This window comes from Heterodontus francisci, chromosome 9 (genome assembly GCF_036365525.1).
Source record: "Heterodontus francisci isolate sHetFra1 chromosome 9, sHetFra1.hap1, whole genome shotgun sequence".
Classification (NCBI taxonomy): Eukaryota; Metazoa; Chordata; class Chondrichthyes; order Heterodontiformes; family Heterodontidae; genus Heterodontus; species Heterodontus francisci.
In genome coordinates, this window is record NC_090379.1 from 26,119,734 (window position 1) to 26,191,822 (window position 72,089).

Consider the following 72,089-nt stretch of genomic DNA (forward strand, 5'->3'; position numbering starts at 1 on the left):
TAAGGAGGACTTTGCAGGGTCGACAGGGCTGGGTTTGCCGTTGTCGTTTCCGGTGCCTACGTTGATTCCCGGTGGTCCGTCCAGTTTCATTCCTTTATATTGACTTTGTAGCAGTTAGATACAACTGAGTGGCTTGCTAGACCATTTCAGAGGGCATGTAAGAGTCAACCACATTGCTGTGGGTCTGGAGTCACATGTAGGCCAGACCAGGTAAGGACAGCAGATTTCCTTCCCTAAAGGACATTAGTGAACCTTCCTATAACAGTTCTTGTCAGGCGACGCTGAAGATCAGTTTGGGTAGGCTTTCCAGGAAAATTGCAGAAACAGGGGTTTCAGGCAGATTCTTCTCAGAGCTTCTCAAAGAGATGGAAAACTGGCAGGCTTTTTAAAGAGCTGCAGCAGGCTGAGTTGGGGCTTGTTCTTGGCAGGTTGATTCTTTAACTCCTTTTCAAACCATTGTCCATATCCCAATTGTCTGTCCAAAACAAAACCAACATCATCTCAGGAGTCAAGCCTCCTCACCCCTATAAATCTTGACCTGTCAATTCTCTGCAAATATCTTCCCCAAGTCATAAAAGCCTCCCCGCTCGGTAATTATCTGAAAACAGGTGCCTTCCAGTTACTGTTTGTTTACAAGCTCAGTCCAAAAGACCTTCTGATGACCTCCTTTAAAAAAACACAGACACAAAGTTCCAGCATCTATGGAATTTTTTTTTCAGTTTTAAAACCCACGTCCTCCAAAAAAATGGAAGCACTCATGATACTGCCATGCAGGTTCAGGCTGCTGCCACCATGGCTGCAGATCTCAGTGCTCAAAGGGGTGTGCAGGTTCTCAGTCCAGCACTCTGTGTCTAACAGATTACTAGGCTTGCTGCGGCACCAACCGAGGAGAGTGGTAGTGACACCATGGAGCATGAACCTGCTGTCCTCTCAAGATGACAGCATTCATGCTTCCACCACTGCCACTTTGTCAGTGCCCTTGCTGTTGCCTCTCAATGAGTCAACCCAGACTGCTGCCACCCATCCCAACACAGTGCAATCCTGGCCCTCAAAACCCTGCTCAAGGTCATCCTACAAGGTCACCTGCAGTCTCCTCAGTGAACGTCTGCAACCTTCCACCAGCCATGCTGCAGCCACTGGGGTAGCACTGCATAGGGGCACTAGGCCAGGCAAAGGCACCCGTAAGATAGACACTAAGGGAATGCCCAAGGATGAATGGCTCATTTATGTTCATTTGATTAAATGTGTTGTTGGATAAAGATGTTATGGAAAGGTTTTGGTTGATATCTTTTTTTGTAGGATCATGGCCAAGAGGACTATGAGGAATCTTCATCAACTGGCACGAACATGATAGGCTGAATTGCCTGCTTCTGTATTATACATTTTCTATGATTCTATAACGCAGTAGTGGGGTGTCCCAGATGGATGAGAAGGTGGGGAATAGTGGAGTTATTGTGGTGAAGGAATGATTTCTTAAGGGAAGAGGAGGCTGAGTAAGTGCTCCCGGACAGCCAGTCTGGAACAAAGAGGTCCGGATGCCTCCTCCCTCCCTCCTCCTGTTCCTCCTCCTCCTCCTAAAGAAACCTTTAGATGCTTGGTGGAAAAGGCTGCACTCTCATGGTAGCAATATTGGAGGACACAGCAGACCACTACGAACTTTGATACAGATTCCAGAGAGTACGGTAGGGCTCCCCCTGTGGGGTCCAGTAATTGGAACCATTGCTTAAACCGCCAATGATCTGCTCCACAATGTTTCTGGTGGCAGCGTGTCTTTCATTATACACCCGTTGTCCTCATATAGTCGGGTGGCAGGGAGAGTCATAAACCATATGTAGAGGGGGTAGCTGTTGTCCCTGAGCAGCCACCCTCTGCTTCTTCTTGGTGGTCTGTAGACAGCAGGAAGACCGCGTCAGGATGAAGGCATTGTGGCTGCTGTCAGGATAGTGGGCATTCAGCAACATTCTTGAACATTCATAGAGTGATAGCCCTTGCAGTTCCTGTATCTTTCCTCATTGGCATTGCAAAGCCCCAGATCCACGTGTGTGCCATCGATGGCTTCCTGCTCCATAGGGAATCTCACTATCCTGGCAAATATACGTGCTTGCTCATTCTGCTTCAGTCTGCTTAGAGAGAAGCCAATGAATTTGCCTCTGCTTCCATACAAGGCCTCTGTCCTGGATGCAGCTGTGGTCGGCATACTGGGAAGATGTTCACTACATCACCTGCTCCCGCCTGGAATGATCTGATGGCATAGAAGTCCCAGAACAGCTGACTGAAATCACAATCTGAGCATCCATGGGGCAATGCCTGCTGCTATACTTTTTCTGAGTGATGGTAAGCCTTACAATCTTGCCATATTATTCAAGGAACAAGTACAGTATGGTTATTTATTGCTTATAGAAAAGTAAAACCTGTATTTGGTGCTTTATGGTTGTGCTTTCGGCAACATTTGAAACATTGAACTTCTGCTGTGTTTGAGTTTGGAGATCTGGCAATGGAGACACCAGCCTTGGAGTGATTTGGGGCTAATTTTAAAAAAACTCCCGTGTTCTGGGATGTGTAGGTTAATCTTTTATGAAGTGACAGCCATTATAGGAACAGCAGTAGGCTATTTAGTCCCTTGAGCTTGTTCTTGCATTCAATGAGATCATGGCAGTTGCGCAACCTAACTCCATATACCTGCCTTTGCTCTCTATCCCTTAATAACTTTGGTTAACCAAAAATCAATCAATCTCATGTTTAAAATGAACAATTGATCTAGCATCCATTGCTGCTAGATTAATTGCTGCATCCATTGTGACCAGGAGTTATTAATCTGAGGCATGCTGCTGTCGAGAGATGCAAGGGAGGGAAGGAGGCTACATTCTGACTGACGGTCCCCCTTGGATGCCTTCCTGCACCTTCAAGCAAGCAGCAGTGTAGCAGAGGTGTGGAAGCAGACTAGCAGTTTGCCTTCAGTAGCAGGGATTGTGCACTACATGGGGAGATGGCAAGGGGATGAAACAAATCCAAACAACTTTTTAAAAAATCATTAGGGATGGTACATAACATATTCTGCACTGAAATATGATGCAGGAGTAAAATACAACAGTGAATTTTGGAAGAAATGTAGCGCTTTAACTAAGAATTTTCTCCATATGTTAAAGCCTTTATTTTCTTCAGTAGCGCCCCTGGGCAGATCCATTATTGTTTGACTAAGAGGCCAGACACACAACCTTTTCCAAAGATGCTGCCATGTCTTTGCCCTATTGGTGTCACTGGGACTCCAACTTCTTTGTGTGGACTTTCATACCTCAAACATTCAATCCACCATTCCATGACACTACACATACTACAGTCAGCACATCATATCAACAGTCTAAACAAATAAGAAAACTGGGGCTGGTTTGTTACATATTTGCTACTATATATAAAGGACCAGTGAATATATCATTGAATTCTTAACCTTTTAACCTCTCTATCAACCAGATATATGAGGGGAAAGCTGGGGGCCGGGGTGGGGGGGGGGAAGTGGGGGGTGAGGGTCGGAAATTCAACCTTCCTGCCACCTCAGGAGCAAGCTTATCACAGCTGCAAAAGAATTGCGATGTGAAATGTGGATGGATAATAATCTGGGCAAGTAAAAGTGTAAATTCAAAATTCAGAAATTATAATAAATACAAAATTCAGTAGCACTCAGTCACGGTAATAATTGAATTCTGGTGGGAAAAGTGACTTTATTCCATTTTGTTAGGGAGATATTAGCATCTGAGATCTGCCAAGCTGATTTGTTCATGATTGTGGAAAAGTCTCTTCTGTACTGGGTTCAGACAGTTTAACAGACTTTTCCATGAAAAAATGGAACAAAATTACTTTCCCCCCCCCCCCCCCCCACCCACTGCACCACCCCTCCCACCCGCATTCCAAGATTAACTTATTTTGAGCACTGTTGAATTTTATATTTATTAAAATTTCAATTTGCATAGAGAATATGGTTTTTAAAACATCTAGTTCTTCAAAGACCTCACTTAACCCTTCATGAGCCCAAACCTTCATGGCAAAAACTTTTAGTGCATTATCAGGAGCTGCACCTTCTGAAGTCCCTATTGAACACTGCTTTTTGTTTCTGATAATCACTTCACCATTGGGCAAATAAGTCAAACTGAATCACATTCGCTCAATAAGTCTTTCATTCACAGAATGCCACTTAGGGTTTGAGATACTTTCATTGATAAAAGAGAAAAAAAATGAAAACAGCAATGCAAATAGGAAAGTAGGTTAATGCCATTGAGGGTGCATTCTATTCCTGTCTAAATTTAGCTCCATGCTGGTGAAGGGTGTGACAAACGTGTATTTTCAGTTCCCATGAATGAATGAAGTGGGTGAAGATTTTAATTATCAGCTGCTAGGTGCATTCCTTCGCACATCAAACTTTTAATTAATACAAAACTCGACAGAGCTCACTGCAGTGAATGCCGAAAATGAAATCAGAATTTACCATCCTTTGGCCACTGAGGTGCAGCACTCTTGCCCACAGTTAATGTCTGCCTGAGGAGTGTAGGGTCAGAGATAAGAATACAATGTGACAGGAGTAACTCTGCGACCATCTAACCAGCTTCAAAAGAAACAGAATGATTTGCATTTATATAGTGCCTTTCATGACTGCAGGACATCCCAAAGCACTTTACAACCAATTAAGTACTGTTTGAATTGCAATTGCTGCTGTAACGTAGGTAATGTGGCAGCCAATTTGCCCACAACAAATTCCCACAAACAGCAATCAAATAAATCACTAGCTGTTCTGTTTTAGTGATGTTGATTATGGGGTAAATATTGGCCAAAGCTTCAAGCAGAGCTCTCCTGCCTTGGCATTTCTAACTCGGCTGACATTTTAGTGCAGTACTGAGGGAGTGCTGCATTGTCTGTGCTTCCATCTTTCAGACGAGGTGTTAAAGGTTCCCATCTACCTCTTAGGTGAGCCTAAAAGATCCCATGTCATTCTTTGAAGAGGAGCAAGGAAGTTCTCTCCCAGTACCTTGGCCAATATTTATCTCTAAACCAATAATGCTAAAACTGATTATCTAGTCGTTATCCTATTGCCGTTTGTGGAAGCTTGTTGCACACAAACTGGCTGCCGCATTTCCTATATTACTACGGTGACTAAACTTGTAAAAAAAATATTTCAATGGCTGTAAAGTTCTTCAGGAATTCCTGAGGTCATGAAAACTGCTATCTAAATGCAAGTTTACTTCTTTAAATGTTGCGGATTGTAGTTGTAGAGTGGGTAAGATGTTTCACAAAAGCATCGGTTCTTTAGAGTTGTATTTTAGACATTGATTATTTTGGTAGTAAATGAGAAGAAGCTGGAAGCCTACAAGAATGTCCTGAGGTTTTGATGAATCTGATCGGGATAGAAGGGAGACAATACAGTTGAATTCATGGGATGTGGAGTTTGAAGCAGAATTGAATGCCAGCTGTAATATACTAGCATTAGGAGGTATTACAATTCAGTCTGAGTGCAATCAGTTGGTACTGTTCTCTTCCTCCCCTACTTTCTTTCCAGATATATTAAAAGCACCTCTAAAATATGTCTCAGCAAGTGCTAATGTTCAAAAATAATTCATTTAAGATAATTATATCATAATGTCTAAAATATGCTAATGGTGTGGGGATGAATATTCAATTAGCAGGAATCCGAAAACATAATTAATAGGGGAAAATGTATTGCACTAATCCTTTAAATCTTACGCCTGGCTCAGTTTTAGTGGGAGTGAGTAAGAAGCGTGCAGGACTTCGAGGTTTGGATTTGAAATGTCCTCGCGATGCATCTGGTGTTGACTGAAACAATCCACACAGTGTAAGCTGCAAAACACAGCACCATGGTGGTGGCAGGGTTAAATTAATAAGTACAGGTTTCATGAGGTCTGTCCTGCCGCACTTCCCAACAGATACATCTGTTCAACAATTATTACATGATTTTTTTTCATAAAAAATTCAACACCCAGGGTGTCGCGCTAGCAAGAACCTGAAAATTTATGCAGCGAATGGAATAGTTAATTTCTCAGAGGAGAACAAGAGAAAAATTACAGATTTGAGTGAAATTCCTTGAGTGAAATGCATACGGCGCACTTGCTCTTTATCTTTAATCACAGTTTAGCATCAGGTATCAGGAAAATCCTGGTCCGCATGCTGATGAATTTGCACTGTTTAAAAGGAGGCAACTTGTTGAGGGACTTGAAATGGTAATTACATTTCCAAATGAAAAACTAAAAAAAGAAATCTTTTCCCCATTCTATAAATAACGACTCTGACTTTCAAAGATCCATCTGTGAATCTGAAGTGGATTTCACCGAAGATAGAAACCATAATCCTGTGCGGTTAGGTTTAAGTCCGTTATGTGTGTACGATTGTCAAAAGGGCAGCTCGTCCCCATTCGGTGCTATGGAGGTCCGTTCCCCTAAGTATACGAGACAGTCAGGCTAATTTCCATTTAAGTGTATAGCTTTGTAGTCCATACACACCATGCATAATTAAACAGCAGAATAATGGCTTCATCCTCACCTTTGCAAATGTTAATTTGTTCATTGCTCAACTCAATGACTCAGTTTAACACCTCAATGCTCACTAACTACCAATGTCTAGCCACGGTAAATGTCACTTAAAAGTTTCTCACAAAATACAAAACTGTTCTATTTCTGTAAATATAAAAGAGCCAGTTTCTAAACAAAATAAATTCATCTTTTACAAATCAGACTACGTTGTAAGTTCCTAAGGTATATAACTGGCTACCTTTCTATTTTCCAGTGTTTATTCTCAGTACTGACCACCTCCAGGCGCGTATCCATTGTCTCTCGAGATAAGGAGGCCCAAAAGAAAGAAAGAATTCTCAGTATACGCATTTACATTAAAAATTCTATATATTATTCTATAACATATTATCATGCTTATCAGGAATGGCTGATTTATTTCTCAATGAGAATAAACTTGAAACTGACGTAAATATTTCATCAAAATAGGAAGAGGGAAACAACAGAGGAGAGTGTATGATAGCCAAACAGAACTTTAAAGTAAATAACATTTGCAGGAAAGCTGGGATATATAGACTTCCAGAATGGGAAGGGCGCACGCTTCATTAAGGAGAGAATCCTCTTCCAAAAAGACTTGTAACATCCAACACACGGAAATCTGGATTTCAAAAACCAACATTTTACTTTGGATTTTGAAAACAAAAACACAATTTTGTTGTTTCCCTTATCACAGTAGTCAATATAACACATTAATAGACAGAATCGTATTGCACACTTTTCTTTTGGGCCTCCTTATCTCGAGAGACAATGGATACGCGCCTGGAGGTGGTCAGTGGTTTGTGAAGCAGCGCCTGGAGTGGCTATAAAGGCCAATTCTGGAGTGACAGGCTCTTCCACAGGTGCTGCAGAGAAATTTGTTTGTTGGGGCTGTTGCACAGTTGGCTCTCCCCTTGCGCCTCTGTCTTTTTTCCTGCCAACTACTAAGTCTCTTCGACTCGCCACAATTTAGCCCTGTCTTTATGGCTGCCCGCCAGCTCTGGCGAATGCTGGCAACTGACTCCCACGACTTGTGATCAATGTCACACGATTTCATGTCGCGTTTGCAGACGTCTTTATAACGGAGACATGGACGGCCGACATGCACACTGCATTGTATAGAACTTTGAATCAGGCTACATTCAGTGATTCCAGTAGCACGCAGAACAGATTAACCCTTACATTGTCAAATAGCAAGCAATTCTGTACAGTTAGCACAAATGTAGCAACTTTTAAAGATTAAGACACAAGGCAATAGCCTAGACCAAGTAAAGCACAGCACAACCCAAAGCATTCCCATTGAGAATATGGTGCAGAACTGAATAGATGCCTCAGTGGTATCACTGGGAGAGCTAATTAAAGTACAATGCACCTTAATCATCTCAGTGTTCTTGTCCAGAGTGGCAGTAAATGTCTTTGACTGAACGATTTTATAAGTTTTTTTGCAATATGGATTTCGTTTTTGTCCTTAGACCTGTTCATTATTTTTGTACAGATAAATTCTTATTCCGTCCTATAAATAGCCATTCCCTGTAATTTGTTATTGACACAGGACAACCAATGATAATTTTAAATGATTCACAAAGTGATTTACTAGAGAAAAGAAAGTTAAAAACCCATGAGGATTCATTCTTTGGGAGTTGTAAAATAAAGTAGGTTCACTCTGATTTGTGATTCATTGTCAATTTGATGTAAAGGCGATGAGGTGCTTCAAGAAAGAAGAAAGAATTAGCTAACAACCAAAGGAAAGATACGTTGTCAATGCAATGTAGAGAGATTTTAGGACAAGGTACATTTGCCAGGTTAATGAATGGTGAGCTTTGAGATTGAGGTATATTATCAGAGTCATGTAGGGAGAGCTTAGGTTGTAGCCTATTGTCAGCCATTACAGAGAGGACTCAGGGGTCAAGCTACATTGTTAGAGTGCAATCAAAAAAAAAATCTAGAGTTGAGATGCATAGGTAAGCTAATAAAGAAAAGATGCAGGATTTGTTACAGACACAGGGGAGAGGGTGATGTTACGAGCAGGTGAGAAAGGTGTCTCGGGGTCCCTTTTAGCCTTCACCTGGTCTTATTAGTTTAGTTTTTTAGTTTAGAGATACAGCACTGAAACAGGCCCTTCGGCCCACCGAGTCTGTGCCGACCATCAACCACCCATTTATACTAATCCTACACTAATCCCATATTCCTACCACATCCCCACCTGTCCCTATATTTCTCTACCACCTACCTATACTAGGGGCAATTTATCATGGCCAATTTGCCTACCAACCTGCAAGTCTTTTGGCTTGTGGGAGGAAACCGGAGCACCCGGCGAAAACCCACGCAGACACAGGGAGAACTTGCAAACTCCACACAGGCAGTACCCAGAATTGAACCCGGGTCGCTGGAGCTGTGAGGCTGCGGTGCTAACCACTGCGCCACTGTGCCGCCCATAATATTTATTGTAACAGGCTTTAATTTTTAAACACACTGTGTTTTGAGTTCCCCCTTAGTGAATCCTTGTTCGCCACTTTCCAATTACAAGGCAAAGAAATGAGCATAAACAGGCTTTCTTAGGTTTAAAGAAGAAAAGTGAAATTTATTAAACCTTAAACTTAAACTCTAATACGGTAAACACCTACGGATACATGCCACACCCCACGCTAGCATGTATATGCGATACGCGCATGCAAATAGGGACAGAAAAGAGCAGAAGAAAAAATGAAGTAAAAAAGTTTGAAGCAATCTCTGAAGAGGGGTTTTTACTGTGCTTTGAGCTTGCTGTAGTCCTTGATTGTAGGTCGTCTTGCTTTTCGTTGGGGCCCAGTATTCTTCTTAAACCTTGTTCACTGCAGGAGACTTTTCTCTCTTGGGGTTCATTTGTCTTCAATGGGTCTTCAGTTCCATGAGAAAGAGATGGGAGCAGACAAGAGAGAGGTGTTCTCAGTCCAGGAGCAAACAGTTTTCAGAGTTTCAAACACTCTGTGGCAAGTTCAAATTCAAACAGCCAGTTAGTCATGTGACTAAACTGTTCTGACCAGGACTTCTGTGTATTGGAGAATCAGGGACTGGGTCTTTTATTCCAACATTGTCTGTTAGCATGCAAAAAAGGTCTTTCCGGCGAGGGACCTGGCAATTCCTTGTGATAGGCCCTCTTTTCTTCCCAGCAGCAATTTTAAGTTTTAATGTTCATGTGGTGAAATAATGTGTGCCTCATTCTTGGCAGGTGGGGGCCTGCATGACAGTGTGGATGACTTCCACTTTTTACCTCTCAACTGACCATAGACTTTTTTTTTAAATATTGTTTTAGGCCCTGAGTGTTTTAGTGGTCAATTAAACAGACAAATGATAGGTTTTCTCATAGGACTAAAAGATAAATTATTTATTAAACAATACCTGAAAATATTCACAACCTCACCCACTCACACATGCACACACACAAGAGATAGAGATTAGGGGATTCCATGCATTTAAGTCTGAATGTTGTAAAAGAGTTCACTTTGAAACCTTCTTTGTTTTCCAGGAGGAATTTTTTTGTACCGCAGAGCAGGCCTGGTGTTCACTTGGTTCACAGAAGTGTTACAGACACCTCTGGTTATGATTCAGTCAACTCAGTGGCGAGAATTCCTCTTACGATTTCTCAGGTGAGAAGTTTTCAAAATCGCTTTTCAGTCACTGCCTCTGTGGTTTAAAGATGTTACAGGCAGGGTCTTCTTCTTAGCTGGAATGGATCTCTCAACTTCCTGGCTAGCTGTCTTTCTGATTCTGTCTTTCTGATTCTGTCTTTCAAAGAGCTCTTTTTTAAGAAAAAGCCTTATCAGGCTTGGTTTTGGTCAGGTGACCATACATGCTCTCCCCTGGTGTGTCTTTGAACGTGCGGCCATTGTTACACAATGGGGTTTGAATGTGGTTTATCTTGATAAAACAGCTACCATGGAGCCCAAAGCCGGGATTGCTGGGCCCAATCTTCCTGGCGGCGGCTGCAAGACTCCATTGCGGCACCCCTGCTGCTCTGCGATGGGACCCTACTTTACATATTTAAAATACTACCCTCCATAAATTTAAATGTAATACACTGTGATCTTACCTTCTGTTCCCAATCTTGAGCACATCATGCGGCACTCATGCGCCTTCACTTTACTGTCTAGGAGAAGCTGGCACCACCGAGGGGTCAACTCTGCATGATTTATATGGGAAAGGAGTCAACTCTACATTATGTTGAATTGTTTGCAGAGCTCCCAGCCTTTTAAAAATGGCACCAGCACCTGCTCCTGTATCAGGTGACACCGTGAATGGCGTCGCCAATGCTCCCCCACCACGTGATTGGGATGGGTGACCACTATCAATATGCTAAGTGACCACCCGCCACGTAATTGCGGCGGTGCGGTAGCGCGGGTCTCGTGTGGGGTGGCTGCCAATTTCAGCACCCGCCGCCGCTGTCAGTGGTGGGACAACAAAATCCAGCTCTTTGTGCCTGTCTTCACAGAGGAAGATACAAAAAAACCTCCCGGGAATACCAGAGAACCAAAAATGAGGAACTGAAAGAAATTCGTATTAGTAAAAAAGTAATACTGGAGAAATTAATGAGAGTGAAAGGTAATAAATCCCCTGGACCTGATGATCTACATCCCAGAGTGTTGAAAGAGGTCACTGTAGAGATAATGAATGCATTGGTGCTCATCTTCCAAAATTCTATAGATTCTGGAACGATTCCTAAAGATTGGAAGGTTGCAAATGTAACCCACTATTTAAGAAAGGAGGAAGAGAGAAAATGGGGAAGTACAGACCTGTTAGCCTGATTTCAGTAATAGGGAAAAAGCTAGAATCTATTATAAAGGATGTGATAACTGGAATCTTAGAAAATAATGGTCGGATTGGACAGAGTCAACATGGATTTATGAAAGAGAAATAATGTTTGACAAACCTGTTAGAGTTTTTTGAGGATGTAACTAGCAGAATGGATAAGGGGGATGTGCTGTATTTGGATTTTCAGAAGGCTTTTGATAAGGTCCCACACAGTAAGTTACTATGCAAAATTAAAGCACTTCGGATTGGGGGTAATATACTGGCATGGATTAAGAATTGGTTAATGGACAGAAAACAGAGAGTAGGAATAAATGGGTCATTCTCAGGATGGCAGACTGTGACTAGTGGGATTCCGCAAGGATCAGTGCTTGGGCCCCAGCTGTTCACAATCTATGTCAATGATTTGGATGTGGGGACCAAATGTAATCTTTTCAAGGTTGCTGATGACACAAAACTATGTGGGAATGTGAGTTCAGAGGAGAATGCAAACAGGCTTCAAGGGGATTTAAGCAGGCTAAGTGAATGGGCAAGTATATGGCAGATGAAATATAATGTGGAAAAATGTGAAGTTAATCCGCTTTGGTAGGAAAAACAGAAATGCAGAGTATTTCTTAAATGGTGAAAAATTGGGAAGTGTTGATGTCCAAAGGGACCAGGGTATCCTTGTTCATAAGTCACTGAAAGCTAACATGCATGTACAGCAAGGAATTGGGAAGGCAAATGGCATGTTGGCCTTAATTGCAAGAAGATTTGAGTACGGGGTAAAGAAGTCTTGCTGCAAATGTATAGAGCCTTGGTGAGACTGCACCTGCAGTAATGCCTACAGTTTTGGTCTTCTTACCTAAGGAAGGATATACTTGCCACAGAGGGAGTGCAACGAAAGTTCACCAAACTGATCCCTGGGATGGCAGGATTGTCCCATGAGGAGAGATTGAGGAGACTGGGCATATATTCTTTCGAGTTTAGAAGAATGAGAGGTGATCTAATTGAAGTATACAAAATTCTCGAAGTGTAAACGCAGGAAGGATGTTTCCCCTGGCTGGGGTATCCAGATCCAGGGGACACAGTCTCAGAATAAGCAGTAGGCCATTTAGGACTGAGATGAGAAGGAATTTCTTCACTCAGGTGTGGTGAATCTTTGGAATTCGCTAACCAAGAGGGCAATAGGGACTCAATCATTGAGTATATTCAAGACAGAGATCAATAGATATCTAGATATTAAAGACATCAAGGGATAAGGAGATAGTGTGGGAAATTGGCATTGAGGTAGAAGATCAGCCAAGATCTAGTTGAATGGTGGAGCAGGCGACTCCTGCTGCTATTTCCTATGTTCCTGTGTAGTATGATGGTAGGAACCCTATGGCGAAGACCACTGTGGCTCAGTTGGTAGCACTTTCGATGCTGAGATAGAAGTTTGCAGGTTCAAATTCCAGTCCTGAAACTTAGTGCTAAAAAATCTAGGCTGATATTGCAGTGCTGCACTGTCAGAGGTGTTGCCTTTTGGATGTAATATTAAACTGAAGCCCTGTCTAAGGTGGGTGTGAAGGATCCCATGGTACTATTTTGAAGAAGAGCAAAGCAGCTATGCTTCAGTGTCCTGGACAATATTTAGCCCTCAATTAACATCACTAATCTCTGGCCTGCTGGCTGCAAATACAATGACCACTAAGCTACAGTTCTTGCAAGGGGATGATTGTGAGTGTGAATTTACAGCTACAGATGTGGATTTTTCCCACTGCCATGGCCTCACCAATTGTGAAAATAAAACTTAAGGCACGTGGAGCTCATTTGTAAAGAATGAAATTGCTGGACCTTTGAACAATTTTCCTTTATTGTAAAATGCCTGAAGAACAAACTAAGCTTTACAAGGTCATTGATTTTTACTGTTGCCAAATAGACAAGAAAGCTAGTCTTGAGTGTAGATAGATGATAATTGCATTTGTATAGCATTTTAATGCAGACAACATTAGGAGTGGCGCAGTGGTTAGCGCAGCCTCACAGCTCCAGCAGCCCTGGATCGATTCTGGGTACTGCCCGTGCGGAGTTTGCAAGTTCTCCCTGTGACCGCGTGGGTTTTCATCGGGTGCTCCGGTTTCCTCCCACAGCCAAAGACTTGCAGATTGATAGGCAAATTGGCCATTATAAATTGCCCCTAGTATAGGTAGGTGGTGGTGGGTTGTGAGAGGGTAATGGGATTAATGTAGGATTAGTATAAATGGATGGTTGATGGTCGGCACAGACTCGGTGGGCCGAAGGGACTGTTTCAGTGCTGTATCTCTAAAAAAAAAACAGATTATCTGTTCGCTATCACATTGCTGTTGTGGGGCTTGCTGTGTGCAAATTGCTGCCATATTTCCTACATTACAACAATGACTACACTTCAAACGTACTTCATTCACTGTAAATGCTTTGGGACCTCCTGAGGTCATGAAAGACATTATATTAAAGCACGACTTTAAAGTCTTTTTAAGAGAGATGGTCAGGGTAATATTGAAAAGACTCTATGGTTAAGGTCCATGAAGTAATGTTAAGAACTCCATGGTTCAGGGCCCAACTATGATAATATTAAGCACTCTTAGGTTGAGGGACATGATCAGGTTCATCACAAGGATTAACACTTTCAGAAATGTTAGAAATAACATAGATAAAGCTCTGGGGTTGAAAATTTATTTTCTCTAATTCCTTTTCTTCCCTCCCCCTTTCTGACTCACCGGACTAAATTTTACCTGCCCCTCTACGCCGTGGGTTGTGGCACCCATGACGTCGAGACAGGCCCACCGCATTTTACCGGCAGCGGCGGGACCTCGTTGCGGCCCCCCGCCGCATAGCGGCGGCACCACAATTAATATATGGTAATAATTACTTATCTTTGCTGATTATGCAGCCTGCCGCCTCTGCACCGACACTTCCGGATTTTTCATTGAACGGGTGGCCGTCACATGCCGTCCCGTTCACGATTTGAAAAGCCGACGGGTCCTCAGAGACAGAAGCTGTCGCCAGCGAAGGTAAGTTGTGTTATTTAAGGGTCTCACTCTGCATTACGGGAGGTGGGAATACACAGGGGTCTAACTCTGCATTCTTGAAGGGAGGAGGGAGGGGGGGATGTGCAGGGGTCTAACTCTGCATTCTTGAAGGGAGGAGGGAGGGGGGGGGATGTGCAGGGGTCTAACTCTGCATTCTTAAAGGGAGGAGGAAGGGGGGGATGTGCAGGGGTCTAACTCTGCATTCTTGAAGGGAGGAGGGAGGGGGGGGATGTGCAGGGGTCTAACTCTGCATTCTTGAAGGGAGGAGGGAGGGGGGGGGATGTGCAGGGGTCTAACTCTGCATTCTTGAAGGGAGGAGGGAGGGGGGGGGATGTGCAGGGGTCTAACTCTGCATTCTTAAAGGGAGGAGGGAGGGGGGGGGATGTGCAGGGGTCTAACTCTGCATTCTTAAAGGGAGGAGGGGGGGGATGTGCAGGGGTCTAACTCTGCATTCGTAAAGGGAGGAGGAAGGGGGGGATGTGCAGGGGTCTAACTCTGCATTCTTAAAGGGAGGAGGAAGGGGGGGATGTGCAGGGGTCTAACTCTGCATTCTTAAAGGGAGGAGGGAGGGGGGATGTGCAGGGGCCTAACTCTGCATTCTTAAAGGGAGGAGGAAGGGGGGGATGTGCAGGGGTCTAACTCTGCATTCTTAAAGGGAGGAGGGAGGGGGGATGTGCAGGGGTCTAACTCTGCATTCTTAAAGGGAGGAGGAAGGGGGGGATGTGCAGGGGTCTAACTCTGCATTCTTAAAGGGAGGAGGAAGGGGGGGATGTGCAGGGGTCTAACTCTGCATTCTTAAAGGGAGGAGAGAGGGGGGATATGCAGGGGTCTAACTCTGCATTCTTAAAGGGAGGAGAGAGGGGGGATATGCAGGGGTCTAACTGTGCATTCTTGGAGGGAGGGCGGGATATGCAGGGGTCTAACTCTGCATTCTTGGAGGGAGGGGGATATTCAGGGGTCTAACTCTGCATTCTGGAAGGTAGCCACTACGATTTCACCCTCCATAATGGTTGGCAGCTCTGTGCCATCGACTGCCTCTGTCATTGAAGGAGCAATGGCACTCGAGTCACCCTGCATGTGGGGAGAGTGCCACAGTCGGTAAGCGTGTGAAGCTTATATGTCTTGTGGGTCAATCTATGCAGCATTTTCAATCTCTATGTGGTCATGCGGTGCCACTCTTAGTGGGAGCTAAGCTGGGCAATGTTATGCCATACCACACAGTTGCTGCATGAAAGCACCTGATGTTCCACTCAACATCAATCTCTGCCCTGTCAGGAACCTTCGAAGGATTGAAGGAACCGAGTTGAATTGCAACTTGAAGATAGGGATGGCTCACCCTGTAGAAGATAGGGATGGTTCACCCTGTATTCATTGATGCGCTTCTTGAAAGGATCTAGCTGCACCGCAGGCAAAATCAACAGGCAGATGCAGCCCACATAGAGGCCCCTGGTCGTGAGCAGCAGCACCCAAGGAGAGCTCGCCACTACAGATCGCTGCACATCTACAGGTCCCGCATGACATACCTGCAGATGTCTGAGTGCCAGTGTCAAAGGCGACTGTGGATATCAAGAGACGCAGTGACACGTCTCTGTGCCCTGCTTCATGATGACTTGCAGCCCAGGGGCTTCGGGGGAAATCCGATGCCTATGGTCCTCAAAGTGACAGCAGCTCTCAATTTTTACACCTCTGCAACATTTCATGGGCCCACCGGAGACCTTTGTGGGGTCACACAGTCAGCAGTGCACCGCTACATCAGGGAGGTTCACCGATGCCCTGTTCCGTAGGGCTGGTGACTGTATCCGCTTCACAACAGACCCTGGAAGTCAATTCAAGAGGGCCACCAGTTTCTGCTCCATGTGGGATTCCCACAGGTGCAAGGGGTCATGGACTGCACCCATGTGGCCATCAAGACTCCCACCAGGTGACCAACTGAATACGTAAACTGTAAGGGCTTCCACTCAATCAATGTGCAGCTTGTATGTGATCACCGGAAGCGATTCATGCAAATCTGTGCCCGCTTTCCAGGCAGCTACCATGCCGCCTTCATCTTGCACCAGTCGCAGTTGCTGTTGCTGTTCAATGGAATGGCTCAGATGGAGGGGTGGCTTCTTGGAGACAAGGGCTACCCCTTGCAGACATAGCTGCTGACACCAGTGAGACACCCCAGCACTGCTGCAGAAGAACAATACAACGCCAGCCACGGAGCTAGAAGAGCCACCATTGAGCAGGCGATCGGCATGCTTAAAATGCGATTCCGTTGCCTGGATAGGTCGAGTGGTGCCCTGCAGTACAGGCCGGAAAGGGAAGCTCGCATCATTGCTGTTTGCTGTGCTCTGCACAACTACACAGTAAATAGGGGGGAGGCCTTGCAAGATGAGGAGAGACATGAGCAGGACTCATCCTCAGACGATGATGACGCTGAGGTCTTACAGCAGGGAAGGCACATGGGAGGACAGAGAACATCCAGACACTGCATGCAGGGCAAGCAGCAAGCTAAGGATGCATGGCAACGCCTCATTTCTCAAAGGCTCTCCACACCATAGGAACCACCATGGGCTCCGTACGCCACACAGCACCCTCATTCACCTGTTGTGCAGCAGTCCGCATCTGCAACATCTTTGCATACACCATTACTCGCAGCAGAATACTGAGCCATTGTCCACATTACTGCATCTGTGTAGATGCACATGAGTGATACTGGCATGGCAATGATGTTATTCCATAAATTGGCAATTCTGGAAGGCCAATGCTGTAATGGGAGGAGCCATGATCAGTACATGCTGGCACACTTCATTCACACAGTTAAAGCATTGCAATGTTAGTGAAGACGACTTTGTTCCCGGCCTTTCTAGGGTGTTGTGTCACCCATGCCGACCCATCTGTGTCAGGATGCTTGTTGGAAATGCTTGCAGATTCTCTTACACAGTGCCACTTCTGTGCTAGCAGCCTGACTGTAGGAAGCCTGCTGCTATGATAGCCCTTTGGCTGTGGATGACTTTGGTGGTCATACCCTGTGCGCATGAAGCCTAGAGGGCCCCGGCTGGCTGGGAGAGTGATCGTTCATCCTCTTCCAGCATTGGTCCTTTTGATTCCGGATAGCCCCACGGCTACTCACCTACTTTGCCACCTCGAGCCAGACTGCCTTGTTCAGGCGGGAGAGCCTCTTCTTACCATCGCTGGTGATAAAGACCTCCCGCTTTGCCCACACAGCCTGGAGGAGAGTGAGTAGGGAGGCTTCACTATACTGTGGGGCCACCCTAAAGTACCCCTCTGCCATCCTCGGCTTTTGGTGTGGTCCTTTAAATGCAAAGGTGACTCCACCGTGTAATAGCTCTAACGTCTGGCTGCAAGGTTTGTGATGACCACCTTCGTGTGCGGCTGCATCAAGCTATGTGTAGATCCCCAGTACGCAAACTCCAAGTGTCACTACGTGCTGAGGTTCTATCTGTCCCCGGTGTTGCGAAGGATGGGCCTGGTCACATTGCCGCGGAACGCACCATGCAGTTGGGCGGCGCCGTACCACCTATCCTTCGTGGAGCGGTTTCTGCGGAAAAACACCTTTGACCACCGGTCCATCAGGCAGTGGTCTGCACGGAATGTCCTCAAGGCCCTACGGGAAAAGGAAACGGTGGATCCTGTCGGATGGTTCCCCGAGCAGACCGTCAAAGTCATTTGGCGGAATGCCTCATCACCAGAACTTTCAAACAAGCACCAAGACGTAGCTTGGCTGGTGGTGAGAAGGGCCCTCCCCGTCAGATCCTTCATGCACACCCGAAGTCTCGCCCCCTCCGCACAGTGCCCCCGCGTTGGCTGTGGTGGGGAAGAGACGGTCGCCCACCTCCTCCTGGAATGTGCCTTTGCAAAGCAGGTGTGGAAAGAGATGCAGTGGTTTTTGTCAAGGTTCATCCCAAGCAGCTCTGTAACACAGGAGTCTGTGCTCTACGGGCTGTTCCCAGGGACGCACACCGAGACAAACATCAACTGCTGCTGGAGGACTATCAATTCGGTGAAAGACGCCCTTTGGTCTGCCCGAAACTTGCTGGTCTTCCAGCGCAAAGAGTTGTCCACCACCGAATGTTGCAGACTGGCACATTCCAAGGTCCAGGACTACGTGCTGAGGGACGCACTAAAGCTTGGGGCAGCCGCAGCAAAGGCTCAATGGGGAAAGACCACAGTGTAAGGTTCCCCCACCAAGCTGGACTGAGGGGCTGGAACCATGGGAAACCCCTCGAACTGTATCGTTAATATTCTCAATTGCTGTAAATGTAAAACTGTAATTGACATGACAATTGTGAAACGGAAGGGTTGGGAAGAAACTCATGACATTATTGAAAGAAACTGATCTCTTTTGCAATGTTTGTATTTTTTCGTGCTGTTTGGAAACTGTTTGGCAATGTAATTTTTACAGATTTTTATGAATAAAGTATATTTTGGAAATAAAAAAAAAATAGCTCTAACGTCTGGCTGCAAGGTTTGTCTTGCACATGTTTGAAAACCAATGCACAGTACTGGGGTGGGGGGGTGGTCAATAAAATTCAGCCCACCGTGTGTTAATACATGCAGTGCATGCTGATAGAGCATGGAAGAGCAACATTCATAGTAAACAGAATTGAGCAGGTTTCACTGAAGTGTGACCAGGACTAACATCATTGGTTGATCTTTCACTCAGCTAGCTTAAACTGTATAGTGCTCCTACTCAGCACGGAACAGGAATTGTACCCAGTACCAGCCTGTTTTGTATGCCTGTGGACCACATCACACGGTGCATTTAGCCACCAAGATATCTGGAGAGCTGACAATAAGCAGTTTCAGGATGATATGGAGAAAGCTCCAGTTTTTGAAATAGTTTGTCAGGATAATGCAGAGCCATGCATTGCATCTACCCATATATTTACTTCAAAGCACTAGGTGCTGTCAATACCTGCAAAGTAGAATATTCTCCAGTGTTGCTGTCATCCCTCATCTTGATGAGTGCACAAGCAGGAAAAAAACATAACTTTTTAGACTGCTCTGCATTGTTATCAGGAATAAAATCTGGGAGACAACTGACAGCAGTATTAATACTAAAGATTGTGCGGTTTGCTAACAGTAGGGATGAGGAATGTGAGAGCAAATAATACCATTGGGAATGGCAGCAGAGTGGTTAGCCTACTAGATTAGCAATTCAGAAATGCAAGTTCAAATCCTATTCCATCATTGTTATTGTGGAGTTTAAATTCAGTTAATTATAAAATCATGCTGAATTAAAAAGCTAATATCAATAATAGTGACCATGTGACTACCTGATTGTCATTAAAAAACATCAGTTAACTAATGTCCTTTAGAGATGGCAATCTCCTGTCCTCTGTGTGACTCTAAGACACACAGTAATGTGGTTGATGCTCAGGCCTGTGGAAGGTGGTGAGAACCAACACAAGGGAAGAGCTGACTTGATTTTCTCATCACCACTGTTTTTTGTCTTTCGCTCTTGGGATGTGAGCATCGCTGGCAAGGCCATTTATTGCCCATCCCTAATTGCCCTTGAGAAGGTAATAGTGAGCTGACTGCTTGGATCACTGCAGTCCATGTGGTGTAGGTACACCCACAGTGCTGTTAGGGAGGGAGTTCCAGAATTTTGACCCAGCAACAGTCAAGGAACGGCAATATTGTTCCAAGTCACGATGGTGTGTAACTTGGAGGGAAACTTGCAAGTGGTGGTGTTCTTATATTCTGTTGCCCTTGTCCTTCTAGGTGTTGCAAATTCTTCTGTCCATGAAATATATCGGAATGATAACCTTATTGAGGCCATCTTCACTCTGATGGCACCCTCCATCGTGTTGTGTGGTACTCCCACTCTGCTAAACGGGATAGATGCAGAGCAGATCTAGCAGCTCAAACTGGGCATTCATGAGGCACTGTGGCCTTCAACAGTAGCAGAATTTTATCAACCACAATCTATAACCTCATGGTCCAGCAAATCCATCACTCTACCATTACTATCAAGCCAAGTTCAATTAGGATTGTAGAAAAGCCTGCCAGGAGCAACACCAGGCATACCTAAAAATGAAGTGCCAACCTTGTGAAGCTACAGCACAGAACTACATGCATGCAAAACAGATGAAGTGCTCAAACAGATCAGATCAAAGTCATGCCATATCCAGTCATGGATAGTGGTGGACAATTAAACAACTAACTGGAGAAGGAGGCTCCATGAACATCCCCATCTTCAATGATGTTAGAGCCCTGCACAGCAAGGCTGAAATGTTTGCAACCATCTTCAGTCAGAAGTGCCAAGTGGATGAGGTACCCACCATCAGAGAAATCAGTCTTTAGTCAACTTGATTCACTCCACATGATATCAAGTGCACGGGATACAGCAAAGGCCCCAACGATATCCCGGATGTGGTGCTGAAGACTTGTGCTCTCGGACTAGCCACATATGTAGCCAAGCTATTTCAATGCAACTACAACACTAATATCTACGCGACAAAATGGAAAATTACCCAGGTGTTTCTGGCCCGCAAATAGCAGGCTAAATCCAGTCTGTCCCATTATCACCTAATCAGCCTACTCGCTATCATCAGCAAAATGATGGAAGTGATCGTTGACACTGCTATCAAGCAGCAATTACTCACCAATAACCTGCTCACTGTTGCTCAGTTTGGGTTTCATCAGGACCACCCGGCATTAGACCTCATTGCAGCCTTGGTGCAAACTTTTCAAAAAGAGCTGAATTCAAGAGGTGAGGTGAGATGACAACCATTGGCATCAAGGTAGCATTGGACCAAGCATGACATTACAAGACCGAGTAAATGGGAATCAGGGAAAAATTCTCCACTGGCTGGAGTCATATTTAGCACAAAGGAAGATGGCTGTGGTTGTTGGAGGCCAATCATCTTGGCCCCAGGACTTCGCTGCAGGAGTTCCTCAGGGTACTGCTCTAAGCCTAACCATCTCCAGCTGTTTCATCGATGACTTTCTCTCCATCATAAGATGGGAAGCAGGGATATTCATGGATGATTGCTTAGTATTCCATTTCATTCTCAACTCCTCAGACACTGAAGCAGCCCAAGCCTGTATGTAGCAAAATGATAACAATATTCAGGTTTGGGCTGAAATTGGCAAGAAACATTCATGCCACACAAGTGCCAGGCAATGACCATCACCAACAAGCTTGAGTCTAAACACTTCTCCTTGACATTCAATGGCATTACCATTGTCAAATCCCCCACCATCAATATCCTGGGGTTCGCCATTGACCTGAAAGTTAAGTGGACCAGTCACATAAATACTGTGGCTTCAAGAGAAGTTCAGAAGCTGAGTATTCTGTGATGAGTGACCCCAACTTCCCAAATCCTTTTGACCATCTACAAGGCACGAGTCAGGAGTGTGATGGAATACTTGCCACTTGCCTGGATGAGTGCAGCACCAATAATGCTCAAGAAGCTCAACACAAACCAGGACAAAGCAGCTTGCTTGATTGGCACCCTATCCACCACCTTAAGCATTCACTCACTCATCACTAGTGCACTGGAGCATCAGTGTGCACCATCAACAAAACGCACTGCAGCAACTCACCAAGGCTCCTTTGGCATGACCTCCCAAACCAGCATCCTCTACCATCTAGAAGGACATGGGCAGTAGTTGCATAGGAACACCACCACCTGCAAATTCCCCTCCAAGTCACACACCAACCTGACTTGGAAAGATATCGGCATTCCTTCATCATTGATGGGTCAAAATCCTGGGATTCTCTCCCTGACAGCACTATGGGAGTATTTTCACCAGATGGACTGCAGCATTTCAAGAAGGCTCACGACCACCTTCTCAAGGGTAATTCGGGATGAGCAATAAATGTTGGTTTTGCCAGTGAAACCAACATCCTGTGAATGAATTAAAAAGAACTGAAATCATCTTGTACTTACACCAAATTGTTGGATTAAGGTTGAATATTTTAGGACATCATTAAAATGGGGGGGGGGGGGTCTGGAAGAGTGGTGGGGGCGTTCCCTTTACTTCCTGATTAAACATAATTAACATTTATTTAAAAAAATCAGGGCAAGGATAAGATGACATCACTTAGGCTGTAGCTGGCCATCATTTAATCGAATTTGTGGAATTTGTACTGAATTGGTTGGTCACTCTTAACAGCTGTGATTGAGAAGAACTATTTCAGAACAGGCCTGTCAATATTTCTCACTACAATCAATTTAACAATTTACAGCTGCAGTGCACTAGAAGAGGTTAAGTTTCTTACCCTCAAGCTTTACTCCTCCTGACTAATAAATCAACATCTGATTCTTTTTTTTTGGTGAGGGGCAACGGGGAGGGGTTTGGAAGGTCTGTTGAAGCACTCAAAATGCTTAAAAATGAAAACAGCCTTTCATGATGATGTCAGGACTTGTGCTCTCAGAGCATGTTTATCAAGCATACCCCAGGGACTCAAGTTATAGGCCTGTTGTAGACATGATTGACATGCTTGATTCTAGTATTCAATGCATGTCAAAACACACTGTCGCATTAATTTGCATTTCCCGAACAGAGGACTGAAAGTGTGCAGCAAAGGTGGAACGCAGTCAATGTTTTTGACCAACGTCATCAGTAGTAGGAATTGAATCAAGGTGGTCTATTCTCAACAATCTTGACCTCAACAATCTTGACCATTTCCTAAAATTTATCAGAACATTGGAACAAGAATAAACCCTTGAGCCTGTTCTGCTATTCAATGAGATCATGGATCATCTGTTTCTTTATACCATTCTAATATTTCCATTATATATAACAAACAACATACCACAACAATAACATCTTGTTTAGTAAAACATGTCAAGGTGTTTCACAAGAGCGTTATCAAACAAAATTTGACACCCAACCATATAAGGAGATATTAGGACAGATGGTTTTTAAGGAGTTTCTTAAAGGAGGAGAGTGAGTTAGAGAGGCGGAAAGGTTTAGGTAGGGAATTCCAGAGATCAGGACCTAAAGGGAATTAAGATAACCTAGATAACAGTCAATGCCCATACATGCAAATTGTCCATTGGGGTCTCTAAATAGCGATCATGTACTTAAACTCTGACTGTTAGTCCTCGGCACAACATAAGAACATAAGAAATAGGAGCAGGAACAGACCATATGCCACTGTAGTCTGCTCTGTCATTCAATAAGAGCATAGTTGAACTTCCATATCAAATCCATTTTACCATACTATTCCCATAATCATTGATTTCCTTTATGCTCAAAGAACTATCAACCTATCACAGCCCCTGGGGTAGAGAATTCCAAAGATTCACAACCCTCTGAGTGAAGAAATTTCTCCTTATCTTAGTCCTAAATGGCCAACTCCTTAACCTGAAACTGTGTCCCCTAGTTCCTCACTCTCTCACCAGGGGAAACAGCCTCTCAGCATCTACCCTTTCAAGGTTTCTAAGAATTTTATTAAGCCATTTCAATGAAATCATCTCTCATTCTTCTAAATTCCAGAGAACATAGGAGAATTCTATTCAATCTCCTCATCGGACAAACCTCTCATCCCAGGAAGCAATCTAATGAGCCTTCAATGGACCCCATCTAAGGCAAGTATATCCTTCTTTAGGTAAGGAGACAAAAATGCAAACAGCACGCTGGTGTAGTCTCATCAAAGGCTCATATAATTGCAGCAGACTTCCTTACTCTTATACTCTAAACCCTTTACAATAAAGGCAAACATACCATTTGCTTTCCTAATTACTTGCTGTACCTGCATTTAGCTTTCTGTGATTCGGGTACAAGGACAACCAAAATCCCTCTGAATATCAGCATTTACTAGCATTTACCTTTTAAGAAATATTCTGCTTTTTCATTCTTCCTACCAAAGTGGATACTTTCACACATCTCCCCTTTATATTCGATCTGCCACCTTCTTGCCCAATCAATTAATTGCTCCATATCCCTTTCCAGCATTTTTTGTGTCCCCCTCACAGTTTACATTCTAAACTCTCTCTGCATCATCAGAAAATGTGGATATATTAACACTTGGTTCCCTCAACTAAATAATTGAGATAGATTGTAAATAGTTGGAACTAAGCACTGATCCTTGAGGCACGCCACTAGTTACACCTTGCCATCCTGAAGATGCCCTGTTTATTCCTACTCTCTGGTTTCTGTCTGCTAACTAATCTGCAATCCATGCGAATATATTACCCCTCATCCCATGAACCCTAACCTTGTGTAACAATCATAAGGTGGCACCTTATAAAATGCATTCTGAAAATCCAAATATATGACTTCCACTAGTTCCCCTTTATCTACCCTGCTAGTCACAAACTAAAAAAACTAATAGATTTGTCAAACACAATTTCCTTTTCAGAAAACGATGTGGACTTTGCCTAATCATTTCGGATTTTCCAAGTACCCTATTACCAACTCCTTCGTAATAGATGCTAGCATTTTCCCTACAACTGATGTTAGGCTTACTGGCCTGTACTGGACTGTGGTTTGACCCAAGGTCTTCCTGGTCTCTATGTGGCTCAGCTGCTTTTTGGTAAAACTTTATGATCCATCAGGGTTGCTGCCTGACTTTGAAACAGGGAACAAACCACTTCTTCCAAACTGTAAGTGGAATGAATTTGAAACAGGGGTTTCCATCTGGAAATTCTCTTTAGTATATCTTTGGTTTAGTTGTCTATAACAATTCAAATATTGCCAGTATTCTCTTTAGTTAGACTGGAATTTCAATCCTAAGTAATTTTGGAACAAACTCAAGCTGCTCCTTCCTGTGCAAGATTAACTTTTACAGCAAGTGTTCATGACCTCTACTTAGCTAAACCTAAGCAAAACAGGCAGCCTTTTTCCCTTATCTTAAATTCTGCAGAGATCACTTTGGATGCGATACTAACAATGAAAATTAGATTTTTTCTGATAAAATCTCATTGTTCACAAACACATCATGATGTGTTTTTATATGGCCTCTTTTCCTTGCTTTCTATTGCTGCCTTCTCTTTTGAATACAAGCCAAATATATGAGGTAAAATTTATTGTTGAAATAATGTGTTCATGTACATAAAGCAATCAGTTTTTGTACATGATTACTGATCAGGAAGTCAAGCTATCTAAGATTATTAGTAGAATGTGAGTGACAGAAGTGGTGCCATGTGAGAAAACATTCTGGGTTTGCTATTTGGGTCACACGGAATACAAAGTGCCACAAACAGGCTGTGAACATAATATTCATTTCATATTCCTCTCCAGCCCCTGACAAATATGCATTCCTTCACTCTGGATTTAGATTCACTCTTCCCCTACACTGCACACCCCTCATTTTTAATGCTAAATTTTCTAAGCCCAGCCTCAGCTGGCCAATGAGGATTCTGCCTCTTTGAACCATCGCAATTTGACAACTCTTAGTCATAATACTCTGACACATGTAATGTGAATTAAAAGATTCCTTAGGCAGATTGAGCATTAATAATTTTGGGGGGAAATCATTTTTTTTCCACAGCTTCATGAATCACAGAATGTCACAGAAGCGATGAAGGCATAATATATGACAGGTACAATGCATTTGTTATATGCTCTATATACTTTGTTAAATAGATTTAATCTATGCGCTTTTTGAGTTTTGATTAAAACATTGCAGCCACCACATTCATTGTGGGTTGCATATTTTGGGGCCCATTTTAAGTCGTTTTGACAGCTGCTCGCATCAAGGAAATGTTTTCAGACAAGAGTGAATTGAAAATATTAAAAAGAGAAAGTGAACTGAGGCATATGCCTCATCATTTACTAAATCCAGTCAAATTCACTCATATTCCCATTAAGTAAAATTTTGTCCAATTCATTTAATGAAGTCAATACAAAATGCATATGGATATTCGGCTATATAATCACTGTGTGATGTGGTATACATGAAGCAATCTATATTATAGAGTCATTGAGTCATTTATGGCATAGAAGGAGGCCATTCGGCCCATTGACTCCATGCTGGCTCTTCACTGAGCAATCTAGTCAGTCCCACTCCTTGGCTCGATCCCTGTAGCTCTGCAAGTTTATTTCCTTCAAGGGCCCATCCAATTTCCTTTTGAAATCATTGATTGCTACTGCTTCCACCACCCTAATGGGCAGTGAGTTCCAGGTCATTGCCATTCACTGCGTAAAATAGTTCTTCCTCACATTCCCCTTGTATCACTTGCCCGAAACCTTCAATCTGTGTCCCTTAGTCCTTTTACCATCAGTTAATGGGAATGGTTTTTCCATGTTGAACTTATCTAAGCCTGTCATAATTTTGTACGCCTTGATCAAATCTTCCTTCAATCTCCTTTGCTCTAAGGAGAACAACCTCAAATTCTCTAACCTAATTTTGTAATTAAAATCTCCCATCCCTGGAACCATTCTGGTAAACCTCCTTTGCACTGTCTCAATGACCTTCACATCCTCCCTAAAGTGTGGTGACCAGAATTATTCTCAATACTCCAGTTGGGGCCTGTTACAACCAGGTAAGAAATGTGTCTAGGGGTCCCTTTCAGCCTTCACCTGGTCTTATGGTAACAGGATTTAATTTTTAAACACACTGTGTTTTGAGCTCCCCTTTGGTGAATCCTTGTTCACCGTTTTCCAATTATAAGGCAAATAAATGAGCACAAACAGGCCTTCTTAGGTTTAAAGAAGAAAAATGAAATTTACTAAAACTTAAATTCTAATTCGGTTAACGCCTACAGATACACACCACGCTCCACACTAACCTGCATACGCGATACGCACATGCAAATAGAGACAGAAAAGGGCAGAAGTAAAATTGTGGAGAGGTTTGAGGCAATCGCCGAAGAGGGGTTTTTGTTAATGTGCTTCGAGCTCACTGTAGTCCTTTCTTGTAGGTAGATCTTGCTTTTCGTTGGGGCCCAGTATTCTTCTTAAACCTTCTTCACTGTAGGAGACCTTTCTCTCTCAGGGTTTATAAGCCATCAATGAATTGCAAAGCTGGTGAGAATGAGATGAGAGCAGAGAGAAGAGAGGTATTTTCCAGTCCAGGAGCAAACAGCTTTCTGTGTTTTAAAATTCTGTGGCAAGTTCAAATTCAAATTCAAAAAACTCCAACAGCCAGTTGGAGACTAAACTGGTCTGACTGTGTCTGTTTGTGTATTCATCCATCTTAATAGTTAACCTGGAAAGTTAGCTTCTCCACCTTCAACACCTGGTAATCAAAAGTCCATTGTGGATTAAATTGGAGCAGGGAGTGGCCCCTTTGTCCTTTCCAAGTACTGTATTTTACTATGCAAATGTCTTTCTAGTCAAGGGTCTCATTTTTTTTTAAAAACAAGTTCTTTCTTTGCTTCAGAAACAGTTTTAAAATCAATGTTCATGTGTTACGACATTTCTGTGTCTCATTCTAGGCAGGTGGGGGCCTGCATGACAGGGCCTAACCAGAGTTTTATAAAGGCTCAGTATAACTTCCCTGCTTTTGTACTCTATGCCTCTATTCATGAAGCCTAAGATCCCAAATGCTTTGCTAACCACTCTCTCAATATGTCCTAACATCTACAAAGATCTATGCACATGCACCCCACAGGTCCCTCTGTTCCTAAACTCTTTAGAACTGTGCCATTAGGTGTTTAATTGCCTCATTCTGCCTGTTCCGGGATGACCTTAAGAGCAGACCACCTTAAGAAGCTGTAAGTGAAGGTCACCGGAGGAAGCGATGTCATGTCACACATGACCAGAGTATTGAGGGTGTAGCCCAACAGAGTGAGATGTGTTCAGATGTGGTTCATGCAGTAACTGTTTATATATATACACTTTTTTTTATATATTCGTTCAGGGGATGTGGACATTGCTGGCTAGGCCAGCATTTATTGCCTATTGCTAATTGCCATTAAGAAGGTGGTGGTGAGCTGCCTTCATGAACCGCTACATTCCTTGGGTGTACCAACAGAGTTGTTAGGGAGGGAGTTCCAGGATTTTGACCCAGCATCAGCAAAGGAACAACCATATAGTTCCAAGTCAGGATGGTGTGTGGCTTGGAGGGTAACGTGCAGGTGGTGAGGCTCCCATGCATCTGCTGCCCTTGTCCTTCCAGGTGGTAGAGATCACAGGTTTGTAAGGTGCTGTCGAAGGAGCCTTGGTGAGTTTCTGCTGTGCATCTTGTATAAGGTACACAATTATGCCACTGTGCCTGTGAATGAATATTGAAGGTGGTGGATGGGGTACCAATCAAATGGGTTGCTTTGTCCTCGATGATGTCAGGCTTCTTGAGGGTTGTTGGCGCTGCACCCATCCAAGCAAGTGGAGAGTATTCCATCACACTCCTACTTGTGCTTTATAGATGGTGGACAGGCCCTGGGGAGACAGGAGGTGAGTAAGTCGCCGCAGAACTCACAGCCTCTGACCTACTCTTGTAGCCACAGCATTTATGTGGCTGGCCCAGTTCAGTTTCTGATCAATGGTGACTACCAGGATGTTGATCGTGGGGGATTCAGCAATGGTAATGCCATTGAACGTCAAGGGGAGATGGGTAGATTCTCTCTTGTTGGAGATGGTCATTGCCTGGCACTTGTGTGGCACAAATGTTACTTGCCACTTATCAGCTAAGCCTGGATGTTGTCCAGGTCTTGCTGCATTTGAACATGGGCTGCTTCAGTATCTGAGGAGTTGTGGATGGTTCTGAACATTGTGCAATCAACAGCGAACATCCCCACTTCTGACCTTATGATTGAGGGAAGTTCATTGATCAAGTAGCTAAAGATGTTTGGGCCTAGGACATTACCCTGAGGAACTCCTGCAGTGACGTCCTGTGGCTGAGATGATTGACCTCCAACAACCACAACCATCTTCCTTTGTGTTAGGTATCACTCCAACCAGCAGAGAGTTTCCCCCCGATCGCCATTGATTCCAGTTTTGCTAGGGTTCCTTGATGCCATACTCGGTCAAAAGCTGCCTTGATGTCAAGGGCAGTCACTCTCACCTCACCTCTTGAGTTCAGCTCTTTTGTCCATGTTTGGACCAAGGCTGTAAAGAGGTCAGGAGCTGAGTGGCCCTGGCGGAACCCAAACTGAGCGTCGGTGAGCAGGTTATTGCTGAGCAAGTGCCGCTTGATATCACTGTTAATCACCCCTTCCATCACTTTACTGATGATCAGGAGTAGACTGATAAGCCAGTAATTGGCCGGGCTGGATTTATCCTGCTCTTTGTGCACAGGACATACCTGGGCAATTTTCCACATTGCCGGGGAGATGCCAGTGTTGTAGCTGTACTGGAACAGCTTGGTTAGGGGCACGGCTAGTTCTGGAGCACAGGTCTTCAGTACTATTGCCGGAATGTTGTCAGGGCCCACAGCCTTTGCAGTATCCAGTGCCTTCAGTTTCTTAATATCACATGAAGTGAATCGGATTGGCTGAAGACTGGCACCTGTGATGCTGGGGACCTCAGGAGGAGGCAGAGAGGGATCATTCACTCAGCATTTCTGGCTGAAGATGGATGCAAATGCTTCAGCCTTGTCTTCTGCACTGATGTGCTGGGCTCCGCTCTTCGTTGAGGATGGGGATATTTGTGGAGCCTCCTCCTGTCAGTTGTTTAATTGTCCACCACATTCACGACTGTATGTGGAAGGATGACAGAGCTTAGATCTGATCCATTGGTTTTAGGATCGCTTAGCTCCGTCTGTTGTATGCTGCCTCTGCTGTTTGGCATGTAAGTCGTCCCGTGTTGTAGCTTCACCAGGCTGACACCTCATTTTTAGGTATGCCTGGTGCTGCTCCTGGCATGCCCTCCTGCATTCTTCATTGAACCAGGGTTGGTCCCCAGGCTTGATGGTAATGGTGGAGTGGGGGATATGCTGGGCCATGAGTTTACAGATTGTGGTTGAATTCAATTCTGTTGCTGCTGATGGCCCACAGCGCCTCATGAAAGTGTGCCTGTGAAATAAAAACCTGAAAAAAGTCCTATATATAAAAAAGCAGGATCATTAAGAGAAGGCTTTCAGATATCCAGTTATAAATTGGATGGTGTTGGACGCAACGTCTGAATTTAAACTGTTTTGACAACGAATGGAACAATGTTTCCCGGATCAAGAAGTGAGCAAATCCGAAAAACAAGATATCAAGATCAAGATTGCTCTGGGCAACGAGGGCCTGCAATGAATCAGTACATCAGGATTGTCAGCTGAGGATCCAAGTAACAAGCTATGGACACTCCGAGAGCATCAACTCAAGGTGAAGGTAAATTTTCGAGTACATAGGATTGAGCTTCTGATCTACTGGCAAAGGCAAGATGAGTCCATTGACCAGTTTGTTGCAAGATGCCAAGACAAAGCCCAATATTGTGACATCGCAGATTTTGAATTGTTGGAACAAATTATAGAGCTAGTAATTGTCTCTATCCCACTCGAGGCCTTTCAAAAAAATCGGCTAGAAAAGAAGAAAGGACATATAATAAAAGGTCACATCTCTGCTTAGTGATGGAAAGAAATTTGAAGCCAACGTGGCTGGATGCCCACAGCTACAAGTGTCGGGGGCGGCCACGATAATTGGTTTGATAACCAAGGCTCAGACGTCTGCTAAGCTTTGTGGCGAATGTGGCCTGACTCACCCAATTCACAGTTGTCCGGTGTACCAGGACTAGTGCAAAGCTTGTGGCATGTGAGGACATTGGGCGAGGTAGTGCAGACAGCTGAGCTCAGATACTGCACACAGGAATGGTGGTAGATCGCACGCTGAGAGTACATCTGTAAGACAGGATGGCAATTGCAACAAAAGGTATAAAAACAGAAAGCGCTGGAAATACTCAGCAGCTCAGGCAGCATCTGTGGAGAGAGAAGCAGAGTTAGAGTTTCAGGTCTGTGACCTTTCATCAGAACAGACAAAAGGTATTCTAACACATAACAAAAGCCCAAGCATGTACATCAGGTCAGCAGACAGACAGATTGCCTGGAGGACACAGGTGAAGAATGCACTCATGCGAACAGCGAGCAAATGTTTCACATAGTTAATTTGGATCAATGTCAATGCTATTTCGCAATCTGAGGCATTCACCATGATTGGGATTATATGTCCGCAGAAGAGTGGCAAACAGAAGCTCAGAGTAAAAATCGACACCGGAGCAAGTGCAAAAATCTTCCCATCCGTATACTGAAGGACATGTGCTAAAAGAAATGGGAATCTATGGTGCAACTCAGAAAGGCTAAGCTCACTGACAACAATGGTTCTCCAATCAAGTGCATTGGAAGTAAAACCTTACAGTGCAGCTATAGGAGCTCTGAATGGCTCCCACAAATGTTTTATATTGTAGACATAACTGGACAAGCTGTTCCAGGACTTCCAGTATGCCAAGATTTATGAATCGTCATGAAGTCAATAGCGCACCAAAGATGATAGAAACTATCCAGGTCGAGTGTATTGGGTCAGTCCTTGTAAAGGATGGCACAAAGTCTGGGAGTCTTGACACAAAGAGGGCATCCCTCCTTGGGCTTCAGTTCATTGCAGAAAATATCTGGAGGCCAGAGGGATTGCGGATGATTGGTGATGTTGCCAGTCATCATTTTTCTATGCTTTTTAAACAAGGGAAGATGAAGGCATCATATGATAGGCAAGCAGGACCCCAGAATTAGCTCGATTGCAAGTAGGGCAGGAGGTCATATTCCTCAATCATATATTGGGGACTTGGTATCCTGCAGAGGTTGCTAGGATATGCAACCAGCCCAGATTGTACGAGGTCCAGACACGGAATGGTGCAATTCTCAGACAGAACTGAAGTCAATTCAGAGAGCTGTATGCCAACACTACATGCGACAACCCTACAACATCGCAGACACATTCAAAGACAAAGTCTGAAGATGAACGTACAGAGGCTATGAGCACAGTGGAAGAACATGCTAACCAGTGTTCTGCGTCACCAGAGTCTCAGAGGAGTCATCAAGATGACCTCGGTTTCCGGGAAGAGGTTTATGATAACAAGATCAGGACAAATAAGCAACCCTCCTCTACGTCTTAGAGAGGATTAAACAGACTTACTTGTAAATAACATTTTGCTTTAATCATGTATTGTTAGTCTAAACTGCAACATAATTGTATATTGCGCTTATGTTTTTATCTTTGCAAAAACAGGGGATTATGTGGGATGACCTTAAGAGCGGACCACCTAAAGAAGCTATAAGTGAAGATCACCAGAGGTTGTGATGTTGCATCACAAAGAACCAGGGCGTTGTGAATGTAGCCTGACAGAGTGAGACATGTATTGGGGTGCTCCTGCAGTAGCTGTATCTATATATATGTTTTAGTGAGGTTATAATACAACCCAACTTTTCTTTGGATATTACTTGTAGTTCTGTGACTCTTACAATAGTTCACAAACCAAAGGAATAAGTAATATTACTTTCTGTCAAAATGCATCACCTCTCACTTATCTGTATTAAATTCCATCTGCCTCTTGTCTGCCTATTCTGCTAGCCTATCTATGTCCTGTTGCAGGCAATTCATATCATCCTCACTGTTTGCCATTCCTTCAAATTTGGTATCATCGGCAAATTTTGAAATTCTCCTCTGTATTCCAAGATCCAAGCCATTTATATATAGCAAAAAAGGCTGTATCTAACATGCTCTGCCATTTCTTTGTACCATGTGGAGTGAATCAAATTGGCTGAACACTGTGATGGTGAGGAGCTCAGGAGGAGGCTGAGATGGATCATCCACTTGACACTTGAAGATGGTTGCAAACTCTTTCATCCTGTATTTTGCACTGACATGCTGGGCTCCACTATCGTTGAGAATGGGGATATTCATGGAGCCTCTTCACCCCCGTTAGTTGTTTAATTGTCCTCCATCATTCACAGCTTGACAAGAAGGACTACATGCTCTGGGCATGATTAGTGGATGATGTATAGTATGGAGGCTTAGGATAGACCATCAATATGGCGATTGAGGACTGTCAGGAATTGGAGTTAGAGGTCAGATCTGTTGTTGAGAGGTCAAGCTCTGCCCTGTGCCCATACCTCTCAATTGTCCTGTTTAGTTGGGTCACTCCAATATTAAACAGTGCCTGAAGACTCTACTATCTAGTCATTTGGTAGTACAGAACTTGAGTATTGCTGAAAATGTCAATGACAAAACGTCTTTATTTTCAGCAATACTGAACTATCTGTTGATTTGCCCCTTCTGCAGCAAGTTCTTTTCCTTCTCCACATGCTTGCCTTTTCAGGACATCATAGGTGAAGAGGTATGCTGTCCTCCCCACAATTCCTAGTGTCAAGGTGGCAGCAATGTGCTCTGTCTTTTGGTCTGGATTTCTAATTTCTATCTTCTCAAATCTGTAGTTCATAGTTTACTCAAATCTGACCAGAACTTGAGCATTTTGTTTTTCTTCTTTCAAATTTGCTCCCTTCTCTCTTTCTTTTGCCAGTTATTTTTCCTTCCTTTTCTCAGCTCCTGGAGGTATTCACCATGTACATGAATATCGATAATCATCCTTCAATATTTTTCCCAAATCATTATTATTCATGCATGACTACAGACAACAGGGCATTTTCTCCTTTGATTTTTTTTGCCCACAAGACAGGGAAATCACTGGGATTGCCTCAGCATCACTGGTTTCTGCCTCCTTAATACTTCATACATACTTCCAGTGCTTTTCCTAGGGATGGGGAGGGAAAGCAATTGAGTACTTTCATTTGAAAGAGGTGAAAGCATTGAAATGAAATGGTGATGAAGAAGGAGTGATATAAACATGCCTCCCGCCCCACGTACCTGGATCTCCAACTAATGGAGGTGCAAGCAGCAAGTTTACCTTCCAGCTTGCACCCAGCTCTCTCAGATTAATGATCTTGTAGGAGGCTGTCAGTGACCTCTCGCCACCTCGAGTAAAGCGCAGCAATGAAGATTTTTAGCACAGGAGGTTTTCTGGTTACTTTTTCTAGACAGCAGCCAGAAAGTTCAAAGCCAGCAGCAATTGGTCCTATGGTTTAGTTGCTATTTTCTTCCAAAGGGCAGTCCTGTGACAGGAAAACTGCAGGCAATGTTAGGAACTTGAACCCACAAATACAGCAAACACCAACATTTTATGATTTTGCTGCCTCAATTCTTACAGTCCCACAGCATTCCTTGCAACACAAAAACTCCACTGTCCCAAACTGGGAGAATAAACTACACTTTTGCATTTGTACTAATTTCAAAGTCGTGTGTTTGAAGCTGTTTGATTCTGCAAAAGTATCAAACCATACCTGATAATATTCCATGCTATTAATTTTTAGATCTTGCCGCAGGTATCAAGTGTTAGATGACGTTTGCTGGAATAGACAGTACTGTACTTGAACAGTTAAACAGTGTCTCAGATCAGTGTTCAAATCCATGTTCCAAGTATTTCAAAGCCTGGCTTTCAGTGTGAGATCATTCTGACTTCAAATGAGGGTAGACAAAGGCAATATGTCACATTAGGTCACGTCAGGTCTAATGTGCAATTTTATTATGTGATTTAATAAATTGCCGATAACCATTTCATTTTAATGTATGTTGCTTTGAACAGCAATTGTAATAATCCCATCAGCATAACTGGCCTGTCATCCTGGAGATAGCTTCTAAAGCGGAGCTGTGATCATTTTCTCATCATAGTCGCTCGTTCCAGTTGTTAGTAATGATTATTTTGTCTGTGATCTTATCTCACAATGGTTCTTTAATTTGTTAGCCTTGTACAACAGTTTTCTTCTTGTATTTACTGTAGGTAGCTTAATTAAATGTTATTGTTAAACCTATGAGTTGATAAATGGCTTCCAGAAGCAGACAAATGAGATGAATGAATTAATGTATGGACTTGACTTGGATTTTCAGAAGGCATTTGATAAGGTTTCACATGTAAGCCTTTTATTGAGCAATAGGAATCGTGAAATTGATCGCAATTAGACAGATGGATTCAACACAGAATGTAAACAGGAATAACTCTGATAGGGGAATAGTGACTGGCAGAGTTCTTCAGGTAGTCTGTTTCAGATCTCATGTGATTTAAAAATATTTATAGATACGATATATTCTAACATTTGCTGATACTGGCAACGTATGCAATGAAATGACAGATCAGGAGAGAAACACCATTTCAATACAGATGGGCCAATTATGCAGCTGGGCTCAGGAATGACAGATGGATTCTTAAAGTAGATTAATTGAAGTATTGGATATTAGAATGGAAAAAAGCGAATGTGTACACAATGCAAAAGCAAAATACTCCAGAAGCTGGAAATCTGAAATAAGAACAGAAAATGTTGGAAATGCTCGGCATGTCTGGCAGCATCTGTGGAGAGAGAAACAGAGTTAATGTTTCAGATCGTTGACCTTTCATCAGAACACCAGAATGTGCACACAATGTCCATCTGAATCAGAAAGTTGTGTGTAAAAGTCGCACTCCAGAGACTTGAGCAAATAACCTAGGCTGACATTTCAGTGCAATGCTGAGGACATGCTAAGGCATTGATGGATCTTTAGGAAGAGATGTTAAAGCAAGATTTTTTTTCCCTTCTCAGGTAAAAGATCTCTCAGCACTGATCGAAGAAGAGGTATGCTGATCATTATCGATCCCATAACCAACATCACTAAAACAGAGGCCAAAATGTTGGGGGAGCCACGCTAGGATTTTACACTCCCCAGGCCCTTAATTGTGCTTGGGTGGGACTTCCGCCTCTCTGAGGCGGGAAGTCCCGCCTAATGGAGCTGTCGGCCAATCAGCGGGCCAACAGCTCTCAGTCCCAGCAGCGCCACCGAGAGCAGTGGCCACTGCTGAGACTGCACCCAGCCAACAGAAGCAAGAGGGATGATGGCCCAGAACCAAGATAAGTTTTTGGGGCCTCACCGGAGACAATTGGCCGGGCCCAGCGAGGCAAGGGGGTTCGGTTCGGAGGTGGAGTGAGTGTTGTGCAGTGGTGCAGTTGGGCTGTTGGGGGCACTCTGTGGGGCACAGGGTGCTCGATCAGGAGGAACCCCACCCCAGCCTTCAGGAAGGCCGCCAGGTTTTACCTGGTGGTGTTCTGGGGGCCTGAGGCGACCACCAGCTGCTGGTAAAATACCAGCGATGGCAGGAGAAGGCCCTTAAGTGGCAGTTAATTAGCCACTTAAGGGCCTTGATTGGTCTGGAGCGGGCAGGCTGTTTCTCACTGCTGCTGCCCCACATAAAGTTGCAGCGAGTACGGGAAGGCATCGGGAATGGCATCCCCCTCCCCCCACCCCCCCCCTTGTCTCCCAGTCAATTTTACGGTCTCCCCTACCATCAGCCTGCTTGTGTGAGGTGCTGTGAAATTCCAGCCATATTATCTGGTCATTTATCTGATTGCTGTTTATGGGAACTGCTGTGCCCAAATCAGCTGCCATGTTTCTTAAGTACAGCAGTGATTACACTTCAAAATTTATATAATTCACTGTAAGCATGTTTGGAGTGACCCGAGGTCACAAAAGGGGCTATATAAATGCAAGCTTTTCTTTCTTGTTTTCTTTTGTGTACAGCCCTCTGAGATCTCTGTGCTTCACTAATTCTGACCTCTTAAGCATCCCCAATTTTAAATACTGTACCATTAGCAGCCGTGCCTTAAACTGCCAAGGCCCTAATTCTGGAATTCCCTCCCTAAACCTCTACAACTCTCTATCGCTCTTCCTTTCTTTAAGGCACTCCTTAAAACCTATCTCTTTGACCAAGCTATTGGTCAGCTGTCCTAATATTTCCCTGTGTGGCTCGATGTCAAATTTTGCTCGATAATGCTCCTGTGAAACATTTTCTCGACGTAAAAGGCACTATATAAATGTAAGCTGTTATTGCCGTTTTTGGAACTCCACTGTTGCGTTGACGAAGTCATCCCATCAGATGTTGCTTCAAGACAGAAACTTAATGTAAGTCATGATACTTCGATCAGTTAGTAGATGACATGTTTTGAAGGTTGAGTTGTATGCTGTGGTGATACCATTATTATATACCTGCAGTTCTCTGTCAATCAACTGACCATTTTGAACTGTTCTAATTGACTGAGATTGTAAAAAAAAAAGGAACTGACATTTACGTAATGCCTTTCGCAACCTCAAGATGTCTTAAAAAGCACTTTCCACAGTCAATTAATTACTTTTGAGGGTATAGTCATTATTGTTATGTAGACCACTGTGGCAGTCTATTTGTGCACAGCAAGATCCAAAAAAAATCAATGAGATGAATTAGCAGTTAAAGGTGTGCAAAGGAAACCCAACCGAGCCCGAATGCCGGACCTGGAAGTCCGACCCGACCCGGCCCAAACCCGGCACATATCATCGGGACCTGTCGGGGTTGGGTCGGGTAGCTGGCCTTTACCCATGTACGGATGTAAAGGCCTGCTACTCGACCAGACCCCAACGGCATCCGACGACACGTGTCGGGTTCGGGCTGGGTCATGTCGGGCTTCCGGATCCGGCATTCGGACTGGGGTCGGGTTTCCCTTGCACATCTTTATTACCAGTTTATATGTCTTGGTGGTGTTTGTTGAATGCTGGGCACCCTGAAAGCTTCATGCTTTTCTTTGAAAAAGTGCCTTGGGACCTTTTGCATCCATCCGATCAGGTATTGAGCCTCAGTTTAACATCTAATTCAAAAGACACCATCTTCAACAGTGCACGTCCTCCCTCAGTATTGCACTGAAGTGTCAATATGGATGATATGCTTAAATCCTGGCATGGGAACCCATCACCATCTGAATTAGGCAGGTGTTGCCATTGAGCTATCTACGTCAAGCTGCCTTACTACATATGAACGTATGTACGACCATACGAATTAGGAGCAGAAGTAGGTCACTCGACCCTTTGAGCCTGCTCCGCCATCCAATAAATTCATGGCTGAACTGATTACTCCACATTTCCACCTACCCCCAATAACCTTCTACCCCCTTGCTGATCAAGAATCTATCTACCTCTGCCTTAAAAATGTTCAAAGACTCATGTAATGCGATATGAGATAAATTGCTATTAATAAACATTCTGAAATCGTTTGAACTTTACGGATAGTTGAATCTCTTTACTAAATAAGATACAATATGTTTATAATTTTCTATCTAATTTGCTTATAAATTGAGAGGTATCATGTAGTGCCACTTATTTCTTTCATTATTTCAATTATATATCTCAGAAATAGAAATGTACAAATAGCTTATCCTACTGTTCAGTGAGGTATTTGTATAATGTGAAACTTGCAAAGTAATCATAAAGTAACTACCAAAACTGCAAATGATTCTCACTTTCAAAATGAATTCCTGTTACTATTCTACAATAGAAGAGTGATTGCACACCTCCGAGGGAGAACTGCATTCGAGAGGACTATGGGATGGAGAATCAGTACTTTGATATTGTCACTCTATCCCTGTTCCATGCTGCCCTTGAATGTGGTTCCTTGTTGGTTGCATGGGATCTCAGTGTCACCCCTTAGATGGCCATCCAAACTCCTCTGTCCAATTTTCATGACTATAGTAGTCTTTCATGGATTCGAAATGGTGAATATTGTAGCAGGAAGATTGTTTGCTCTTAGACATTGTTAGCATGATTTATAAATAAAATATAAAATGGTAGTGGCATCTAGTGGTAAGATATCAAAATTGTATAATGTTTTTAAAAAATCTTTCCCATGATGTTGATGATGCACAAATTAATGAAAATGGTTTTGAGCCTTTCATAAGGTGCTTGCTTATGTATCCAGTCTAGAGGCAAGCCTGTTAGACAGCTCTGATGATTCCACACTCACAGCAATAATTTTATTTTCAAGTATCACTGACTTCAATAATAAGCACTTAAATCTATAATTCTTCATTTAAGTTTAATAGGGTGTTGGAAATCTGGAACTCTCTTCCCCTAAAAGCTGTTGAAGCTAGGTCAATTGGAAATTTCAAAACTGAGATTGTTAGATTTTTGTTAGGCAAGGCTATCAAGGGATACAGAACCAAAGCAGTGTGATGGAGTTAAGATACAGATCATCCATGATCGAATATGGGATTAATGTAGGATTAGTATAAATGGGTGGTTGATGGTTGGCACAGACTCGGTGGGTCGAAGGGCCTGTTTCAGTGCTGTATCTCGAAATAAATAAATAAATTGAATGATGGGCTGAATGGCCTACTCCTGTCCTTATATTCCTTGGCTGTCTGAATTTTTTTATGTCCCAATACTGTAGATTGTTACTTTTGAAGCAAGGACTGGAATGGCAGCTGAATGACATTTTGCCGCCTGCCCGATCAATCTCCATTGGTTGGAGTAATCACATATAAAAAGCCACAGACAAAATAAAACCCTACTCTCCGCTAAACAGGATTCTAGAATACAATTACAGTCATCAGCAACGTTACTTTATTAGCACACATTCAGGAGCCTTTCCTTTTCCCTCCTTCAAATCTCTTGATCAGCACCTCATCCACAAAGTTAAACATTCAGTCTGTCCATGATTGGCACAATGTGGCTACAATGTCTACTGTCTACAGATTGCATTGCAGCAAGTCAGCTAGGCTTCTTTGACAGCACTTCCCAAATGACACCCATATCCCGAGTATAAAACTGCAAATTGATTTAAACTGCGGCAATTTTTCTACGTGTAGTCAAAATTCTGAATTAGTCTTTGGATTTGGTGCTATAGCCTTCAGGTACCCAATAAAGTTGGTTTTGATTTTTCAAATAACTCGGCTTTGTTAATGGTCACTTGATTTTGAATCAGTTAAGCATACTTTCCTGCTTTTTCTTTTACACACGTGTACTACCTGAATGCACTACCTGAAAAGGTGTTCAATAGTAATATTCGAAAGGTTAACTACTTGAAGGGAAAGAAATATAGGGCTATGGATAAAGAGCAGGGGAGTGGGGTTAATTAGATAGCTCTACCAAAGAACATAATGGGCCAAATGGCCATCTCAATGCTGCATCATTCCATGATTCTAAGAAGTCTCTGCTATCTTTTATCCTTTTAAAACAAGTAACAAATATTATAAGTAGATTACAGAATAAAAATAACTGTGGCAATATTCAAGTATGATGCTTAATACATCCCTATGACATTCCTTTTACCATTGTTTTAGGAGGTGTTAACCCATTAAAGTTAAACACATTAACAACTGTGTTGGATTAGCAGTCATCCAAACTGTTACTATCACCAACAGTAATTTCTAGGTTAATATCTTTTCTACCGCAAATCACGTTCTACAAATATGGAATCCATTAACAAGTGAAGCAAGAATACTGTCCATCAACAGTTGGAGATTTGATTTTAATTAGCGCAGGTTAAACTGGATGGGTTTAAAGATATTTAAAGGCGGCACAGTGGCGCAGTGGTTAGCACCGCAGCCTCACAGCTCCAGTGACCCGGGTTCAATTCTGGGTACTGCCTGTGTGGAGTTTGCAAGTTCTCCCTGTGTTTGTGTGGGTTTCCTCCAGGTGCTCCGGTTTCCTCCCACGGCCAAAAGACTTGCAGATTGATAGGTAAATTGGCCATTATAAAAATTGTCACTAGTATAGGTAGGTGGTAGAGAAATATAGGGACACATGAGGATGTGATAGGAATATGGGATTAGTGTAGGATTAGTATCAAATCAACGATTCTCGGAAGACCGCCATCATTAACAACGAGCTCAGTAGACTCAATGTGGACATTGCAGCACTTCAGGAGACTCGCCTCCCCGCGAGTGGCTCTCTAGCAGAGCAAGACTACACCTTCTTCTGGCAGGGCAGGGATCCTGAAGAACCAAGACAGCATGGAGTGGGCTTCGCCATCAGAAACTCCTTGCTCAGCATGATAGAGCCTCCCTCAAATGGCTCGGAACGCATACTGTCCATCCGACTGCTCACCACCTCTGGTCCAGTACACCTACTCAGCATCTATGCTCCAACACTCTGTTCCGCACCTGAAGCTAAAGACCAGTTCTATGAACAACTCCATAACATCATTAGCAGCATCCCCAACACCGAACACCTATTCCTGCTGGGGGACTTTAATGCCAGGGTTGGGGCCGACCATGACTCATGGCCCTCCTGCCTTGGGCGCTATGGCGTTGGAAGGATGAATGAGAACGGGCAGAGACTGCTTGAGTTGTGTACCTATCATAACCTCTGCATCACCAACTCGTTCTTTCACACTAAACCCTGTCACCAGGTTTCATGGAGGCACCCAAGATCACGTCGTTGGCACCAGCTAGACCTCATTGTCACAAGGCGAGCCGCCTTAAACAGTGTTCAAATCACACGCAGCTTCCACAGTGCGGACTGCGACACCGACCACTCCCTGGTGTGCAGCAAGGTTAGACTCAGACCAAAGAAGTTGCATCATTCCAAGCAGAAGGGCCACCCGCGCATCAACACGAGCAGAATTTCTCACCCACAGCTGTTACAAAAATTTCTAAATTCACTTGTAACAGCCCTTCAAAACACTCCCACAGGGGATGCTGAGACCAAGTGGGCCCACATCAGAGACGCCATCTATGAGTCAGCTTTGACCACCTACGGCAAAAGTGCGAAGAGAAATGCAGACTGGTTTCAATCTCATAATGAAGAGCTGGAACCTGTCATAGCCGCTATGCGCATTGCACTTTTGAACTACAAGAAAGCCCCCAGCGATTTAACATCCGCAGCACTTAAAGCAGCCAGAAGTACTGCACAAAGAACAGCTAGGCGTTGCGCAAACGACTACTGGCAACACCTATGCAGTCATATTCAGCTGGCCTCAGACACCGGAAACATCAGAGGAATGTATGATGGCATGAAGAGAGCTCTTGGGCCAACCATCAAGAAGATCACCCCCCTCAAATCTAAATCGGGGGACATAATCACTGACCAACACAAACAGATGGACCGCTGGGTTGAGCACTACCTAGAACTGTACTCCAGGGAGAATGCTGTCACTGAGACTGCCCTCAATGCAGCCCAGCCTCTACCAGTCATGGATGAGCTGGACATACAGCCAACCAAATCGGAACTCAGTGATGCCATTGATTCCCTAGCCAGCGGAAAAGCCCCTGGGAAGGACAGCATTACCCCTGAAATAATCAAGAGTGCCAAGCCTGCTATACTCTCAGCACTACATGAACTGCTATGCCTGTGCTGGGACGAGGGAGCAGTACCCCAGGACATGCGCGATGCCAACATCATCACCCTCTATAAAAACAAAGGTGACCGCGGTGACTGCAACAACTACCGTGGAATCTCCCTGCTCAGCATAGTGGGGAAAGTCTTTGCTCGAGTCGCTCTGAACAGGCTTCAGAAGCTGGCCGAGCGCGTCTACCCTGAGGCACAGTGTGGCTTTCGTGCAGAGAGATCGACTATTGACATGCTGTTCTCCCTTCGTCAGATACAGGAGAAATGCCGTGAACAACAGATGCCCCTCTACATTGCTTTCATTGATCTCACCAAAGCCTTTGACCTCGTCAGCAGACGTGGTCTCTTCAGACTACTAGAAAAGATCGGATGTCCACCAAAGCTACTAAGTATCATCACCTCATTCCATGACAATATGAAAGGCACAATTCAACATGGTGGCTCCTCATCAGAGCCCTTTCCTATCCTGAGTGGTGTGAAACAGGGCTGTGTTCTCGCACCCACACTTTTTGGGATTTTCTTCTCCCTGCTGCTTTCACATGCGTTCAAATCCTCTGAAGAAGGAATTTTCCTCCACACAAGATCAGGGGGCAGGTTGTTCAACCTTGCCCGTCTAAGAGCGAAGTCCAAAGTACGGAAAGTCCTCATCAGAGAACTCCTCTTTGCTGACGATGCTGCTTTAACATCTCACACTGATGAATGCCTGCAGAGTCTCATCGACAGGTTTGCGTCTGCCTGCAATGAATTTGGCCTAACCATCAGCCTCAAGAAAACGAACATCATGGGGCAGGATGTCAGAAATGCTCCATCCATCAATATTGGCGACCACGCTCTGGAAGTGGTTCAAGAGTTCACCTACCTAGGCTCAACTATCACCAGTAACCTGTCTCTAGATGCAGAAATCAACAAGCGCATGGGTAAGGCTTCCACTGCTATGTCCAGACTGGCCAAGAGAGTGTGGGAAAATGGCGCACTGACACGGAACACAAAAGTCCGAGTGTATCAGGCCTGTGTCCTCAGTACCTTGCTCTACGGCAGCGAGGCCTGGACAACGTATGCCAGCCAAGAGCGACGTCTCAATTCATTCCATCTTCGCTGCCTTCGGAGAATACTTGGCATCAGGTGGCAGGACTATATCTCCAACACAGAAGTCCTTGAAGCGGCCAACATCCCCAGCTTATACACACTACTGAGTCAGCGGCGCTTGAGATGGCTTGGCCATGTGAGCCGCATGGAAGATGGCAGGATCCCCAAAGACACATTGTACAGTGAGCTCGCCACTGGTATCAGACCCACCGGCCGTCCATGTCTCCGTTATAAAGACGTCTGCAAACGCGACATGAAATCGTGTGACATTGATCACAAGTCGTGGGAGTCAGTTGCCAGCATTCGCCAGAGCTGGCGGGCAGCCATAAAGACAGGGCTAAATTGTGGCGAGTCGAAGAGACTTAGTAGTTGGCAGGAAAAAAGACAGAGGCGCAAGGGGAGAGCCAACTGTGCAACAGCCCCAACAAACAAATTTCTCTGCAGCACCTGTGGAAGAGCCTGTCACTCCAGAATTGGCCTTTATAGCCACTCCAGGCGCTGCTTCACAAACCACTGACCACCTCCAGGCGCGTATCCATTGTCTCTCGAGATAAGGAGGCCCAAAAGAAGTATAAATGGGCGGTTAATGGTCGGCACAGACTCGGTGGGCCGAAGGGCCTGTTTCAGTGCTGTATATCTAAATCATATTCTTAATTTTGCCTGGTGATACAATAGAATGTTACCAATGTTTATTATCCACCATCAAACTTTAAAACACATCTAACAGCACCTTCTAATTGAGAAATGCTTATTCCTACTGAAACTGGTAGCTAGAGCACTCAAAATACCTGGCCGAAAATGGAAAACAGCAGAACTTTTCAGTTCAATTTGACCTCCCATGACATTACTCATGGGCAAAGAGTAAAAATAATTGTTTTGGCTCTCTCCCTCTATAACTGTAATTTTGGTTGTCTTTCATTGTATAATTGTTTCTGTCTTTTTCTGAGAGGGGGGAAATTACCCTGCTCAAGCGCTAACATATGCATTAAGTATTCTGTAACAGGTATAATTTAGTGCGTTAGCAGTATTGGAACATCAGTGCAATTTTCTGCATTCCCAAAATCCCCTTCAGTTTATGCATATTGATGTACATACATGGCATTAATAATGTTTTGGATCATTAAGGGCTTGTTAAGCACCAATTAAAGCCAAATTTATATACTTACTTTTCAGCCCATATCATGATAATGACACAAAAACAAGAAATGCTGGATTCACTCAGCAGGTCTGGCAGCATCTGTGGAAAGAGAAGCAGAGTTAACGTTTCGGGTCAGTGACCCTTCTTCGGGTCACTGACCCGAAACGTTAACTCTGCTTCTCTTTCCACAGATGCTGCCAGACCTGCTGAGTGAATCCAGCATTTCTTGTTTTTGTTTCAGATTTCCAGCATCCGCAGTATTTTGCTTTCATGATAATGACATGTTCTGCAAAGGTGGTCTGAGAGAATTGATAAGTTCCACCATGGATCCGAACAGGAGACATTGTAAACAGTAGTTCACAACAGTATGGTTGTAACAGCAAGTTTTGTTTTTCTGGACATGTTGGAGGAAGACACGCACCAAGTTACTGGATTGAATGTCATTGAATTTATTCAAGGTTGGGTTAGATAGATTTTTGATAGATAAGGCAGTCAAGGGTTATGTGGGGGTGAGGGCCGGGGCAGACAGGAAAGTGGAGTTGAGATCACAATCAGATCAGCCAAGATCTTATTGGATGACGGAGCAGGCTTGAAGGGCCGAATGTCCTACTCCTCCTCCTATTTTCCTATGTTCCTCCTGTTAATTTATGTTGAATGCATTCACTTTGATTGGCATCACTAGTTACCTACATGTATGACAGCCTCCACATGTGTTATGCTACATGTATCCACCAATTCTCACTGGTGCTGTTTTCAGGTTGCCATACAGTTGTGTATTACCATAATTACCACTCTGGTGCACCTAAGCTTCCAGAAGGTATGCAGAGCAAAATTTTACATTCCTTCAAGGCTAGAATTTTAATTCTCATTTAATACATTGCTTGTGCACCTGGAGCAAATGCATTCTCTTGTCTCTAATATATTTTCTCTCTTCCTTTCTCTCTGTATTCCTCTCACACTCTTTCTATTGTTGTAACTTCTGAATATTTCTATAAGTCTCTTACTCTATTTTTTTTCTCTGCCCCCCTGCGGCACTAACACTTGCTGATTTTCTGGCTCCCCTCTGGTACCTTATCCAAATGCCCTTACGTCTTGTGCAAACTGAGGTCAATCGGACGAAGTAACAGAGGCAGGCTTTTCAAGTGGGGCAGTGTAGTGGTTAACGCCTCCTTGCCAGCCATTCACATGCACATTTTCAGGTGGGAGTGGTCGATGGTAAACCCTGGCTAATGTTTATTATCTGTCCCTACCCCGGGAGAGCTGAGCGTGCTCATAGGGGCCTGAACTGCCACCCCCAGCAATGATCAGACACTTGGAATACAGAATAAAAAACAGTTAATTTTTGAAAAAAATATAATTTGGTGTACACATAAGTACATAAAGTGGCATAGTTTATGTGTGCATAAAATATGCAACTCTAATTGTACATGAATGATAGTTTGCTGAGAAATAAACTAGTGTATAATAGGCACATTTGAAATACAAATTAATTATGTGGTACTGATAGCATGAAGTGCTTGATTTTTAGTAATCTAAGCTCTTTACAAAATACGCATCAACTACTTAACAGGTTTTATATTTTCAGTGGCACTGGCTAAGTACTTGCTAATGCCCAGTATCAGCATTCACATGCCATAAGTAGACTTTATACACCCACCAGGTATAAATATTTAGGCACATGATTAGCAGACCACTTTGTTGAGTGTTTATTGCAAGCTGCTTTCACCATTTATGTATGTTCTGGCCAATATTCATCCCTTAGCCAACATCTCTAAAACAAATGGTTAGCACCGCAGCCTCACAGCTCCAGCGACCCAGGTTCAATTCTGGGTACTGCCTGTGTGGAGTTTGCAAGTTCTCCCTGTGTCTGCGTGGGTTTTCTCCGGGTGCTCCGGTTTCCTCCCACAAGCCAAAAGACTTGCAGGTTGGTAGGTAAATTGGCCATTATAAATTGCCCTTAGTATAGGTAGGTGGTAGGGAAATATAGGGACAGGTGGGGATGTGGTAGGAATATGGTATTAGTGTAGGATTAGTATAAATGGGTGGTTGATGGTTGGCACAAACCCGGTGGGCCGAAGGGCCTGTATCTCTAAACTAAAAACTAAATGATCAGGTCATTTATCTCATCGCTGTTTGTAGGAGCTTGCTGTACCCAAAGTTGGCTGCTTCATTTCCTACATTACCACAGTGACGGCACTACAAAAGCTCTTCATTGGTTGTAAAGTGTTTTACGACATTCTGAGGTTGTGAAAAGTGCTATATGGGTGCAAGATCTTTCTGTCTATTTCAGGTAAGAACTTGGCATTACACCTAGTTTAAAATATACTTACATCAAACGCAGGAACACAACTTCAGTCAATCTACACACACACGCTACTAATCAACCTATTATCAGTGAATGACATTGATGGAATATGCCTGGTAATGCATTTGGCTTTTCTACTTGATTCTGGCCCCTCTGTGGTCATGAGTGGATCTTGTCAAGAACCACCCTCCCTTCCCCCATGTTCCCCTCCCCGCCCCACCCTACCCCCACATTTCCATTCCCCCAGCCCCTTTTTATCTAAACAAAATCTCCAGCAGTAAAGTAAGTAAAATAAGGCACTTTGGAAAGTCAAATTTCAGCTCTCATTTAAATAACAAAGCCCCGAGGATGAGGAATGATAAATGTGACAGAAGTCTCTCTTGGAAAGAAACTGTCAGTCGCGCCCCAAGATTCTCCTACTAAGCACATTCTTGGAACAAAATCATGCAACTGCAGCAAAAAAAAAAATTGAATGCCACAGAGAAAAAAAATCTTCATTTTCTGCAAGAAAATCCCTACCTAAAAAAAATGAAATGACATTATGCATATGAAAATGTCCAGAATGATGTTAGATTTATGCATGCATCAGACACAAATTCTATTACTACACGCGCGCTGTTGTGTAATTGCACTCTGAACACATGACTGCGCTGATCAAATCTGATCTCATTAAGTCAGACACGGACAGTGAAGGAGTCAAGAGGAATTTACGACTTGGACACTTGAAAGAAGTAAATTGCAATCCTGTTTAAAAGGCTTCCTATTCACCACCCCCACCCCCCCGCCCAACTTTCCCCATTCCCCTTCCCCCCACCCCCTTCCACCACCCTAGCGGCCGTGGTTGTGGCTCTATGATTAAGGTCACACTGAGTGTTCATTATTGGCTTGGCTAATGTGATTGCACTGGAACAATACCCTTGAACTTGCTGGCTCTGATGTGCATACTAATTGCCTAATTTGTCCTTCACAATGACCTTGGCAGGCCATGCGGTACTCTGTGATCTGCCAGCCAGATTCTAATCACAAATCGTCATCAATGAATAAGTACATACTATCTATCAACCCTTCTTTCTCAGTCAGTCTTTCATTTTCTCTCTCTCACACACAGACAAACATCAAATCAAAAATTTTTCATACGTTTCTTTCTTCAGTTCTCTTTTCTCAGCCACTCTCTTGTTTTCACTCTCCCAATAACTTTGACAAATAAACTAACATTTAAAACAAAAATCTATTCTTTTTTGTTTCCCCTCAAACATTTCCTTGCCTCTATCTCCTTACCTCTGTCAAAACAGAAGCATATTTGTCTCTCTCCTTCGCACACGTACCTTTTTTTTATTATCCCACTCGTCACTTTTATTTGCCTTGAACTGTAAAAGGAACAGCACTCCTGCACTCCAACTCTTCACTGACTGTACCTGCTTCACGCTCCTATTACAGAACAAGGGAAATATCCCTGAGCAGCCTTACATTTGAAAGCTGTTTTCATATCGCACCAAGACCAGTGCCGGTGGCACCAGCTCCTGATGTGTGAATTAAAAAAGGCCAGCAACTTCACTTTCAGGTTGCAGCCGTCTATGTAAGAACCATGTGTCGGGAACTGGTGCCATGGGCATTGCTCAATATGAAAGCAGCTTACAAAATCTTTTGCCTATGGATGGGGTAGAGAGAGGGTAATTTCCTCAGTGCAACAGACATCTTTTTTTCTTTCTTTTGGGCCTCCTTATCTCGAGAGACAATGGATACGCGCCTGGAGGTGGTCAGTGGTTTGTGAAGCAGCGCCTGGAGTGGCTATAAAGGCCAATTCTGGAGTAACAGGCTCTTCCACAAGTGCTGCAGAGAAATTTGTTTGTTGGGGCTGTTGCACAGTGGCTCTCCCCTTGCGCCTCTGTCTTTTTTCCTGCCAACTACTAAGTCTCTTCGACTCGCCACAATTTAGCCCTGTCTTTATGGCTGCCCGCCAGCTCTGGCGAATGCTGGCAACTGACTCCCACGACTTGTGATCAATGTCACACGATTTCATGTCGCGTTTGCAGACGTCTTTATAACGGAGACATGGACGGCCGGTGGGTCTGATACCAGTGGCGAGCTCGCTGTACAATGTGTCTTTGGGGATCCTGCCATCTTCCATGCGGCTCACATGGCCAAGCCATCTCAAGCGCCGCTGACTCAGTAGTGTGTATAAGCTGGGGATGTTGGCTGCTTCAAGGACTTCTGTGTTGGAGATATAGTCCTGCCACCTGATTCCAACAGACATAGTGTGTCTATAAAGAACAAGTTTGTAATTTCACTACACCTAACACACAGAGGAAACCTTTGCAAATATGAACAATTTACACCTGATTAACCTGCTTTCCGTCTTTACTTCTCAATATTTGTTTTCAGGTTAAATTGATGCCCCATGAGTTAAAAGTTAGAAATTGTAGGGTCAGTGATTTTGAGAAGGTCTGCTTCCTCATTTCAGTTTTACTTTCATTTATTTTCAATTACAATTAGCTGTTTGTCTCACTATTAACCCTTATAGGACCAGGATCTACCGAAAATTTGCTACCCCTAGCCAGCCACTTTAAAAACAAATTAACTTCCATATTGTGATGTGCAAGAATCACCTCAATATAACAATCATAATACTATTAATATGTTCAGAGTAGCTTTAATACTGTAATATCACTATATGAATAAACTAACTTCTAAATGTAAAATAAGAGTTGTAGAATGGTCATTTCTGTCCTGTTCCCTCTTCATTTTCTTCTCTATATAAGCTTTTATTTTCCAGTCATTCTGTCGTATGTTTTACAATTCTATTTTAAACCAAACTAACCTTGTGACTTCTGGCTGCACTAATCCACTCTACCTTTTTCAAACCAGATCACCTTGCTGAAAATCCTTCCCTGATTGGTTTCAAAGCCTATTTATTTAACACCAAATCCGGAGATAGGTTAGGGAAAGCCTTCGTTGATTGGATTATCAGAGTAACAGGTTTTTCATTTGACTGCCAACTTCAGGAAGTGCAAAGCATTCAACTGGATAAGTTAATGGTAGCACAGAATGGAGAATAAGCTTAAATCAGTTATCTCACCAGCAGGGAAGAAGGGCAAATTTTGTGTCGATGTGGATATCTGTAAGAGTTTGACTCGTACAGTGCATTGAAAGCTTTTCTTCATCTCGAGGTTACAGGTTTCAATCACCCACTCTGAGAACATCTACTTTCTCCTTTAAGAGTAAAATAATTGTGGCTATCTTTTTCCTAGCAGATGTGAGTCTGCAGCACAGAATGGTCCATATTTTGCATCTATTGGCTATTAGTAGACAATCTCATTCAAATACATTAAATTGATGGGGGAAATGTCACATCAGTACAGCAGTGTGGGGAGGGGTGTTGCTAATCTGACAGTCGGATTAGGACTCATCTGACTTTGCTCTTCTGGTAGTCGAAGAAAACCATTCGTGCCACTCACATGTGCTGTTGTTGGACAAAGTACAAAAATGAGCCCTTGCTCCTTCTAATCCATGCTCTGCCTGGTCTTTGTGTTGATACTTTGTGCAAAAATATTCCCTATCCCTGGGACTAACTCCTTTCAGCACAAAAATTCACCCTCAAAAGTAAATTATTGTGAACTGAAAACCTTTTTGAAATGTTCCTTCAGTGAGATATTGGTAGTGGGATATGGATGGAGAACATGGGTTCAGCTCAGTTCCTATTACAATAATTTCGCCTGAATAAAACTTGTTAAAAATAGATATTGGTAAGACCTTAGTGATGTTCGCCTGATGTTGGAATTTGTCAGTGTGAATGTTGCCATGTCAACTAAAATCCCTGCGCCCCTCCTCCTGACTGGGATGGAACAATTGCCAAATGAATGGGGCATTATAATGCATCCTTTCATTCTTTTCTTCCCAGCACATTCAATCCTGTTACTGACAGCAGCTTAACGCAAAATATCATTGCATACACATGTAGAATAAATGTACCAAATAAGCACAATACACACAGACTTATATACTGGACAAATGAAAAGTCAGTTTCTCAACAATATTTTAACTTTGGTTTTGTAAAATGGGTTATTCAGCAGGGATAGATTGCTTTACGCTGCAGTCAGTTTTATTGGATTGATTGTGTTGGGAAGAAAAGAACGAAAGAATGAGGTGTCAGTTGTGGCTCACACTTTTATCTCTGAGTCAGAAGGATTCAGGTTTTACACCTGCTAGTTTAGTTTAGTTTAGAGATACAGCACTGAAACAGGCCCTTCGGCCCACCGAGTCTGCGCTGACCATCAACCACCCACTTATATTAATCCTGCACTAATTCCATATTCCTACCACATCCCCACCTGTCCCTATATTTCCCTACCACCTACCTATACAAGGGGAAATTTCATAATGGCCAATTTACCTATCAACCAGCAAGTCTTTGTCATGTGGGAGGAAACCAGAGCACCCGGAGGAAACCCACGCAGACACAGGGAGAACTTGCAAACTCCACGCAGGCAGTACCCAGAATTGAACCCGGGTCGCTGGAGCTGTGAGGCTGCGGTGCTAACCACTGCGCCACTGTGCCGCCACTGAGCGCAATATCTAAGCCAAGACTCCAGTGCAGTATTGAGGGAGCACTGCACTGTCAAAGGTGCTTTCTTTCAGGTGAAACATTAAACCAAGGCCCTTTCTTCCCTCTCAGGTGCAATTAAAAGATCACATGACAATATTTCAAAGAAGGGCAGGAGAGTTATCTCCAGTGTCATAGAGTCATTACAGCACAGAAGGAGACCATTCAGCCCATTGAGTCCATGCCGGTCAATAATTATCCCTCAAGTAACATCACTAAATCAGATTATCTTGTCATTACAGCATTGCTCTTTATGGGGCCTTGCTGTGTTTCCTACATTCCAAAAGCACTTCATTGACTGTAAAGTGCTTTAGGACAGTTTGAGGTCATGAAAGGTGCTGTATAAGTACAAGTCATTCTTTATTACTTCAACACCTCCAGTACAAATGGAAATCCACCTCCAAGACAAAGCCCAAAAATGAAACTGCTAAGTAATGGAATACCTCATTAAACCGAATAGCAAGATTTAATAAAAAATTTCAGTTGGGCACAATACTGAAAACAGCCAAGAGCGACACCTCCCTAACATTGGCATTCTTTTAGCTGAAAACAAAATAACGGGGACAATTTAAATCCTACCTGCCCAGTGGAAACCGGATGGCTGGGCAGTTAAAATCGTTGCGGTTTCTTACCTGCAAGAAAGCCACTTGAAACCCACCATCTGTAATTTTAACCTGCTCTCCTCATCAGACAGCAAAGGCACCTGCCAAAACTCAATTGGGGTTCTTCTTTACATATGTGTGTTGGGTCCCGATAACATCTTTGGGACCTCATTGTAATCTGACAGCAGCATGTTAATGAGACTGGGGATTTAAAATAGTCTGGCTCTCATTTCTACAGCTATGAGTGTGTCCAATTCATCTCACCACCCATTAAGAGTTAAAATCAGGGCAATACTGACCCATGTTTCTGTGGCTCGAAACATAGCCAGCAGATGTTCATTGACCAGAGAAAGATAGCTAAGGAATGGCAAGATAAAACAAGTATAGAAGAATAACTTCTCATGCTGTCAAGATGGCCCACAGCACTATGCAGGTATTTTCTTTTCAATGTGCAAGTAAGAAAATAGGTAATGGTAAAACATTCAGCTCAATTACATCATTTCTGAGCACAACAAAGGCTTCCATCAAACAAATTTGGATGACAGATTTTACAATTAATTAATATGTCACTGTAAAGCATTTATTCAAAAGGAGCCAACTGTAAGATAGCTTGACAGCAATGCTCCACTATGTCCAGTGTATTTTCCAGAGAGTCAGACAAAGTTACAGAGGATGTTATACTTGTTACGTCCATGTGGTGAGGGGTGTGGGCGATTCCCACTGTTCAACTCCAAACTGACCGCAGCAAGTGTTTTTGTTACTCGGGTTTTAACACCTTTGTGTTTTATTTGTCAACAGGTTTTCTTGTACGTTTAAAACAGAAGATTAATTATTTATTGAGCAATGCGTCTTATCCTGGAATTGTCACACCCACACTCACTCATGCATTCACTCTTGCACACACATAGACAAGAGATAGAGAGGAAACGGGGAAGTGGTTTGAAGTGGGGTGGGGTTTCGGGATTCATGGTAAACCTATTGAATCTTCTCGGAGGTCAATTTTTCTTTAGAATTTCAGGCTTGAGGTGTTTGTAGATTTCTGTCTGGAGACAGGGGATCACTTACAGTTCTCTGCTGCACAAATTGAAGTGCAGAACTCACAGCAGGGCACATTCTTTTGGTTTGCTGGATTTTATCCCAACTCTCAGCAGGACAGGCTTTCATAATGTTTAGAACCATAGAAAAATTACGTCACAGAAGGAGGCCATTCAGCCCATCGTGTCTGCGCCAGCCGATAAAACTAGCTGCCCAATCTAATTCTACCTTCCAGCACCTGGTCCATAGCCTTGCAGATTACAGCACTTCAGGTGCAGGTCCAGGTAACTTTTAAAAGAGTTGAGGGTTTCTGCCTCCACCACCATTCCTGGCAGTGAATTACAGACACCCACCACCCTCCGGGTAAAAATGTTTCTCCTGATGTCCCGTCTAATCCTTCTACCTGGTTCATCCTGTTCTCCCTCTCTCTTTCCCCAGAGAGCTGCTTTTAAGGTCAAAATGGTCTCACATATTGCTTCTGTTGGGAGATGTCAATCTTCCTCCCTGTGGTGACCCACAATGGCCCAGGATGTGACGACTTCACACCTTCCTTGTTTCTGAAGAACCCATTCAATTCAAATTATACCTCTTAGCTTAAGTGTATCCTTTTGTCCTTGCCAGACGGTAAGACAGTTTGAATATACAGTTTGACCGGCGGTGACCATTTTTGAAGCACATTGTCCACTTTTTAAAGGAAAAGTCCAATTTTATAACTCTTGTATTTTCAATCGCTGCACTTCACGTGAGTGTAATAACACTTTACAAGTAGAAGGTTAAATGTCGCATTTAGGAATGGAACAGTTGTGTGTTAGTGAAGATGGCAAAAATATAAATGGCATGCTACCTGCTGTCACTGTAGACTTTTCTTAAATCACTGTAAGCAATGGTTTGATACAACTGAGAGGTTTGCTAGGCCACTAGGTAGTTAAGAATCAACCATGTTAGTATGGGACTGGATTCACATATTAGCCAGAATGGATAAGGACAGCGGATTTTGTTCCCTAAAAGGCATCAGTGAATATGTTGGCCCAGATTTGCCAGAGCGAAACTATTAAGCTGGAATTTTACATTGTGGCAGTGGCCCCGCCCATTGGCTAGAAAGTCAGGGAGAGCCCGCCTCCACCGGGCCTGGAAGCCACGCAGCAATTTTATATGGCCCAGGCCCTTAATTGGCCTTGGTGGAGACTTCCATCCCTCTGAAGCAGGAAGTTTCACCTCCAAGAGCTACAGGTCAATCAGAGGGCTGGCAGCTCTTCAGTTGCTGCAGCTGCACTGGGAGCCGTGGCCACCGCTGGATCTGTACCCAACCAGGGCCAACAACAATGGAGAAGGCCCTGAAGAAGGTAAGTGAGGATTGGGCCTCGCCGGGGACAATTTGCTGGGCCGTAGCAAGGCGGGAGGCATGGTTGGTGGGGTTCAATAAATAGGGCAGGGGGAGGTGTGCCAATGTAGGTAGCTTAGGCCACTTGGGGCCCCCTCCGTGGCGACAGGAGGAGGCTCTTAAGCAGCAATTAATTATCCACTTAAGGACCTCAATTGGCCTGGGGTGGGTGGGTCGTTTGCCACCCCCCTCTCTGCTGGTAAAATAGCAGTGGGGCCAGGTAGGCAACGGGAACGGTGCCACCCACCTCACACTGCATGTTATGCACCCTCCCCCCCGCCCTCCAGCCTGTTCCCAGGGAAGGTGGAGGGGGGGCATACAATTCCAGGCTTAGTGTTCGCCATCAATTGCCCTGTGCAACTGACAGCAACGTCTGTTGTCCGCACATGTGCAGTTCAACATGGAAATCCAGAAGTTGCTGTCGATGAGTCCCTGCTCCACTGGGTACGCTGTTGAAGTCCCTAAAGATTTAGAATTCACAGCATTGACAGGAACGTTTCATTCTACATTGTAATATCATTGTTAAATGCTCCCCCCAACAAAAAGATATGACTTTTTAATGAGGTGTATCTGGGTTTTTGCAATGCACTAAATCATAACTGTTGATGAACAACCTGTCTTGCCCTGAAAAACTAAATTTATATTTGTGTAATGCTAAATTTTGTGTGATAAAAATTCCATAGATTCTTGATCTAAGATTTTTTTAAATGTTTGTTAATGATATTTCAGCTTTTAATGTGTATGTCCCAATCTTTATTTTGCTTTCTGCCAAATTTCTAATAGGTGAATGATCATCAGTACATTTTACTTCCTGGTTTGCTGTCTGTGAAAATTCTTCAATATGAGTGGCTGCTTAGCTTGCTTGATGACATCACTCTTGCTGGATGCCTAGAGATTCACTAGACATGGTTCCAGAATCAAATTAACATCCAGAAAGGAGAAATCAACGCCACAGAAATCGCTAGATCTTGTACACAGCCTTCTTTGAGCTCAGCGGCAAGTACTGTCACTTCACTGCTCACGGTAAAATCTGGGCCATTGTTTTATTTACCATAATCTAACAGCTTCATGGTCACTTCTACTGATACAAGTTTTTTTTTACTTTCCACATTTTAAAAACTGAATTCTAATCCTACTACTGGCATGATGGAATTTGGATTTATAAATTCAGGTTTCTGGACTCCTCACCAAATGCATTATGCCATACCCTCCCCTCCCCTGTCAGACTTCCGAAAGGATCATTCCCTCTGCAACACCCTGGCCCACTCCTCCACTACCCCTGACACCCCGTCCCTTTCCCAAGGCACCTTCCCTTGCAATCGCTGGAGGTGTAATACCTGCCCTTTTACCTCCTCTCTCCTCACTATCCAAGGCCCCAAACACTCCTTCCAGGTGAAGCAGCAATTTATTTGTACTTCTTTCAATATCATATACTGTATTCGCTGCTCACAATGTGGTCTCCTCTACACTGGGGAGACCAAATGTAGATTGGGTGACCACTTTGCCGAACACCTCCGCTCAGTCCGAAAACATGACCCTAAGCTTACTGTTGTTTGTCATTTCAACACCCTAATCCCCCCCTCCCTCCTCCGCTCTCATGCCCACATATCTATCCTGGGCTTGCTGCAGTGTTCCAGTGAACATCAACGCAAGCTCGAGGAACAGTCCCTCATTTACCGATTAGGCACACTACAGCCTGCCGGACTGAACATTGAGTTCAATAATTTCAGAGCATGACTGGTCCCCCCACCCTTTTTTAAGTTTTGCTTTGTATTTTTTATTTATATTTCATTTTATTTTAGTTTGTTTCATGATTACACTTTTTGTTTCCCATGTGCCTGCCCACTGTTTTATTTCTTGTTTTTGCTTGTGGCTAGGGCTTTCATTATTCTGTCATTTAATACCCTCTCTGCACGAACACTTTGTATTTTACCACTCCATTAACACACTCTTTGTCTTTGCCCTTGCCCTATGACCTCCTTGTCAGTTATTCTCTCTGACCCTCTGTCCTATCAACACCTTCCCATTTGTTCTCTTTTGCCCCACCCACACTTTATTTGCTTAAAACCTATTACATTTCTAACCTTTGCCAGTTCTGATGGAAAGTCACTGACCTGAAATGTTAACTTTGCTTCTCTCTCCAAAGATACTACCAGACCTGCTGAGTATTTCCAGCACTATTTTTAGTTTTATTTCAGGATTGCTCGTCCAGTAACATGACCACTACACTACATGCTCTATATAGAACCTGGCTGATTGTCATTTCATTGAAATCAATAGAATAAAAAGATCGCGTGGCTTCTGTAATGGGAGGATGAAACTTGCCACTAGATTAATGCACAGGAGGTGAAGATATCTAACTTGCCCATTCATATAACCTTTGTCTCTCACCAACAACAACAACTTACAATTATATAGTGCCTTTTACAAAGCACAACATCCCAATGCACTTCACAGCAGTCATTCAAATAAAAATTGACACTGTGCCAAAAGAAGGAGACATTAGGACAGGTGACCAAATACTCGGACAAAGTGGTAGACTTTATGAAGGAGAGAGAGGTCGACAGGTTTTCTTTAAGAGATCCATTAATTATAATTTACAAAATTTATACAATCAACAATACTTTTAGTCAGGAATTTACCTGCTTCCTTTTTTTGAAATCCTTTGAATCTTCATATTCAACCATCTGCGTTAGTAATTTGTTCTATTTGTCCAACAGCCTTTTGTTGTGGGAATGCTTATCTAATTTAATTTGATTTTCTTTACCTTAAATTTGTGTCCTTGTTTCTGGAATTGTGAATAGAGCAGAAAAGCAAATCTGATTCCATCTTATTAAACCTTTTCATTCACTCAAGGATTTCAATTATGTTTACCCTTATTCATCTCTCCTTAATAAAGCAAAGGCTTGGGGTGCAGAATTGGTCTTAATGTTTTCACCCTTCACTGAACCCTCTCTAATCATATGATCTTTATTTGAACTATGGGCACCGATTGGACACAATGTCCTCGATATTAACCACCACACAACTAGTAGGGGTGGGGCGGGGGGTGCTGGTTAAACCCTAGAGAACGGGAAAGGCGACTCCAAACGGACATATAGGCCCCTCCTGTCATTTTTACAGTTGCGGGCAGCATGGTGTGCTATTGTCCCGTCTTGAAGAAGCATGACACTTCATTAACATATTTAAATTGGACTCCCACTGTGCAATTAGGAGACTGATTTAAATGATACAGCTTACTGCACTGGTTTCCCAAGGCTCAGGAAAACCGGCATTGCTGCAGGCCCCAGAAGTGCCTTTTATAAGCATGTTCTGTCAGCCAGGAGGAGCAGGAGTGTTCCTCCAGCCCCTCAGGGAAGCCTTCGCTCTCCCTTCTGCGAATTGCCAGGATTGCTGCTCCTCCACCCCAAACCCCAACTCTCTCGCTCCAAGATAGGAAGGAAAGTAAGTTGTCAAGAGCAAGTTTACAAAGGGATATAGATGGGTTAAGTGAGTGGGCAAAAATTTTGCAGATTAAGTATAATGTGGGAAAATGTGAATTTGTCCACCTTGGCAGGAAGAATAGAAAAACTGTATACTATTTAAATGCAGAGAGATTGCAGAACTCAGTGGTACAGAGGGATCTGGGTGTCCTGATACACGAAACACAAAAGGTTAGTATGCAGATGCAGCAAGTGATCGGAAGGCAAATGGAATGTTGGCATTTATTGCAAGGGGAATCGAGCATAAAAGTAGGGAAGTTTTTCTGTAGCTGTACAGGACCTTGGTGAGACCATATCTGGAGTATTGTGTACAGTTTTGGTCTTATTTGAAAAAGGATATAATTGCATTAAAAGCAGTTCAGAGAAGGTTCACTCGACTAATTCTGGAGATGAAGGTCTTATCTAATGAAGAAAGATTGAACAGGTTGGGCCTATACCCATTGGAGTTTAGAAGAATGAGAGGTGATCTTATTGAAACATGTAAGATCCTGAGGGGACTTGATAGAGTGGACACCGGGAGAATGTTTCCTCTTGTGGGGGAGACTAGAACTAGGGGATGCAGTTTAAGGTTAAGATGGAGATGAGGAGAATTATTTTTCTCTCAAACGGTCATTAGCCTGTGGAATTCTCTTCCCCAGAAAGCAGTGGAGACTGGGTCTTTGAATTTATTCAAGGCTGGGTTAGATAGATTTTTGATAGACAAGGGAGTCAGGGGTTATGGGGGGCAGACAGGAAAGTGGACGTGAGACCACAACCAGATCAGCCATGATCTTATCGAATGGCGGAGCAGGCTTGAAGCGCCAAATGGCCGACTCCTGCTCCAAAGTCCTATGCTCCTAATCTGCAGCCTGCTCCCCTCCCACGATCATGGCTGACCCCTCCCCAACCCCCAAGCCCCAACCTGCAGCTGCCCACCTTCCAGTTGCTGGGCCAGTCCCTAAGGTCCCAAATTTGACCGCCTGCCAGGTCGGAAAAGGAATAAGGAAATGATAATGAGGTCTTGTCATTAAATTTGGCAGGAATTCTGCCTTCCCGGTCTTGCTGAGTTCCTTGGCTGCATTCAGCCTCCCCACTCCTTCCCACTAAATATAAGGGCCCAGACATCAGACATGGTCTTACCACAATTTTAACTTTTCAGGTTATGTAAACATTTCAATACAGGTCATCAATTTATTTGTTTCCTTTATTATCTCAGAGCACTCGGTCGATGGTGTTTGTGACCTTTCCACTGATACTCGAGATTTCATTGCTGCTTTGACAGCTCCAGCCTCTTCTCACTGAGTATGAAATTCATTTTATATGTTCATTTTTCAGATATTCATAGTCATAGTATTGGTGTCATAGTTATAGAGTTATTTACAGCACAGAAGGAAGCCATTTGGCCCATTGAGTACATGCCGGCTCTCAGTGCAGCATTCCAATCAGTTGCACTCCCCCACTCAATCCTCATAGCCCTGCGTTTATTTCCTTCAAGTGCCCATCCAATTTCCTTTTGAAATTGTTGATTGCCTTTGCTTCCACCACCCTCGTGACAGTGAGTTCCAGGTCATTACCACTCGCTGCGGAAAAAAGTTCTTCCTCACATTCCACCTGCACCTCTTGCTCAAAACCTTCAATCTGTGTCCAACTAGTCCTTGTACCATCAGTTAATGGGAAAAGTTTCTCCTTCTCTAACTTATCTAAACCTATCATAATTTTGTACACCTCTATCAAGTCTCCCCTGTATCTCCTTTGCTTCAGGGAGAACAACTCCAGCTTTTCCAGCCTAACCTTGTAACTAAAATCCCCCATCCCTGTAACCATTCTGGTAAATCTCTTCTTCAAGGACTCTCACATCATTCCTAAATTGTGGTGACCAGAATTGGACGCAATACTCTAGTTGGGGCCTAAACAGAGACTTAGCAGTTGGCAGGAAAAAAGACAGAAGCGCAAGGGGAGAGCCAACTGTGTAACAGCCCCGACAAACAAATTTTTCTGCAGCACCTGTGGAAGAGCCTGTCACTCTAAAATTGGCCTTTATAGCCACTCCAGGCACTGCTCCACACACCACTGACCACCTCCAGGCGCTTACCCATTGTCTCTCGAGATAAGGAGGCCAAAGAAGAAGAAGATAAAGGTTCAGCATAACTTCCCTGCTTTTGTACTGTATGCTTCTATTTATGAAGCCAAAGAACTCATATGCTTTGCTAACTACTCTCTCAATGTGTCCTGCCACCTTCAAAGATCGACGCACATGCACCCCGAGGTTCCTCTGTTCCTGCTCACTCTTTAGAACTGTGCCATTAAATCTATATTGCCTCATCATATCCCTTTTGCCAAAATGTATCATCTCACACTTGTCTGTATTAAATTCCATCTGCCAGTTGTCTGCCCATTCTGCTAACCTATCTATGTCCTGTTGCAGGTGGTTTTCATTCTCCTCCCTGTTTGCCACTCCTCCAAGTTTGGTATCATTGGCAAATTTTGAAATTCTACTCTGTATTCCATGATCTAAGGGCTTTATTTATAGCAAAATAAAAACAGTGGTCCCAAGCACTGACATTTGAGGAACACTACTGTCTACCATCCTCCAGTCTGAAAAACAAATATTTCCCGCGACTCGCTGTTTTCCGTCCTTAAGCCAATTTTTTTAAAATCTTCTGACTTAAAATGCAACATGCCACTTTTCTGTCCCCAAGCTCACTGAGGTTCCTTATTACTCGGGCTGGGTTTGGTTTGTGGGGGATGGGGGCCGGTCAATATTAATAGCTAGGACTCATTTAAATTGTTTAAATCTGTATCCTTCCCTAAAATGGTAGGAATGATTTTGGAGATGGCAGGAGGGAGCAGGAATTAGGGTGGGAGCCAAGGGAACAATCACCGGCAGAAGCTTAGTGCTGGGGAGGGGTTCCGGTTGGGGCAGGGAGATGAAAAGCCGGGCCTGTTGAGGCTTGAGGACTGCGTGGCCCACAAGAATTTCACATAATAGTAAACTTACAATGGCCTTTCTGGCCACTTTGCTGATCCCCAACATGGTAGCTATGTCGGTTTGCCCCATTGGGGCTTCCTGTATCCATGAGTTAAAATGGGGATGTCATGCCATTGACATCAATGGGCCACAACATTTAGCTTTAAGTTAAGCCCCTGCCTGCCTACAGCGGGAGCTTCAGCCGACTTCAAAGTTGAGGAAGATGCAATGTCACTGGCCTCAGGTCAGCAAGCTGACTCAGATGAACTTTAACTCCTCTCATGTAGTATTCTGGATGAGCAGGGAGGGGTTAAAAAAAATCACGCCACTCTCTCCAAATCCCTCTGAATATATGTGTGCACACTAGTCCTCATCAATTGCCTCCATTCCCATTACGGTATCATTTGCAAAGTTTAGACATTTCTCAACTGACTCCATCTCTAAGTAATTTATAAAAATGATAAATAGCTTATCATTTAGTGCCAACATTGATCCTTGTGGCAGACCATTAATGATGCTCCGTGAGGTGTCTTCCCACTGATTCCTACCCTCTGCTTTCTTTCAGCGAGCCCTTTTGTCCAATACAATATATTTGTATCTATCCAATGCTTTAAATTTGATGTATTCATTATTGTATTACTGTGGGACTGTGTCAAATCCCTTTTCAGATTCCAAGTCAGTAACATCCAATACCTAATTTATGTCCACAAGGTCTGTAACATCATCAAAACAATCTGATAGATTTGCCGAGTGAACACGTTTGTTCACCTATTTTATTCCGATATGCAAAATAACACAAGACTTCTTATCTAACGTTAAATAGAACTTGACAGTCAAAATATTTATATAACATTATTAACATTTGCTCAGTCAAATTATATATTGAGGTATTAAGAATGTATGCAAGAAGCTTCTAGGAGATTCAGTGAATAATTCACTAATAATTCAACAAGGGTGTAACACAGCTGTCTAATACATTGAGATGTGCTTCAACAGATGGGGAAAAATTGTTTGGGTTTATACAATATGATGTATGTTGAAGAATCCTAGAGGGTGCGCTGTTTCAGCTCTGAATTTTTCTGTAAAGATCCAGAGATTTAACTTGCATCTTATTTTCCATACTTTATGCAAACAGTCAGGGGCGATTTTAACCCACTCGTATAAGGGGTAAAATCCCCACAGATGTACTCACCACTCTGTTGTTGCTTGCTTCACCTCCGCTGCCATTGTGCTTTGTAGTTGGCCAGAAGCAGATGGAAGTCTCATGAATATAAAGCAAATCCTATAATCCTATTAGGACCCGTGTCTCACAGTGTGAGTCCATGAGTGCGTCAGGGAGGTCACCAATTGCCAATGGTGTAATGCCACCATTATCTGTTCCTGGCAATTTGTGCTGTGTGTTTCAACAGGTTCAGGCCCTTCTAACTCACTATCAATGCTCAAGGATGCAATGCAGCGTTTACAATTGTTCTGAGTGCTGGCGGAGGAAGGAGAGGGACCGTGACTCAATGCACTGCAAGGGATGAAGACAGGTAGAGCTATATTCACTTTTGCAGATCTTGTGAGATCACCGAACCTCTTCCTGTACTGTATCCAAGTCCTTGGAATGATGCTAGGGGAATTCACCTGATCTAAAAACTCTCTCCAGTCTTTCTGAGTGAGTGTTGAAAATCTACTTCCAACATTGTGGGCAAAGCATTTCCCTCCTGGCCCTGAGATCTGCCACTGACTGTGGTAGAATCAGGCAGAGTCAGCATGGATTTATGAAAGGGAAATCATGCTTGACAAATCTACTAGAATTCTTCAAGGATGTAACTAGTAGAGTTGATGAGGGGGAGCCAGTGGATGTGGTTTATTTGGACTTTCAAAAGGCTTTCGACAAAGTCTAACATAAGAGATTAGCATGTAAAATTAAAGCGCATGGGATTGGGGGTAGTGTATTGCGATGGATAGAAAATTGGTTGGTGGACAGGAAATAAAGAGTAGGGATAAATGGGTCTTTTTCTCAATGGCAGGCAGTGACTAGTGGGGTACCGCAGGGATCGGTGCTAGGACCCCAGCTATTCACAATATACATTAATGATTTAGATAAGGGAACTAAATGTAATATCTCCAAATTTGCAGATGACACAAAACTGGGTGGGAAGGTGAGTTGTGAGGAGGATGCAGAGAGGCTTCAGGGTGATTTGGCCAGGTTGAGTGAGTGGGCTAATGCATGGCAGATGCAGTATAATGTGGATAAATGTGAGGTTATCCACTTTGATAGCAAAAACAGGAAGGCAGATTATTATGTGAACGGCTATAAACTGAGAGAGGGGAATATGCAGCGAGACCTGGGTGTTCTCGTACACCAGTCACTGAAGGTAAGCATACAGGTACAACAGGCGGTAAAAAAGGCAAATGGTATGTTGGCCTTCATAGCGAGAGGTTTCGAGTACAGAAAAAGGGATGTCTTGCTGTAATTATATAGGGCCTTGGTGAGGCCACACCTGGAATATTGTGTGCCGTTTTGGTCTCCTTATCTGAGGAAGGACGTTCTTGCTATAGAGGGAGTGCAGCAAAGGTTTACCAGACTGATTCCTGGGATGGTGGGACTGACATATGAGGAGAGATTGAGTCGGTTAGAATTATATTCACTGGAGTTCAGAAGAGTGAAGGAGGTTCTCATAGGAACCTATAAAATTCTAACAGGACTTGACAGGGTAGATGCAGGAAGGATGTTCCCGATGGTGGGGAAGTCCAGAACCAGGGGTCATAGTCTAAGGATACGGGGTAAACCTTTCAGGACTGAGATGAGAAGAAATTTCTTCATCCAGAGAGTGGTGAGCCTGTGGAATTCGCTACCACAGAAAGCAGTTAAGGCCAAAACATTGTATGTTTTCAAGAAGGAGTTAGATATAGCTCTTGGATCTAAAGGGATCAAAGGGTATGGGGGGAAAGCGGCAGCAGGCTACCGAGTTGGGTGATCAGCCATGATCATAATGAATTGGCGGAGCAGGCTCAAAGGGCCGAATGGCCTACTCCTGCTCCTATTTTCTATGTTTCTATGTTTCTATGACCCCTGCCAAAGAGGTGCCTGAGATATCTCGAAAAAATTCAGTTGTTAATGATGTTGCGATCGAGGCAGGAGGAGTGCACTGTTTATTCTAGTCCCACTTTACCACATGCCGCAACATATATTTAAATTTTCCCACTTACCAATACGGTCAATCATATACTCTATTTCTCCCAGAACAAAACCCTCTCCTGGCATTTCTTCACGAACAAAGATTTTGGGAAAGTTGTTGTCATCGGTTGTAGGCCCGCTGGTGGCTAGTCAGGCCTATCCTTGACGGGCAGGTTCTCCCACAGTGGGTACAAGTGAAGGTGTAATTGCTGCTGGGGACAATTGGATCTATCCTTCTTCTCCTTTTCTCTTTCAGGCTGGCTCTTTGTTCAGTCTCAAAGGTGTCTGTAGCCCTCCTGATGTAGCATCTCCAGGCATCAGGATCTATGGTCGGCGCTTCCCACTGGTGATGGCCGATGAGGGACTTCTTCAGGGAGTCCTTGAAATGTTTGCATGGGGCCCTTCTGTTCCTTTTACCCATGGTCAGCTCTCCATACAACACAATCTTGGGCAAGCGGCTGTCGTCCATCCGGGCAATATGACCAGCCCAACGCAGTTGGCTTTGAAGGAGAACGGCCTCGATACTGATGATGTTGGCTGTTTCCAGGACTTCAGTGTTTGTGATGTGGTCATGTCAGCGGATCCTGAAGATGCTGCGGAGGCAGCGCTGATGGAAGTGTCCTAGACGGTGTACATGATGGCATTATAGGACCCATGACTCGGTGCCAAACAGAAGGGTGGTGAGGCCTATGGCTTTGTACACTTTGAATTTGGTCTGTGCACTGAGCCTGTGGTTGCTCCACACATGTTTGTCGAGTCTGCCGAATGTTCTGTTTGCTTTTGAAAGCCTATTGTCCACTTCCTTGTCTATGGTGGCAGCATATGAGATAATGCTCCCCAAATAAGTAAATTGCATGACGGCATTCCGCTCAGTTCCCTCAATGATCATGCTTGGTGGTCTATATTCTTCTTGGGGTGCAGGCTGACGCAGGACTTCAGTTTTCTTTCAACTGATTTTTAGTCCAAAGAGTTGTCCCGCCTCGAAAAAATGTGTTGTTATATGTTGCAGGTCTGACTGACTGTGGGCCGGGAGAGCACAGTCATTGGCAAAAAGAAGTTCACAGATGAGTTTTTCTTGTGTCTTTGTGTGAGCCTGAAGGCGCCTGAGGTTGAAAAGGCCTCCATCAGTGCGGAAGCACGCATAAACTCCCTCCTTAAGGTCTTCTGTTGCCTGCTGCAACTTCATGCTGAAAAAGATGGTGAATAGAGTCGGGGCTAGCACACATCCCTGCTTCATGCCATTGGAGATATGGAAGGGACGCGAGAGGTTATTGTTTTGCTTGAATTGTCCATACTAATTTTCATGAAACTGCTTCACCATGGCCAGGAACCTGGGTGGGCTTCCAAGTTTTTCAAGGATTTTCCAAAGTCCATCTCTGCTCACAGTGTCAAATGCCTTGGTGAGGTCTATGAAAGTGACAATAGGCCTTTGCTTTGCTCACAACACTTTTCTTATAATTGTCTGAGTGCAAACGAACACTAACCAGGTTTCTTTAATAAACAACAAAATTATCATGTTATTATAAAACAAGTCTTAACCAGTAATGAATTAAATCATAAACACACAGATTTAGATATTAAAGTTCCCTTTTTACCTTAGCCCCTCACACTCACATGCAACAGTTAAATAGAAAAATAAAGGGATTTTTAGTTTTAGAGCTCTATTACAGCTGGGCTGAATACTTGTTCATTCTTGAAGAAACAGCAGGTGAAATATGTTGTGTTCCAAAACTGGCATACAGTCTGGCCTCTGAGTAGACGTAGACAGGTCACAAGGATCTTTTTTAGAACAGCTCTTTTCAGGCGGTGTAGAGAATTAATTTAGCAGGCTTTTCTTCAAAGACAGGAGATAAAATGAATTGATACGGTGGACTTCTCAGGATCTTTTAGAGAGGTGCTGGAAAGCTGAGCTGGGTTGTGGTCTTCTCTCCTTTTCTGGGAATTCTCTTCTTTTCTTGGAAGTTCTCTCTTTTTATACAGTTCAACCCCGACTCAAAACAATTTAAAAGTGAAACTGACAACAGGAGGTCAACCTTTTGACCTCCATCAATCTCGATTTGTCACTTCTTTGTAAACAACTTCTCCAGGTGTCCAAAGTTCTCTGTTGTTTGTTGAGCTGGAAATCAGGTGGTTTCCCAGAAAGGCTTGTTTTCCTCACAAGACCTCTCAGTGCCCCTTTTAAAAAACATTTCCAGGGACTGTTTTTTCAATGTCAGGTGGCCTTTACATGACCTCCTTTGAAAACCCCAAAATTTAACATTTCTTCAATCTTTCAAAAATGAATCCTCAAAAAATATATTTAATAAAACACAGAGGCACTTTTGTAACAACGACAAGCCATTTTCTTTTGCATTCTTTTTAGTCTGTGCCAGGTGTTTGGTTAGATTTTAGCGATTGAAAATAAACTGGCAGAGACGGGAAAGAAAATAGGAAAAAAAAGTTGTAAACAGACTATAAACAAGAGTTCCTTTCATCGCCAATAATACAAAGCAAAGGCACTGCAAGGAAACTCCTTCAAAATGAACAAATATAGAACTCAAGAGGGAGCCTTATAATTACAATTATTAAGAAACCTACAAAGGGGGAAAAGAAAACTAATTACCTTAAATATGTCAGGAGAAGTACAAAACAGGATAGATTTTCCAATTCCCTGACTTGAGGCATGGAACCAATGAGCTGGAGCTTTGCTCTCACATGAACTGGGAATACTGACCCACACCCCTAGATCTTACATATTAAATGCAAGTTCTGGACTGCCACTAGGAGCTCACTTACTGGGAAGCTGGGCCAATGTGGAGGTTCAGAAGTTATCGGTGAGCAAAATCTATCAGTTGGCAGGAAAAGAAGGGACCAGCACAACTCTCCGAGGGGCAGAGGCAGGAAAAGCAGACTCGGACAAATTGATGGCCTCCCCATTAAATGGATGTGGGAGTGGAGGTTCCGCCATGCGAAGTGGATGCAACTGTGGTTGTTCTGCTTGAAATTGCAGGTCAACCTCATCTACAGGGAGACGGTGCCGAATGCTAATTTGGGCCAGGGTCAATCCAACCTGACAAACAACGTGAAACCTTAAGGAGGCTTCTAAGGTAAGGCTACTCAACGGTACCATATAGGTGGCCCAAGTATGCACATCACAAAGTATTGTCTATCTACCTGCTGCAGATTTACTGCTGGCCCAGGCAAGCTGTCAGCTGACCTTATAGTTCTTTCATTGCTCGCTATGCGCATGCACACTTCAGAAAGTTGCACATATTCAAGCTGCGCACTGACATCTGAAAAGGATATCACGCAACACAGCAAGCAGTACAACACAACCTAGCTACATGATGCACATGATGCATGGTTAATCGCTGACACTTAGGAAGACTGCAGGTTTGGCACATGCCTTGCATTCAATCCAGATGCTCCTTCAACAACAGTGAGAGCAACAATTTTCATTTGTATAGTGCCTTTAATGGAGGAAAACATTACAATGAGCTTCATAGGAATGTTAGCAAACAGAAATTGACACTGAAACACATTAGTAAAGATTAGAAGAGGTGATCAACAGCTCGGTGAATGAAGTCGGTTTTAAGGAAAAGCTTAAAGGAGGAGAGAGAGGAAGAGCTACGGAAGTTTTAGGGAAGGAATTGCAGAGGTTAAGGCCTGTGCAACTGCAGACCACCAATGATGGAGCAATTAAAACAGGGGATGCACAAAAGGCCAGAATTGGAAGAATGCAGAGATCTAGGAGGGTTGTAGGACTGGATATGGTTACAGAGATGGGGAGGGCTGAGGGCATGGACAGATTTGAAGGCAAGGATGAGAGTACTAAAATTTAGGTGTTACAGGACTGGGAACTAATGTAGGTCAGAGAGTACAGTGTTGATCAGTGACAAGATGGCACATAATACAAGTGTACAGACCTGAACTGGAGGTGGGCCTGGAAATTATGAGGTAATTTCTGTTTCAGAGCAGGTCACCTTGGTTATGGAGGACTGAGAGAGTAGGAAAAGTTGAAGGCACACGCCTTCTCAAGCTGAGGACATGAAGACTATAGCATTGTGTGTAGAGGTCCAGATGGACAGCTGATATCTTGTAATGCCTTGGAGTTGGAGAACCCTCTCCTACTGCTGCCGTTTGCCTATGGGTGGGTACATAGCATTATGATAAGCACACTTCCCCACTGTGGAAGCAAATCAAAGAGAGAAGAATGCCAAAGTGGATGCCCATATTCTGAGTTTCATTTACTTTATTTTATTTAGAGATACAGCACTGAAACAGGCCCTTCGGCCCACTGAGTCTGTGCCAACCAACAACGACCCATTTATACTAACCCTGCAGTAATCCCATATTCCCTACCACCTACCTACACTAGGGGCAATTTACAATGGCCAATTTACCTATCAACCCACAAGTCTTTAGCTGTGGGAGAAAACCGGAGCAGCCGGCAAAAGCCCACGCAGTCACAGGGAGAACTTGCAAACTCCGCACAGGCAGTTCCCAGAATTGAAGCCGGGTCCCTAGAGCTGTGCGGCTGCAGTGCTAACCACTGCGCCACTGTGCCGCCCCAATTGATTGTTGAAATTGAATATCTTGCAAACTAAAAGCAAACAATCAGAAATCCAACCATTGAAACTGATGTAGCACATGTGTACATGAGTGTACCAGGGTAAAAGGCCATCGCAAACTTGAGCACTTTTTATTTTGGGTGGAGATCGACAATGTGGATGTCCTCCCAATATCTTGGCAATTGATCTGTGCTGGTTTGCTGGCAAAGTTTTGCTAATATTCCTTGGCATTGCCTCAACACTAAGGCTGGGATTTTACACCGCAGAAACAGACAGCAACGGAGGTAGGGGTGCTGTAAAGTTGCATGGGAAGGCGTCGGCTTGGGCTCCCCAACATCATCACGCCGTGCCCAAATTTTACGAGTGGCAGATGGAAAGTCACGTGGGGATGCCACTTGCGTTTTTGAATGTAGCAATTGACAGGCGTTTCAGCGTATTGATGAGGCAATTTACTGCGATATAACGGGCCCCTCCAGATTTAACGGTAAACGCGTGGAGGACATGGGGCATTGGACCCTTGGCAACTTTTAAAGGGCAGCAACGGGACGGCAGCCATTTTTCTTTAATTTGTTTATAGGAGGTGGGCAGCCATTGTTTTGGTTCCCTTGATGAGATCATGCTCCTGGCAGGGGGCTCACTAGAGTGGGACCAGAGAGGGAGGAGGGTTGGGCAGAGTTGGAGCAGCTATTTCAATGGCGTCCCTGTCAGACTGGCAGTGCCCAAGTGCCACGAGTATCATTCATTGCAGAGGAGGGTCCTCCAGTGAGGAGGAGAACCTGGGGGTGGGGAGGTGCAGACATATGGATCGGGACAGCAGAAACCTACTGGCCACCTGCAGGGACAGCCTCCTGATTGGAAAACAGCAAAAGGCGGCAGAGGGAACAGCCACCCCCGCCTGCCAGCTGTTAATTGGCTGGCTTTCCAATGGGAATGGGAGTCGTAACAGGAAGGCCTTTGCCACCGGCTTCTGGTACCGCCTTCCCTTTCCCGTCAGGTCCCGTGAAATCCAAGCCATAGTCTTCCCTTTAAACACCCTGGTATAGAATTTAACAGTGCGCGATAACGTAAAATAGGTGATAGCGAATCGGCAGCCTGTTTTACACCTAGGAACATAGGAACAAGCTGGAACATGCAGCCCTCATGACTGCCCCACTGTTCTGTATCATATTCCACATATCCACCATGGTTCCTTACCCCTTAATACCCTTGCCTAACAAAAATGTACCAATCTCAGTTTTGAAATTTTCAGTTGACCCCTATTCGCAACAGCATTTTGGGGAGAGGGTTCCAGATTTTCACCACCCTTTATGTGAAGAAGTGCTTCCTGTCAACACTCCTCATTTAGTTATGATGTTATCCCACCTTGTTCTGGACTCTCCCAGCCACAGGAAATCGTTTCTTTCCAATGGAGGCATGATCATATCGAATGGAGGAGCAGGCTCGAAGGGCTGAATGGCCTAGTCCTGCTCCTATTTCTTATGTTCTTATGTAACTCATCTCATGATGTTCAATCATCTCAATCAAGCCTCAATTTGATCACCCCTTAATCTCCTATATTTAAGCTTAGCTAAGCAACCTGTCATCATAATTTAACCCTTTATCCCTCTTATCTTTCTGATGAATTTATACTGCAGCCCCTCCCAGGTTTACATCTCAATGGAAATAAAGATCAAAAGAAATGTAAAATGAACTGGCAATTCACCATCACTCATTTTTCACGGTCACACAATATGAAAATCTACTCCCCTGAATTTATAGCATTGGTCTGTGTCTTCTATCTATCCTAGGGGTACAGTGGCTTCGTAGTTACATTACTGACCCTAATGATCTGGAGACATGAGTTCAATTCCCACCATAGCACTGGGGAATTTAAATTCAATTAAATAAATAAATCTGGAATAAAAAGCTAGTATCAGTAATGATGACCATGTAATTACCAGATTGTTGTAAAAATACAGTTGGTTCACTAATGTTCTTACACCATCTGGCTGATATGTGATTCCAGACCTTCCCAGCAATGTGGTTGACTCTTAGCTGCCCTCTGAAATGACCTTGCAAGCAACTCAGTTGTGTCGGGATGGGTAATAAATGCAGGCTTTGCTAAAGCTGTCAATGACATTCCTTCGGCAGTAGGGCTTGAGCTCATAGATTTAAGCTGACACTCCAGTGCAGTACTGAGGGAGTGCTTCACTGTCGGAGATCCTGTCTTTTGGATGAGAAGTTAAACAGAGGCCCTGTCTGCCTTCTCAGGTGGGCATAAAATTCACATGGTACTATTTTGAAGAAGAGCAAGGGAGATATCTCCAGTGTCCTGGTAAATATTTATTCCTCAATCAATATCACAAAAACAGATAATCTGCCACATTGTTGTTTGTGGGAGCTTGCTGTGCATAAGTTGGCTGCTGTGTTTCCTACATTACAACAGTGACAACACTTCAAAAGTACTCCATTGGCTGTAAAGTGCTTTGGGATGTCCTGAGGTCATGAAAAGTGCGATATAAATGCAAGTCTTTCTTTCAGTTTTCATGCTTATACACTTTTTTTTATATTGCTATTCTGTTCCTATTTGCCGAAGTTTCTTTCAGAGACCTTAACCTTCTCGCAAAGTTCCATGCTGCTTCACTGCATTAACACATAACTACAGATTCTTCACCATCTCCCCCCCCCACCCCTCCCCCCAGGGAAGCACAAAATAGTAAATTGACAATTTTTTTTCTCAGTATACAAGATGGACACTTATTCTTAATAGGTGGCAATTTGCTAGCTGTCATTTGGCTCCTAAGTGAGAACTTCAATGATATTTAATGCAGAGCCCTGGGAATTAATAAACAATAATGTGCGTTTCTCACAGTGTTGTGATATTTATAGATTTTTCAGGGATTTTTTTCTCTTCCCTACCTCCTCCCCACCCCACAAAAAAGCTGGCATTTGTTATATGACGGAAGTGGGAAAGATTATGTCATTCAATCTATCAGAACTTGGTAAAATCTTCAAAGGCTTATTCAGTCTGGCTGTTGGGTGTCTCTATCTTTGGCTGTTATTTGGTTTCACTATTCCCTCTCCACAGCTTGGTTTAAGAAATGTAATGTGATTCTGACAAACTAGTTGAAATGATTCACTTCCATATGCATGATTTCTACAGGTGATAGCAATTGGCGGGATATACTTCACAGCATAAAAATAAATCTTTAAAAAAAAAATTACAATTCATTTGGTATCCTTTCAAGTTGAGATGCAAAATTTATTTGAGCTGAAGAGTAAGGTATGAGAAAAGTTTAGTTCTTCCAGTTAATATTTGGGATTGCCAACCCTCCAAGATTGGCCTGCAATCTCCAGGAATTGAAGACTAATCCCAAGGATGTTGCTGCGAGCAACCCAGAAGAAAAAAAAATCATGCGGGCATTAAAAGATAATTTTATTTTTTCCCCTTTTCTTGAATACTTTTGCTTATCAGT